General features: G+C 32.5%; 5 protein-coding genes and 1 pseudogene across 7 annotated transcripts; 3 read left to right on the top strand and 3 right to left on the bottom strand.

Annotated features, from left to right (window-relative positions):
- The first annotated feature begins 2,322 nt into the window (after positions 1-2,322).
- Positions 2,323-3,837, top strand: LOC124921920. 3 transcript variants are annotated; one of them, XM_047462627.1, is made up of 4 exons: positions 2,323-2,377; positions 2,457-2,500; positions 2,830-3,030; positions 3,120-3,837. In XM_047462627.1, exons 2-4 carry the CDS (start codon positions 2,483-2,485, stop codon positions 3,393-3,395), a joined length of 495 nt encoding a protein of 164 aa, XP_047318583.1. In that variant the 5' UTR covers positions 2,323-2,377; positions 2,457-2,482; the 3' UTR covers positions 3,396-3,837. The 3 variants fall into 3 exon arrangements, with proteins under 3 accessions (XP_047318583.1, XP_047318585.1, XP_047318584.1); XM_047462629.1 differs by having other exon boundaries at positions 2,360-2,377; positions 3,123-3,837; XM_047462628.1 differs by having other exon boundaries at positions 2,376-2,500.
- A 16,625-nt stretch (positions 3,838-20,462) lies between these two features.
- On the top strand, positions 20,463-22,453 carry LOC124921055 (protein DEHYDRATION-INDUCED 19-like). The gene is made up of 5 exons (XM_047461654.1): positions 20,463-20,759; positions 20,850-20,992; positions 21,111-21,188; positions 21,285-21,613; positions 22,141-22,453. Exons 1-5 carry the CDS (start codon positions 20,672-20,674, stop codon positions 22,253-22,255), a joined length of 753 nt encoding a protein of 250 aa, XP_047317610.1. The 5' UTR covers positions 20,463-20,671; the 3' UTR covers positions 22,256-22,453.
- A 2,458-nt stretch (positions 22,454-24,911) lies between these two features.
- LOC124921494 (protein yippee-like At5g53940) lies at positions 24,912-26,035 on the top strand. Its single transcript, XM_047462166.1, has 5 exons — positions 24,912-25,053; positions 25,472-25,515; positions 25,606-25,714; positions 25,782-25,837; positions 25,920-26,035. The coding sequence occupies exons 1-5, from the start codon at positions 24,958-24,960 to the stop codon at positions 26,002-26,004; spliced, it is 390 nt and encodes a 129-aa protein (XP_047318122.1). The 5' UTR covers positions 24,912-24,957; the 3' UTR covers positions 26,005-26,035.
- Positions 26,036-26,453: 418 nt separating this feature from the next.
- Positions 26,454-31,112, bottom strand: LOC124928842 (receptor-like protein 4). Its single transcript, XM_047469098.1, has 9 exons — positions 30,953-31,112; positions 29,665-30,720; positions 29,372-29,519; positions 28,863-28,934; positions 28,673-28,744; positions 27,851-27,922; positions 27,696-27,773; positions 27,086-27,267; positions 26,454-26,997 (listed from the first exon to the last, which is right to left on the bottom strand). The coding sequence occupies exons 1-9, from the start codon at positions 31,023-31,025 to the stop codon at positions 26,864-26,866; spliced, it is 1,887 nt and encodes a 628-aa protein (XP_047325054.1). The 5' UTR covers positions 31,026-31,112; the 3' UTR covers positions 26,454-26,863.
- A 9,330-nt stretch (positions 31,113-40,442) lies between these two features.
- Positions 40,443-41,051, bottom strand: LOC124921912 (squamosa promoter-binding protein 2-like). The gene is made up of 2 exons (XM_047462619.1): positions 40,806-41,051; positions 40,443-40,739 (listed from the first exon to the last, which is right to left on the bottom strand). Exons 1-2 carry the CDS (start codon positions 41,048-41,050, stop codon positions 40,622-40,624), a joined length of 363 nt encoding a protein of 120 aa, XP_047318575.1. The 5' UTR covers position 41,051; the 3' UTR covers positions 40,443-40,621.
- A 7,683-nt stretch (positions 41,052-48,734) lies between these two features.
- Positions 48,735-48,830, bottom strand: LOC124923058 (annotated as a pseudogene).
- Between the last annotated feature and the right edge of the window lie 23,259 nt (positions 48,831-72,089).

The following is a 72,089-nucleotide window of genomic DNA, read 5'->3' as shown; positions in this document are numbered from 1 at the left end:
GTTCTTTTTTTATTCTATACCACTTTATCTTTATATCTTCTTATATCGTGTGTTTAAATTAGATCGTTTCTCAACAGAATGATGATAGGAGTTGAATATTCGGCTTTAATCCTTCGTCAATGTTCTTGTGTTGCTGCTCATAATCTGATGAACGTATTTAGTCTGCATCCACTTAGACTCAACATGTACCATTTCTTCATTTACGGCAGGGAAGAGATGTATCAATGTGAAGTTTTCCTTTATTTGGATTAGAATTACTTTACCATGCATTGCTACCCTGCCATGTATGATTGAATTTGTGATGAGACAAAGAGGATGTAGTATTTGTAAAGTGAATATTTTTTTTTATAGATATAAATGAATAATTTATGACGAAGCTTATCTTAATATTGATTTTTTTTAACAACTTCACTATTTCTTTATGTTTTTGTAAGAATAATAAATAGTGAATTTGTTTATCTTTGAAAAAAAAAAATAGGAAGCAAATTAATAAAAAGATTAATAGGTTCTACATTAATACATTTAAGTAGACAAGGAGAGATTCTTTGTGTCGGTGAGTACTAAGTGCCAAGTAACAAGAAAACAAAAAAAGATTTTCCTTGTATTTCTAAATCTTAATTGTTCAATAAAAAACAATAATGACTTTTTAGAGTATTATCATCATCACTAAACACTTCATTTGCAATCATCAGCACCCTTCTTCAACAAACACCACAAAATAATTTTGATCTTCAATAATAATAATAATAATTGGAGAGTCAGAAAATAATAGACAAATTAATATATAATTTTAGTTATTTTGTTATAGTTTTTTCATTTGAATTATAATTTAAACAAAAATTATATTTCTCAAAAATCATAATTAAAAAAAAAAACTTCACTTATTACTACTTACACTTTCATTTAAAACATTTTAAATAGGTGGCATTAGATCATTTAAAACCATTCTTCACATTTAAATTATATGTTCTAACTTAATTTATTATTAAAAATAATTTATAACATCATATAAAAAAAATATCTTAATTACATATCAAATAAAAAAACAAAAAAAATGTTATTATTTTATTTTAACTTAAATTATCTTAAATTAGAAGGAAGTTATTAGAATTGGTTGGTTGGTGATAGTTTTTTTTAAATTTAAATATATATTTAACATTTTTATTTTATTGGTGACAAATATCATGCCCATTATTATTTTATTTTATTTTATTTTATTTTATTTTGATATAAAATGATCAGAGTTCATTATTGTGGACATTAAATTGCCGTTGCAGTCTTCCACGTGATAATAAATTATAAGAATATTAAAGTATAATACTATATATATCAACTGTTGGCATCATCAGGGTACAAGAAATAAATAAGAGAGTACTATCTCTGGTTCTATTTAAAATTACTTTTTTTCATTTTCTTTTCGAATTTAAATTCATATCTATAACTAATAAAAAATAATTTTTTTAATATATATTTAAATGATTCAGTTAATTAAAAAATCGCTTAAACATAACAATAAAATCATAACATGAAAATAATTATGTACAAATTAAATACAACATTGAAATATATATATATATATATTCCACTTAACTGAAAATTAAATAAATTAATAAAATTTAAAAATTATTGTGAATATATTTTTATTTTATGTCTTATTTATTGTATTTAATATAAAAGATATTGAATTTCCACAATAATTAATACCCTTTTATTAATTAAATATTTTGATTTATAAACAATTTAAAATTTAAGTTGAATGACCTATATTAAAATGAAGAAATGAAATGATTTAATGCTATTATTTTAATAGAGTAAATAATAAAGATAAGTTTATAAAATAAAAATAAAAATAAAAATTAATTATATATATATATATATCAAATTGTATAAACAATTTACAAAAATACAATTTTTAATCGAAAATATCCAGCAATCATATAATTTGTTTAAGTGAACTCTTCAAAAGTGTGAACAATGAGGTTAAAGAAAAAATATTCAATTTAAGGGCTGAAATATATAAAAATCATAGAAGGATAAATAAATAAATAAAAGATAAAATTCAAAAAACTAAAAATAAATTCGAATATTTCATCTTCTTTAATACTAACAAATAACAAACAACAATGAACTCAATTGAAATTATTATTCCGAACCGATCCGGCTAGATAGAAGGCCGGACCAAGAAAAATTATTATTTCAATTCTGAGGATAATTATTATAGTTTTACAGTTTATGGGGTATATGATGGATCAGCGGTGTTTGATGGGGGGAGTAAATATGATCTGACGGCCATGGTTGGTTGGTAGTTGGAGAGTCAGTTTTCTTGGCGGTAAATGAACGGTTAAAACAAACTTCAAAGCTTGAATTGATTAGAAAAGTACTTCTTCTTCTTCTTCTCTCTCTCTTGATCTCATCATATATGATCGATCGATCCTTCATTCATTCTTGATCTGCAGAAAGCACTGAAGAAGAAGAAGAAGTTATGGTTACAGTTACAGAGGTAATGAATAGAAACAAATAGATCATTTCACATCTCTTTTACTAACAATTTCTAGTGATAGGATTTGGTTTTATGTGCTGAAAATATCTGCAACTGTTATAGTTTTCATAATTGATCATTTCACATCTCTTCTTTACTGTTTGATCTATTCCTTCTAATTTCTCTTTTGTTTACTTCGTGATTAGTTCGGTAACTGTTTGTGTAAAGTCCAATTAGAAAGGATTTAATAATCAGATTCTTACTTTTTACTTTCCTGATCTATTATTCATTCTTTCTTAATCTTCTTTTTCAATCCCTTATGACTTCATCTTCTTCTTCTTCTATTGAAGCCTCGAGGATGGCCGTTCGGGCTTGGAAATTTGAACAAACGACTTCAAGATTCGCAGTCACAGGCGCTGCCGGTGGTTACAATTCAGCCGCAACAGCAGCATCAGCATCAGCAAGAGCAGCAACAACAACAACAACAAATCTCTTCTCATTATCCATCCTCGAGTTTCTCTTCATTTTCATCTTCTAATTCTGACACTGAGGTAGGTAAAAATAGAAACTGGTTTAGAGTTTAATGGTTGGTTTGGTTGCTTAATTACATTTTTTGTTTGTTTGTTTTTTTGTCTGTAAGAAGTCATCTGCATCATTTTTCCAAGATCATAGTGTTTCGTTAGGTAGGTTAATGGGCATGAAACCAAAGGAGAAGAAGAAGCCTCTGTATTTTTCAGGCACAATCACTTTCAACAGTCAATGCCAGTGTAAAGGAATTCCAGAGAAAAGAAAGCAAGAACATGGGGAGGAGGAAGAAGAAGAGGTGATGATGATGATGGGTCAGAGAATTTGTGTTCCATTATTGGTTTGTATTCTAGTGAAGATGGGCGGTACATGTAAAAGTAGATCTAGGTGATGATGATGATCAAAATCAACTATTACTTGAATGATGAATTCCATCATCATCAACATCAACAAACTATTCAATCAACTTCAACTTCATTCTTGCACGGCATATACCAATTTCATATTCAACTAGAGAAAGGTTAATATTATTATCTTCTTTAACCCCCCAAAATTTGATGGATCAAGCCATCAATTTTGTTCCTATTTCAGTTCATTGTGTCTATTATGTATGAAAAAGAATAAGAGAAAAATATAGCAACTCATCAATCACCCCTTTCCCATTCCCTGGAGTATGAGTGGAATTCCAAAAGACTATAAACCAGGAGGAGTTTTGTTGTAAAGTTGAGCCACCCTCAATTTGGGTGACTTATTATGAACACTGTTATGGAATGTTTTTGGGAGCTATTGGATTATCCATGGAGGCCCAATAATACCATTATTGGTTTCTAAGAGATTTGGATAGGTTGGATGGAAAAAGGATTTGAAGATTGAGGGGAAATGGTTCAAAATTCTATTGATTATTATTAAGTGACTGTTGTTGGATTATTTGGTTAGGAATTGTCCAAATCATTTTCTAAGACAAGATTCTAACAATTTTGTGGGCTAAGACAATCCCACTTTCAGCGGGACAAATCTACTTTTAAGTCAAAAAGTATATTAACATTAAGTACAAATTGTTTTTAAACTGAGGTAAACCTTCAAACTCATATGTTTTTTTTATTAATTTCTGTAAAACTCCATTTATGATTGAAATAGGTACTATGCCTCACAAATTTAGGTATTTTAAATCGAGTTCAAATTTGGAGTCGAAATAAAATGAAGAAAAGGTACCCTGACACAGAGAGAAATGTGCAAAATCCAAACTCTTTCCATTAGCTAATTGACAATCCCACAATCATGACCCTGTTTTGTTTGCTAAGACTTTAGTGTGGATTCCGACATTATATATTAAAGTTTTTAATTTTATTTTTTTTAATGTTAGAAGTGTTAGTTTCACACTTATATCATGATCTTCCACCATCATGATTTTCACTTCAATCAATTTGAGAGGTTTTAAGTGGGAATTGAATTCATACTTAATAATTATTCTTATCATTTGAACTAACTTAGTTGGTTACCAAATTTATATTTTTAATACTAAAAGTTGATTGTATTTATCATTTTCATGACTTTATATTTGATCTTTTTAATATTTTTCAATAACAAATTGTAAGTACTAAAATTTCAACTACACAATTTATAAAATTTATATAATTATTTTAATAAATAAATTCAAGATGATTCGAATCAAGACCAAATCATGATTAAATAATTAATTGGATCAATTATTGTATTAAATAAATCTCAATTAATTAAAATAAATGCCAAAAAAATTAAAATAAAATAATTTGAGATAAATGTTGTATTGTTATCCCAAATTAATTTTAAAATTTAAAAGAGATTAAGATAAGTTTTGGCCTAAAACGACTGACGTTTCAAGTTTGGGTTGTCTTCTTCTTCCTTGCGACGAACAAAAATGATGACCGGGCGAAATTTTTGATTTTTCAAAAGTGAAAGTCAGTCGATACTAACATTAAGTACAAATTGTTTTTAAACTGAGCTAAACCTTCAAACTCATATGTTTTTTTTATTAATTTCTGTAAAACTCCATTTATGATTGAAATAGGTACTACTTCTCACAAATTTAGGTATTTTAAATCGAGTTCAAATTTGGAGTCGAAATAAAATAAAATGAAGAAAAGGCCTGACACCAGAGAAATGTGCAAAATCCAAACTCTTTCCATTACTATATTAAAATTAAAAATAAATAAATATATATATATATATATATATATATATATTTGAATAAAGGAGAGCTAACTGACAACCCCACAATCATTATCCTGTTTTGTTTGCTAAGATTTTATTGTGATTCTGACATTATATATTAAAGTTTTTAATTTTATTTTTGTAATGTTGAAAGTGTTAGTTTCACACTTATATCATGATCTTCCACCATCATGATTTTCACTTCAATTTGATATGTTTTAAGTGGAAATTGAATTCATAATTTTTGTTCTCTTAATAATTATTCTTATCATTTGAACTAATTTAGTTGGTTACCAAATTTATATTTTTAATACTAAAAGTTTATTGTATTTATCATTTTCATGACTTTATATTTGATCTTTTTAATATTTTTCAATAACAAATTGTAAGTACTAAAATTTCAACTACACAATTTATAAATTTTATATAATTATTTTTAATAAATAAATTCAAGATGATTCGAATCAAGACCAAATCATGATTAAATAATTAATTGGATCAATTATTGTATTAAATAAATCTCAATTAATTAAAATAAATGCCAAGAAAATTAAAATAAAATAATTTGAGATAAATGTTGTATTTATGTTATCCCAAATTAATTTTAAAATCTAAAAGAGATTAAGATAAGTTTCGGCCTAAAACGACGACGTTTCAAGTTTGGGTTGTCTTCTTCTTCCTCGCGACGAACAAAAATGATGACCGGGCGAAACTTTTGATTTTTCAAAAGTGGAAGTCAGTCGATACTCAACCAAATATAGTGATTCAAATGCTGAAATGATCACCCTAACATGTTGATCATTTCGCCTACAAGTATAGAGCCAATGATACCCTAATCCGATAATAACGATTGAATACAAACAAAAATTATTAATGATTTTTTGCCTGAAATTCGATCCACTTGATCGATGAACCGACTTAAGGAGACTATAAACAGCTCTTATTAGGAAAAACGAAAGCAATGATCAAAATCATAAGCCCTCAATCCACTTCATACGAAATCAACCATTAAATTTTTAAACTTTTCTTGAAATTTTTAAAATTTTGTATAAGACCCTAAGACTCGGTTCTGGGTAATTCAAAGATTCTAAAAGAGTTCAGGAGTGTTCTCCAAGTCACTATATGATTCTATTCATGTTGTAATTCAACTTATGAATTAAAATTGAAATTTTTATATTTCAATTCGACCAATTTTATATATTGCTTATTTGTTCAATTTTTTGATTGAAAAACGATCCTGAGATCTTTTGCAAATTTTATGGTGAAACCAATTTGAATCAATCAATCCAAATCAAAAGTACCAAAATTTAATTTTGAAAACTTTTAAAATCGGATTTCTTTTCTTGAGTTCCTTCTTAACATGTTTATAAATGTGTTAGGAGTATGTTCAGGTCAACTCTAAACAATCCCGATCATGTTTGATCAAAAACCAATTTTTAAAAAAAATAAAATTTCAATTTTTGAATGGGTTAAAATGAACCGTCCGTCAGTGTTTATGTTTTGATTTTATTTAATCATAATATGTATAAAGAAGTTGTTGGTAAACTCATTATACTCAATAAAACCTTTAAAATCAAAAACATGTTTTTTGCTAAAAAAAAAACAGTTTGAATTAAATGGGACATCATCCCAATCGAATGATGCATCGGGATGATGTTATAAACAATCATTGGAACTAGACGAAGCTCTCCATGCCTTTGGATTGAAGAATAAAGGCCCAAGTCAAAATCATCAAACTTGTAATTTGATGTTCTTGACGTTCGACCAAGGGTTCTGCTTGGGTTCAATTTCCGATTGAGAAAATCGAACCCTTCCTTGCACCCGACTGATGGATTTTTAGCTTGGGCTTGATTTTCGATCGAGAAAATAAGCATGGCATGGTTTCCAACCGAGGAATCTCAGCCTCGACCGAAGATCCCTCGCACCCGGCCAAGGAATCCTAGCCTCAACCGAGGATCCCTTGCACCCGACCGAGAGTCCAACACCAGCAACCAAGAGAACCGGTCCTATGGCTTATTTGTTTGGAATTTTAGTTTTAAAAATTGTTTTTAAAGATTAGAAGCCCCAAACCATCTTCTAAAAATCTGGAAAAATGTTTTAGAATATTTTCACAAAAAATATTTTGATAAGGGCCTGTTTGGATTTACTTTTAATTCTAATGTCTTTCACTGATATTTTTCAGGTACTTTTTTCGATAATCATCGACATCAATCGCAGGTACACCATTTAAATATTATTCCACAATTTTAAATGTAAGAAAAAACATATAAGAACTTGAAAAATAATTAGTTAAATAAAACATAATAAACCAAATTTTCAAAAGCTAAAATTTTATAAAATAGAGATTAATAATATTTTAAATTAATTTAAAATAATTAATTATTTTTTAATTAATTTAAAAACATATATTTTTTTTTATCAAAGTAATATAATTATTTTAAATCTAAAAATTTATTTAAAATTATTATAAAAATTAATTATTATTATAATTAATTGTAAAATCTCAAAACACTTTTTGAATAAATCTTTTAAAATAATATTTTATTAAAATATTTTTGACACATAAATCAATTATAAAATTTCTCGAATCTCAAACTTTTTCGGGATAAAAATTTCTGGAATTAAACAAATAAAATAAATTATTTTTTATTCTTTTTATTACATAATCAATATTTCTAGTTTCTCAGTATGAATAAAAAAATCAACTATATTGAATTTGGTTTTTTTTATCATATTCTTGTAACCTTCTAACAAATAAATAGATAGATAATTAATACTTTCTCATTCTTTTAAAATTTAATATTATTATTTTAAAGTTATTTATTATTAAATAATCTCATATTTATCATATTTTTTTTTATGTGATATAGAGAAAAATATAAAATATATAAATTAACCATTTAATTGAGTAATAAATATATATCAAAATCCAGATACTCAGCAAATCCAAAATGATAGATAGAATAAGAAATGAAAATAAATCTATGTGAGTCTATTAGGAAGAACTAGGGAAATTTGATGAAATGGCCCCATAACAGGGGAAGTTCCAAAAAGGGCCCCCGCCTACTAAAGTTGGCAAAAAGGGCCCTTTTGCCCTGCGAAATGTCAGAAATACCCCTTCGGCGCCATTTTTTACGCTCAAAGACGCGAATTACCAATCACGCGATTTAATCTAAATCGCGTGAGTTCATCACCGCGATTTAGAAGAAACGCGTGATTGGTAATTCGCGTTTTTACATGTACGTGAATTACCATCCACGCGTTTCTTCTAAATCGCGGTGATGAACTCACGCGATTTAGATTAAATCGCGTGCATGGTAAATCGCGTCTTTAGTCTTATATATAATTTTCCAGCCCTAATTTTAAACAAAACCTCCCCGATTCTCCCTCCCACTCCGACTGCGGCCGACTTTCCATTCCCACATCCATCAAGATCATCGTTCATCAACATCAGCGTTCCTCAACATCATTGTTCCTCAACATCATCGTTCCTCAACATCATCGGGATCCTTCCAACATCATCGTTCTTCAACATCATCAGGTCAGGTTAGGGCTTAAGGTTTAGACTTAGGTTTTGATGTATATTTACCGTTTATATTCATGTATATGGATGTATTTAGGGTTAAAGGTTTGTTTTTGATGTATATTATGCCGTTTCCTATGTATATCGAAGTATTTGGGTTTAGGGTTAGGTTTCGATGTATATTATACCGTTTATATTCATGGATATTGGTGTATTTAGGGTTAAAGGTTTGTTTTTGATGTATATTATGCCGTTTCCTATGTATATCGAAGTATTTGGGTTTAGGGTTTAGTTTTGATGTATATTCTGCCATTTATATGGCAGTATTTAGGTTTAGGGTTTGGTTTTGATGTATATTATGCCGTTTATAATGTATATTGATGTATTTAGGTTAGGTTTAGGGTTAGGTTTCGATGTATATTTTGCCTTTTATATTGATAGATATTATAGTATTTATGTTTAGGGTTAGGTTTCGATGTATATTCTGCCATTTATATTCATGGATATTGTTGTATATTATGTCGTTTCATATATACTAATTGATTGTTGATTTTCAATTACATGAATATTGTATGGTTAGCTATTGATGTATATTCTGCTGTTTGTAATGATGGATATTGTAATATGTAGATCAGGAGCTGCCGTTGTGGTTTTCTCAGTTCGTTCAACAAAATGGTATGTAATAAAATGGTTGTTAATAAAATGGTTTTCTTAGTTCGTTCAACTCCTTTTTTTTATAATATGCAGGCAACAAACACTGTTATGACCTTATGTCCCAATCAATTATCACCTGAAAATAATGTATGTTCTATTCTCTCTACTATGTCCATATTAACTAGTTTTGTATGTAATAACCATTATATTATTGTTTTACACAGTTGTTGATAGTTGAATTTGCTCGCACTTTTGGTGCAAGGGTGTCTCCGAAGTGGAGAGAAGATGTAACCCATGTTATTGCTTACACTGATCCCAATGGTGCATGCGGCCGAACTCAAAAAGTACTGAAGGCAATTCTGAACGGGAAATGGGTCCTTACTATTGATTGTGAGTCTCTGTTAACACGATTATTTTCATACATATGTCTGTTAAATTAGTTTAAAAATTGTTTTGTTTAGGGATAAAATCATCATTGAAAACCGAAAACTGTGTTGATAAGGAACCTTATGAGGTTAAACATGATAATCATGGAGCCCAAGGTGGTCCTAGAAAAGGCAGACTTCTGTTGTTGAATAATGTGAGTTTGGTCTTATTCCTCCTATCTGTACTTTTTCTTATTTTGCATAATAACTGAAATTATCTTCTTTGTTGGTTTTTCAGCGTTCGAAACTGTTCGACGGTTACATTTTTATATTTGTAGGGAATTTCAACACACTTTACAAACAGGATCTCATTGAGTTAATAGTTGCTGGAGGTGGTAGTATTAAAGAATCGGATAATCCAGATTATCCATTTGCTGAGCCAAGGGATGCGAAAACTATAATAGTATACTTCGAGATAGACAGCAGGTATCGAACAATTGAAAAGGATTTTGATGTTCTCCCCGACAATTGGCTTTTTGAGACAGCGGCTGCTATGTCATGCATATTGGATGAACATGTTGTTCCTCATACAAAGTTGCTTCAATCTGTTGCTGCTTGTGATTTGCAGCATTTGCTTACTTAATTTGGAGTTGTTTAGACTTATTGTTCTTCTTCTATTTATGGGTTATTTATGATATTTATGATATTTATGGTTTATAACAATACTTAATTTGGATATTTATGATTTATGGTGGTTTATATTACTGAATATTCTTCTATTTATGGTTTATTACTTATGTTAACAATATCATAACTTATCCTCATAACTCACGCGTATTGTGTATAATCAAACAATAAGGAACAAGGAACAATGTTGTTATTCGCCACATAACTCAAACAACAAGGAACAATGTTGTTATTCACGCACATTCGCCACATAACTCAAACAACAAGGAACAAGGAACAATGTTGCTATTCACGTGTTTCATCTAAAACGCGTGAATAAACTCACGCGTTTTAGATGAAACGCGTGAATGCATTTCACATTAAAACGCGTGAGTTTATTCACGCGTTTTAGATGAAACACGTGAATAACAATTCACGTCTTTCATCGTATATATTATTTTTGTGCCCTAATTTATAACAAAACCACGAATCCTTAATTTCCCCTTCTCTCTTCTCTCGCTTTCGCCACTCCGACTCGACCCTCCCCTGAAGAACTCGACCACGAGCAGCAGCAGCGGACGACTACGACGACACCACGATACCCTGAAGAACTCGACCACGACACCACGATACCCTGAAGAACTCGACCAGCAGCAGCTTACCCACTACTCTTCGTTCTCAAAATGGGTATGTTTATTTAATATTTAAAATGCAATTCAAATAAAGTAAGGGTAATTTGTGGATGATTGAAATGATTTGGGTATTAGCTTTGTTTTAGTTCTTAGAAAGTCTTATTGAGTTATTGTTTTGGAATTTGTTTATCAGTACGTTGTTTAAGTTCCACAGTTCTTATAGTTACAAGACCTTTTTGTTTAAGTTCCACAGTTCTTGAGTTATCTTGTTATTCTAGTATTAAGGTTTAGGGTTTGCATGCTGGCATAGTGTAGCTGATTTCACTCAATACTATCTTGTTATTCTAGTATTGAGGTAGAGTTTACTGGTATGTTTCGTGGAGATACAATGTTCCAAGAATTAACCACAAGTTTGCTTCAATGGACCTATTGGATAGGGAGCTCTTATCCCATTAGATTCATTGAAGCAAACTTATGGTAAAAAGTTGCGGCATTGGATTTCCTGAAACTCTACGAGCAAACTCTCCTCGGTTATGGTAATGTTGTTGAACTTTTTTCAATTCTTGTGATGTTGTTGAACTGTTTTCAATTCTTGTGATGTTGTTGAACTGTTTTCAATTGCAGCTCAAGTACCTGTACTTCTTTACTTTGATGGAGAGTGGAAAACTACGGATGATCTTACTCATTTTTCTGCAAAGTCAAACAGCGGTATGATTGTTCCCCAAAATTCTACTTATGCCCAATTAGTTGATCAAATTTATTCTGCTACCGATGTTGACAAATCTAGATATGATTTATTGCTTCAAGCCAAGTATAATGCTCCTGGCATGATTGCCAAATTTTCTTATATAACTGATATAAAAAAAGATGTGGATGTGGAGTTCTTTTTACATGAAGCAGTTTCAGTCCACAACCGCACTCCATTGTGTGTATCCTTAGTAGAGAAGTCACTACCAACTCAAGAAAGTGTAGCGGTTCCAGAAATTGATGACCCCGACGTCTTCCCGATGCAGCGTGAGGTTTTCTTTGAAAATGACATTGTGGATGAACATTTGCGTCTGAATGTGGGGGATGATGCTGATGATGATTGGGTTCCTATTACCCAACCTAGTAGTTCTGATTGGGTTCCTAGTACCAATCCAAATCCAAGCGGTTCTTGGGTTCCTAGTACACAACAAAACAATGTTGTTGTTCGTACTCAACCAAGCTGCAGTGAATGGGTTGCTAGTAACATACCAAGTAGTGAAAATCCTTTACATGAGGCAGTAAGTACCGGAATCGGATTGGAAGTCGGTTCTTTGTTTGAGAATAAAAAAGAACTTCAGCTGAGGTTATATAAATATGCCATGACTAATCATTTTGAATTCAAAGTGGTGAAGTCAAAAAAAGAACTTTGGGTTGTGAAATGTTTGGATAAGAATTGCAAGTGGAGACTGCGTGCTGTTAGAGTAAATTCCTCGGAAATGTTTGAGATTCGTAAATTCGTAAAAGATCATACCTGTTCAATTGTGACGAGGCAAGAGAATCAAAGGCCAGCACCAGCATGGGTGTTTGGCGAATGCATGAAGAGCAAGTACATGGACCATCACCATGACCACATGCCCAAGAAAATAATGGAAGACATACAGACTACTTATGGAATAAAGTTGTCTTATAATAAGGCTTGGCGGTCTAGAGAAAAGGCTCTAATGGCGGTGCGAGGAACTGTAGAAGATTCTTACGGTAAATTGCCATCATACCTGTACATGTTGGAGAAGAACAATCCGGGTACCATAACAGACATCCAGACGGATGAGCACGGTCATTTCAGGTATATGTTCATGTCCTTAGGCTGCTCAATTAGGGGTTTCAAAAACTGTTGTCGTCCAGTATTGTGCGTCGATGCCAGTTTTCTTAAGCACAAGGTTGGAGGTCAGCTATTGGTGGCGATAGCATTAGATGCGAATGAACAACTCTATCCTGTTGCATTCGGCGTTGTTGATTCTGAAAATAACAACTCCTGGACTTATTTCATGCAAAAACTTAGAGATGCAATTGGATTGGTTGATGATCTCGTGTTTGTATCTGATAGACACCCAAGCATCGCCAATGCCTTGTGTGCTGTTTTTCCAGAAGCTGACCACGGTGCGTGCACATATCATATCAAGATGAATATTATGGCCAAATTCAAAACCGATCACTGCCACGCCGAGTTTGGTTTGGCTTCTCAAGCATACACAATCTTGAAGTTTAATCAGCATTTTGACAAGATCAATGCTAAGGACCCTCGTATTGCTATGTATTTGGCAGATATTGGGTTTGAGAGATGGAGTCGTGCATTTTTCCCGGGTAAACGATACAATCAAATGACAAGCAATTACGCTGAGAGCTTCAATAGTCAAAGTAGGGAAGCTAGAAAGTATCCCATATCAATCTTAGCTGATTATTTAAGATTCACATTACAAGATTGGTTTAACAGTCGAAGAGAAAAAGCTTCCAATCACAATGAACGTTTATCTTCTTATTATGAAAAGTTCTTACGTGATCAAGCTGAGAAGGCCAGATTATATAACGTTCATCCACTTAACCGTTTCGAGTTTTATGTCCATGACGGTGAATCTGATTATAAAGTTGACTTGAGAGGAATGAGTTGTAGTTGTAGGGTATTTGATGTATCTGGTCTTCCTTGCACTCATGCCCTGGCTGCTTCCCGTACCCATAGATTGGATGCCTATGAGTTCTGCTCAAGGTTTACTTTAGATTATTTGCTATTGAATTGTTCTAACTTTATTTCTCACATGTTCAATTGTTATCTTTCAGGTATTACTCAAGTGAAATGTGGGTCAATGCTTATGCGGAAACAATATATCCAGTTTGTCATGAAGAGTATTGGGATATTCCAGAACATATCAAGCAACGAGTGTGCCTTAAACCACCTGTTAAGGTTAAGAAAGGGCGACCTCAAACAAAGCGTAGGTCATCCCAAGGTGAAATTCGTAAGGTGCCGAGAAGATGTAGCTCATGTGGTGGTCAGGGTCACAACAGGGCAACATGCAAATCAGTAATGCCTGCACCCTCTACTGCAAGAGCTGCAAGAGCATCATCATCTCAGCCGCCATCATCTCAGCCACAAACATGAATATTGTCTGTGCAATTTTGAATATTGTATACTGATTATTGTTGTTGGTTTTCGAATATTGTATGCTGATTGATTGTTGTTGGTTTTCGAATATTGTATGCTGATTGATTGTTGTTGGTTTTCAATATTGTATGCTGATTGAAAGTTGTATACAGATATTTCCATACAGGTTGGCCATACAGTGAGTGACTCATATTGTAATATAATTCACGTGTATTACAATATAATTCACGTGTATTACAATATAATTCACGTGTATTGTAATATTACAATACGCGTGAGTCATATTGAAATACACGTGAGTTATGAATCACGCGTATTACAATACACGTGAATTATATTACAACCACGTGAATTATATAAACACGTGAATTAGCATTGTGCAATATATATGATACCTATTACAACATCACGCGTATTACAATACACGTGAATTATATTACAACCACGTGAATTATATAAACACGTGAATTAGCATTGTGCAATATATATGATACCTATTACAACATCACGCGTATTACAATACACGTGAATTATATTACAACCACGTGAATTATATAAACACATGAATTAGCATTGTGCAATATATATGATACCTATTACAACATTCATGTCTGAAATAATTCAGTGTTTACAAAACAATATACAACAATAATTCAGTGTTTACAAAACATGTTACAACAATAATTCAGTGTTTACAAAACAATATACAACAATAATTCAGTGTTTACAACTTCATGGCTCTAAAATCTGGTGGTACAACCTGACTGCCCACTTTTCTCTATATAATTGCATATTCTTTGATATGCAATTTTCTAGACCAAGTTTAGCAGTCAGGTACTCTAAATACATTAATACAAAAACGCCACAGTCCCCACTCCATTCTGCTTTTGGTACTTCAGGGTGTGGGATTCTCTGAAATCTAAAAGTTTCATTTATCATGTTAGGATACCTGGCCATTTCAACTTCAGACATTGCTTTATGAAGGAAGGGCGGCAACATCTCACAAATGGCTTTCATGTATTTTCCTAATTCTTCATCATTGAAAATTGTCTGATCGCAATCATAAACATCAATTCTCCATTCTTGCAATCGAATAACACACAGTACCCAGTGTAGGTTGTTGAGGTTGAGGGGGAAGTAAATAACATCAACACTGCTCCAACCGGGCATATGTTTATCTTCTCTACCCCAGTGGTAGTGGTAAATGACTTCAGAGAAAGTATGGCCAGCTGGTTTTTCTGGATCAACCGAGTCAGCAACAAAATCGTCATAGTATGAAGTAATCAAAGGGCCAAACTGGCAATCTAAGATGGTGAAATCCGCCGGGTACGACTTAGGGTAGGCGAATGCTCTTGCTCTTAGCAGACAAATTGCTGCATTCATCTCCACATCAGTTAGCCACTTATTTAACCTCAGAATTGTAGTGAAGAACTTAAGGTCTCCAAGGCCATCAGAGAGTTGAACATTTTTAAATTTAGCCCCTTTCGCAAATTCTTTCTTGAACTCTTTCCTCAGTTGCTCATTACAAGTCGACATAGGATCGAGAACAATCGTCTTCTTTCTTGGACGAGGGACGATGTAGGGACTAAGTAAAGCTTTCGACGCCGTCCTCTTTCTCTTAAATAGGATGTGGGATGCATCTTCCAGTACCACCACATCCTCATCTATCCGCTTGTCCTCCTTCTTCTATTCCTTCTTCTGCACAACGAAATGATCGTCCACCTTCTTCTGCACCACCCTCCTACCCCTCTGCACCCCCTTCCGACCCCTCTGCACCCCCTTCCTACCCCTCTGCACCCCCTTCCTACCCCTCTGCACGACGAAATCATCGTCCACCTACAAAGAAATCATTGAATTAGGCAACAAAAGCCCTTCAATTAGTCCAAATGCAAGAATTGCATACCTCATCTTCATCTTCTTCCACCCTCTACACCCCCTTCCTACCCCTCTGCACCCCCTTCCTACGCCTCTGCACAACGAAATCATCGTCCACCTACAAAGAAATCATTGAATTAGACAACAAAAGCCTTCAATTATTCCAAATTCAAGAATTGCATACCTCATCTTCATTATCCTCCACCTTCTCTTCCACCTTCTCTTCAACCTTCTCTTCAACCTCATCTTCCACCTTCTCTTCCACCTTCTCTTCAACCTCATCTTCCACCTCCTCCTCCACCTGCTCCTCCACCTGCTCTTCCACCTGCTCCTCCACCTTCTCCTCCAAATTCCCAACATTCTCCATTTCCAACAAAGGGCCATCCTACAAAAACCAGAAAAGCCCTTCAATTAGTCCAAATGCAAGAAATAGGCAAAGTGCGCGAATTGCACCAAATGCAAGAAATGCATACCTCAGTATTCAATTCACCATCTAGAACTGTCTTCTCCATTTCCAACAAAGGGCCATCCTACAAAAACCAGAAAATGACTTCAATTAGTCCAAATGCAAGAAATAGGCAAAGTGCGCGAATTGCACCAAATGCAAGAAATGCATACCTCAGTATTGTTTTCCCCATCTTGAACTGTCTTCTCCATTTCCAACAAAAGCCCATCCTACAAAAACCAGAAAAGCCCTTCAATTAGTCCAAAAGCAAGAAATAGGCAAAGTGCGCGAATTGCACCAAATGCAAGAAATGCATACCTCAGTATTGTTTTCCCCATCTTGAACTGTCTTCTCCATTTCCAAATTCCCAACATTCTCCATTTCCTACAAAAACCAGAAAAGCCCTTCAATTAGTCCAAAAGCAAGAAATAGGCAAAGTGCGCGAATTGCACCAAATGCAAGAAATGCATACCTCAGTATTGTTTTCCCCATCTTGAACTGTCTTCTCCATTTCCAAATTCCCAACATTCTCCATTTCCTACAAAAACCAGAAAAGCCCTTCAATTAGTCCAAAAGCAAGAAATAGGCAAAGTGCGCGAATTGCACCAAATGCAAGAAATGCATACCTCGAAATTTTTTTCCCCATCTTCAACTGTCTGCTCTTGATTTTCATTGTCCTCTCCAACAGTGGTTTTCTCCAAGAGCCCAACAATGTCTTTCTCCTGTCCATCCTACAATAAACAGAAAAGCCCTTCAATTAGTCCAAATGCAAGAATTAGGAAAAGTGCGCGAATTGCACCAAATGCAAGAAATGCATACCTCAGTATTTTTAACACCATCTTCAACTGTCTTCTCTTCATTTTCACTGTCCTCCTCAACATTGTTTTTCTCCACAAGCCCAACATTGTCTTCCTCCTGTCCATCCTACAATAAACAGAAAAGCCTATAAGTCGAAATGCAAGAAATGCACCAATTATCCAAATGCAAGGAAATGCAAGAAATACATACCTCAACTTCATTATCCTCCACAAGCCCAACATTGTCTTTCTCCAAAATCAGCACATCATTGTCTTCCTCCTGTCCATCCTACAATAAACAGAAAAGCCTTCAATTAGTCGAAATGCAAGAAATGCACCAATTATCCAAATTCAAGGAAATGCAAGAAATACATACCTCAACTTCATTTCCTCCACAAGCACAGCATTGTCTTTCTCCAAAATCAGCACATCATTGTCCTTAGTGTTCACCTCAAAATCCCCCTCGTCCTTTTCTTCATCATTCTCCTTCTTTTTCTCCCCTTGCTGTAGTTGCTTTAACATCCGTTTAATGAGAATTATGTCATCTCTCATTTCGGTTTTGATGAGACTTATTTCATTTCTCATTTCAGTTTTGAAGAGAGTTATTTCGTTTCTCATTAAAGTTTTGAATTCATTTAGCTCCTTCGAAAGTTGATCCAATCTACATCTATCGTGGGGAGTTGTTGCTGTTGGAGTTGGGGGAGAGGATTCTTCGTCTTCGTCTTCGTCTTCTTCTTCTTCTTCGTCTTTTCTACTCGTGGCGCTCTCGACAGAATAAGAGCTGCTGGTGCTGGTGCTGGTGCTGGGGGTAGGGTTGCGGGTTCTTCTTCTTGTGGAAGGTTTGGCTTTGGCTGGAGTAATTTGTCTTTTCTTCCTCATGACAGTTTTTTTATGAGGAACTCCATCGTCAATATCTCCAAATTTCCTCTTTCTGCAGTCAAGATCAAAAAAGACATCATAAACATTACCTCCCATATCTTCAAAGTCATCCCCAGCATATAAGATCTTCTCTTCTTCAGACAATTCCATTTTCTTAACAATCGTGCCTTGCAGGGCAGTGTGAAGATCAGAGGCAGTGCTCTTCCTCTTTGATTTGTACTGTATTATCCTTGGGCAGACAGGCTCTTCCGTTTGAAGCGTTGTTTTAATTGCAAGATTGGGGACAAACGTTTGGATCACCTCATAAGTCCACACTTGTAAGGCTAGTGCGAACCCATATACGGTATAAGAAACATCGACATCTTTGTCTTTGTCTTTGTTCTTCTTCCCCGAGGCGGCATCCTTCTTCTGCAGATACAGCTTCCTGTAGCGATCAAGGTCTTTGGTCAAACCCTTCATGGTTGCTCTAAAGGCCACCTTTCCCCATGGAAAATTGAGGAAGGTGTCGATGTCATCGACCATGCTGAAGAGTTTCATATTTATTATCCTCCTCGGATCAAGGGCAAAGAGATAATGGGAAACAAGGTATACCAGCCCCAATTTCCATGCATCTTCCCTATCAGAGCAGGACAGGAATTTTGAATGAAGGTCTCCTATTCTAATAAGTGGAATACGTTTAAAATATTTAAGAACCAAAGTTGGAGATTCTTCAACCTGGTTGAAAATTGTTTGCTCCGTAGGGAATCTCCCAAAATTGAGACCTGTAACCAATGCAAACTCCCTCATCCCGAAGCACAGCTCTTCTCCATTCACAAGGAACTTCATCTCCATAGAATTTGAGCTGGACTTCCTGAGGAGCATGTGGTGTATAATCATTCCTGAGAAACGCAGTAACGGGTGCCCTTTGAATAAGAATCTGAATTGGGTTTCCTCTACCCTTTCAGTTAGATTCATCTTGGCAAACTTGGCAGCAATATTTCCCATATTGGTTTTCCAGGATACCCTCCCAGCAAACTCGGGTATTGTAGTGGACTCCATCTACAAAACAAGGAAGAAGATGGGAATAAGCAAATCGAATTAACCATTGAGAAATGCTTGCAAATTTCTTAATAGATTAAGGTGCAGTAAAGGTGCAGTAATACATTAAGGTGCAGTAATGGACAGTTCTAAAGACATTAAGCATATGATGTGTCATTTCTTAGATCAACAACTCATCCTGTCTCATTGGCATTCTATTAAACGTAAAGCAGTAAAGCAGAATAAGAACAGACGAAAATGAAGCAGTAAAGCAACAAAACAGATAAACCCTAAGCATACACAGTCAAAGAAAACACAGAAATACCATTTCTTCACAAGAACATAACAAACACGGAAATGCCATTTCTTAAACGAGAAATGAATGAATAAGCGTGAAATGCATGCATGCAGAATAAGAACATTCATACAATACTCGTCATATACACACTAAAAGCATTTACACACATCAACGAAACGAGAACCAAACCCTAAACCCTAAATACATCAATATAAATCAATATAGACGGCATAATACACTTCTAAACCCTAAACCCTAACACTGAAAGCCCTAAACTTACCGGAATATGTCGAATAGACGCCGGAAAAAGACGATGATGTCGAATAGAGTGGAAAGTCGATGACGTTGAACGAGGAACGATGTTGAGTGAACGATGATCTTGATCGATGTTGAAGGAAGTCGGCAGTTGAGAAGACGTGGTTTTGGAAGTCGGAGTGGGAGGGAGAATCGGGGTGGTTTTGTTTTAAATTAGGGCCGAAAAATTATATATACGACTAAAGACGCGATTTACCATGCACGCGATTTAATCTGAATCGCGTGAGTTCATCGCCGCGATTTAGATGAAACGCGTGGCTGGTAATTCACGTACATGTAAAAACGTGAATTACCAATCACGCGTTTCTTCTAAATCGCGGTGATGAACTCACGCGATTTAGATTAAATCGCGTGATTGGTAATTCGCGTCTTTGAGCGTAAAAAATGGCGCCGAAGGGGTATTTCCGACATTTCGCAGGGCAAAAGGGCCATTTTTGCCAACTTTAGTAGGCGGGGGCCCTTTTTGGAATTTCCCCTGTTATGGGGGCCATTTCATCAAATTTCCCAAGAACTATAGTGTATATCATTTATATCCTATTTTTCCAAGCTTTTTTATTTGTTGTTTTCTTCACTAAAATTATAAAATTGAATATATTATAATTTTACTCTTTTATTAAATTAAAAAAAAAGAAGATAATGACTGTCTTGTTGTAGTAAGCCCGGAGCCATGAATTTCCACCCGCCTGGAGCCGGCGTCATCTCTGTTTGAATCGGCGCCTCGGAAAAGTCAAAACAGTGTAAACCTAAAACCTGAAAAAAAAAAAATCAAATCTTTAATAAGCAAGTGTCAATCACAAATCAACTTAACAAGAAAGAAAACTTTCTCAATTTTTTCTTTCAAAGTTTTTCCCTTTTATCCGATTTCATCTTCTTCCTCTCTTCTCTGTTCAATGGATTCGAATTTCTGGGCATCTCGTCTCGCCGCCGCCAAGAGACAGTTCACGATGCAGCACAATCATCTGCAGACATCACCCCTAGGTACAGATATTTATGCTTTAATTTGTTTTATCAATTGAATCTGTTGATGGAACAACGGGAGTTTCTATTTCTATTTCTGGGTTTCGATAGATCGGTTAATCATAGATGATTTGGAGATTGAAGAAGAGATGACAGCGGATGTCTCTTGCCCATACTGTTATGAGGAATTTGATGTCGTTTCTCTTTGTTCACATCTCGAAGACGACCACTCTTATGAGTCCAAAGTGGTGACTGTAAGTCTATAATCTTTTGTTTCTTTAGAAATGGAGAAGAGATCTCTTTTGGGTAAATTTGGATTCAAGAGAAAAAACAAACCCTTTTTTTTTTTTTTTTTTGTAATCTTTGTTGCAGGTTTGTCCAATATGTTCTGTCAAAGTATCTACAGATTTGTTAAGCCATATTACTCTGCAACATGGACAGTTATTCAAGATATCCTTTGAAATCTTATGAAATTTTATATGTAAATCTTATTTTGAGCTGTTGTTGCTGCTGCCAGTTGATTCATTTTCTTTAACTGGAAGTTACTTGCAGAGACATCAGAGATTAAGGAAATTATTAGCAATGCCTAATAGTCAGGCTCTCTCTTTCTTAGGAAGAGATCTTCGTGAAGCCCATTTGCAGGCGCTTCTAGAAGGAGCAGCTGGTGGTGGTGGCGGCGGTGGTTTTAGATTATCAAGTAATAATTCAACTTCATCCAATGCAGCTGCTGTTGATCCACTTCTTTCTTCTTTCTTCTTAAACTTCCCTGCACTGCCTGAATCTGAAGAAAAAACAAAATCCCTTCTTCTATCCAAAGCTCATGAGGAGAATCCTCCTGAGATTGAGAAGAAGCTACCTAATATCTGGAAAACAAGGTACTCAATGAATTGCATGCATTTTGTTGTTTTGTTATAAAGGAAACTACAAAATCTTGGATTTGGGCTTATTTGAAAACATTTCTGTATCTTGATGCTTATCTGGTTGAGAAATTGCACTAATGTCACCTTCAAATGCCTCCTCTTGATGAGATCTCACTTTCAGATTGTTATGGAATTTGGATAGTTTGTAAATAGACACTTCCCCTAGTCAGAAGAGCAATTGTGTTTTCTTAGACCAGGTTTATTTCTGGAGGAGGAAGTTAACACAACCATGACTTCTTAAATCAAAGTGTTTTTAGTAAAAATTGAACTCAAGATCTTTTTTTCTCAAGAAAAATTCTTTTCTCTTGAGCTATCTGTTTGTTAAGATCAATTATATTATGGTTGGAATGTGATGAGTTCAGATATACCTTGTTTTCAATCATGATCCCATTTTAGATTCACACTCAGCGGATGAGAAATGTGATGAAAATTGTGTTTTCAAATGGTATGATTTTGGTTGTTGATTCTGAATCATCGTGCAGGATTGATTCATCACCGTTAAGCATGGAGGAACGAGAAAAGAGGAATAGACAGGCGGCTGGAAGAGCTGGCTTCTTGCAGGATCTTCTTGTGTCTACTCTTATGAATAGCGATTAGCAACGAGTAACAAGTTGTTGAAACATATGATCTTTCGAAAACTAAACTAAAGTTAGCTAGAGAAAAACAGGTAAAAAAAAACATATTTAAATTTTTTTTTTTTTCAAAATGGGGTCATTGGCAATCTTCTAATTCTAAGGGTTGTGTTTTATACAACTGATATATATTATATCCCAATTTAACTCTCTTTTTTTCTCATGTCAATGTTATATTATTATCTAAGGTTTTTATGATTTCTATTTGAAATTGGTGCAGTTTCTCTCAATGAGTGGTTTATTACATGATTTATTTGATAAGCAATGAAGATTAAATGAATTAATGTGACAATCAGTTTCTCCTATAATGAGGCCAAGTTTGTCTGTTTGTTTGGTAATGATATTACAAATAAATTATTTCAATTTCTAACCTTGTTTTAATAAAGTTTTAGTTTCTTTATAGGGATAGGACTTTGGTGCATATTTGATTCATATTAAGAATGTTTTTTTCTCAATAGAAGTATAAAAAAATAAAAAAATCTTGTACCCTTACATTTCATTTTTTCTATAAAAACAAAATTATTGTATTAACATAACTTTACCTAAAATTTGATATGAAGTTGTACCTAATTTTTTTTATATGCATTAATTTTTCATATACTTGTTAAGCTTTTTTTATATTTATGTTTATTATAATAAATTTAAAGTAATTTATTTATTTATTATTATATGATGATATATATAAGGTATAAATAGTGATATTATTAATTTAATTATTATTATATTATAAGTTAATAATAAAGATTATTTAATTATTACTATTTTGTTAAATTATTATATTGAATTTAATTAAAACAATTTTCCTATGATCAGATTGAAGAAAATATATATTACCAAGAAATTCATATATTACACTAAAATTTATATTTACTTATTAAAACTAAAATAATTAAGATTTTATAATGATATATAAAATAATAATTACAAAGCTATGTATAATACATATTACTAAACTTACATAAAAACAATTGGACAATAAAAATAATATATATATATATATATATATATATATATATATATATATATATATATATATATATATATATATATATATATATATTTTAGCTCAAATGGTAAGTAAGAGTATAAACTAATAAAAGTAAAATTATAAGATAAAACCATAGTTTTGAAACCGATGAACCGATCGTTAAACCGAGTTGGGTTGATGAAACAAATCGGAAATATAATTAACCCAGTGAAGGTTGGATCGAAAATTCGGTAGCCCGAGTTAACCCAGCGTGTTTATCCTATTTTTTTTTTAAAAAATTACTTATTTTTTTTTTCACTTATCATTCTCTCAGTCCCCTCTTTCCGTTTTTTGGTTCCCATTGAGTTTACTTATTTTCAGTTCTATGTGGGTAGATTACCGATTTGTTGTATTACTTTATCAATAATATAACTTATTAAAATTTCATTTTATAAATTTTGGTTGTAGATGCAAATTTGAAGATGGTAAACTTGGATGAACTAGATACCGAAGAAGAAGATGAAGGGAACAATATTGATGTCCGACAATGAAGTGACTGATGATGTTCGTGATGATTTTGGTGAATGGTGTGAACGTTTTGTGAATAATTAGTAGTTGATATATTTTTTTTATTTGTGTTAATCAATAACTTAAGAATTTGTGTTTATTTTAATTGTGATGTCCCTAATAGAGGCAATGAATGGTCAGGGGAAGGGAAAGAAGGCCATAGAACGCAATAGACTTATATAGAAAAAAACACCCTAATTGGGATAATTAAGAGTTGTTATTGATTGTAATTTTTTAGTTTGTAACATTTGTTGTATGGTTGTGTGAATGTTACTAATCAGATACTTTAGGATCGATTGATTGAAATCCTTTAATCATTGTTATAGTTTGTCCAGCTATGGTTCTTAACTCTCTCACTTTTGGGATTTTTAAAAATATAGTATTAATCGTTTTCTAAAAAAAAAATATTGTAATTGCAAAACAATATTTTAAATTGTGATCTCTACGGTTAAACCTGTTGACCTACTTAGTGTGGCCAATAATTTAGTCCCTTCACCCACGTCCGCTGAAAAGAAACGTTAAACTAAAAGCCCATACAAATTAAATGGGCCTCTAAAAAAAGGCCATATGAAGATAATGAAGAACCATGCTTTTATTCTTCTAGAGTGTAGACTAGGTTGCAATTTATTTTAGGCATAAACAAACTGTTAGGCATAAACAAATTGACCTAACTCAGATTGGAATACTCTAGTAGCAAGAGCATTCCAGGGAAAAAACTATAGATAAAACTCATTATTTCAATTAAAAAGAAAGTAATCTACTATAAATATTTAATTACCCAACATAAATATAATTTTATTTTAAATTTTGACTTAAATTATATAATTGATATTACTTATATATTTTTAATATAAAAGAAACGAATATTATGTTATTTCATTTTTTTTCTACTTAAAATATATCGGTTTTTCTAATTGATTTTGTAGATTATTTAATATAATTATTTTTTAAGACAATGAATTATAATATTCTTGTTGTGTGAAGGTGAAAGAGTAATATATACGGATGGATGCCTAAGATTTTGCCATATGGATGAAAGAAAAGAAATTTGATGAAGAAAATGCTTTTAGGTTAAATGGGGATTCATTTTTTTTTTTTTTTTTGAGAGAAAGAAGAAGAAGACATTAATTAATATGGGTAGAGTCTTCATTATAGAGATCGAAGGAAGATCTTATAGATGCAAGTGCTGCACTATTCCTCTCGCCCTCGCCCATGACATTATTTCACGGGTAATCTCTATATGCATTTCATTTCAAATAATCATCATCATCACAATTCAAATGATCTGCAAATTGGGTTTGTTTTGTTTATGATGACTCTTTAGATGATTGTCTTCCATATTCAATGAAAAGAGTTTGTTTCATTCTCTTGATATTTGATTTGATTTGATTCTACCTACACTGTTATCAACATAAATTGGTTGAGAATGATGAAAGACAGTTTGCAACTACTTACAATCATTTTCATTTCTCCATGTTCAAATTCATTCTTTATACTCTATTGGGTCTCTGGTTTGATTGATGGTTGAGAAGATGAACTTGAAATATGAAACTGTTGCATGAAAAATTCAAAAGTGTTTTTAAGGATCATATGTCATTGCTGTTGGCAAAATCATATTCTTATTACTATTATTATTATTATTATAAGAATTTCAGCTGCAGTCGCGGGAAGGCATACCTGTTTAATACTGCGTAAGTTATATAGTATTTATTGTTTAAATCTTCAACATCTTGAAGAAGAAGAAGAAACTCATTTGTCGAAAAATCTTTTCATTTTTCAAGTGTGAATGTAACTGTGGGAGCTCAAGAAGAAAGGATGATGATATCTGGTTTGCATACAGTATCAGATATCTTTTGCTGCAACTGTGGACAAATTCTTGGCTGGAAATATGTAAGAATATTAATTTCATGTTCTTTTCCACAATGGTAAGATATTAACCCTTTTTTTTAATGTTTAGGTTATAGCACACGACAAGTTGCAGAAATACAAGGAAGGGAAAATTGTTTTGGAAAGGTTTGTTGAAGACGACGATCTTTTGGTTTGGTTTTATAAATTTTTTAAAATTGTTTCCCTTTTTGTTATGGTGTGTAAACAGAGGCAGAGTGGCGAGAGCTGGAGAGGGGGTGAACGATCTGAATCTCGAGTCTTCTCCTAGCTTGAGCGACACAGAAGATGCTTAGCAGATTTTCTAGGGTTTATACAAATGAGATGGGGAAAGAAATAAACTATTGCTAGATAATATTGGTGAATAAATGATCTGATTTATTGTAGTAAATATATACCACTATATAACCAGCCAGAGCTACCTTTGTCTAAATCTTCAAAGGTGCAAGGAAATAACTGTTAAAATCTTACAATTTTATAATAAAACTTCATTTCTAATTCTTAAGGCTGCTTAGATTCAATTGCTCTATCTCAACTGCTTAAAGTTCAATCTGTCTCGTTTGTATTGGTCTTTATTCAAGAAAAAGTTAAAAATTAACACACAATTGAAGCCCTCCAAGACCTACAATGGTCATTGGCGGATGTTTTGTCGGATCTGTCACTCAGGATATTCTGTGATATAGGTCATGACCTAAAATTATGATATCATGTATATGTAACAAACAAAACATCAAAGGAAAACAAATCCACAAACAACCTCAAATCAAAGATTCTCGAAATGGATGAAGTCTACTTAGAACTCAAATTGTTGGTAACATTTTAAATATTAAATACAAATATATTTAGTCATTTAAAAAAAAAACTATATCAATGATCAAACAATCTCTAGATGTCCCAGCTTTGATCTGGAAACTAATTAATATCAAAAGTAATGTGGATATCTATATCTGACCTGACTACAATGTGAATGGTTTCTTTAGGAACTTTTTTTCATTTTTTATTTGTTTGTAATTCTGTGATTTGCTTTACATGGTGTCGACAAGCACATATATTTCTATTGGTAGAAACAAAGAACTCGTAGCAACTAATCCAACACAAGAAAAAATGGAACCTGTTTTCTTTGTAAGCATCAAAATAGTAGCTGGTATGAAGCGATCAAGAGAGCAAGCTTGGCCCGTTCTCATTAGCTGTCTTTGTGTGCTCGTGTGAATGATGATTATTATGGCGAGTAGCCATTTGCACGTCCCTCTTGAAATGTGTCCTCGCTTTAGCATAAGGTGCATCTCTTGCTGCCATTTCAACAACAACAAACAACAATTATATATTTAATATTTTCACTCAGACTATTCAACCATATTGTTTGTTAATTTGTCTTACCTGCAATTCTCTGTGCTCTTAGAATATTCTGCCGCCTCTTCCACCAGCAAGTTAAGCACGTGAGAACAAAAAGTAACATAAAACATGCTCCCAATGCTAAACCAAATTTTGCACCCATCGATAGGTGGGACCCACACGATGCTAGCCCAGGAATACCGCAAAGTCCAGCATTATCAGTAAAACTGCATACATTAAGTATTCATGAACATATCATCTTCTCAAATGCTTCCTATGCTTTAAAACCAGATCAATTTTTGAAAGACCTATTGGTAATTCATATATTGGAATACAAGAGCTTGTCTGATCTTGGGTATTTAAATCTTGTTTAAAAAGTCGTTTATTTGGATAAAATGACAAATTAATATTTAAAATTTAAAAATGTTATAAGAAATAAAGATGGGACAGCGGTTTATTTGAATTAACCATCTCAAGTAAGCTCAAGGCCATGTTTGAGCAAATCCACTATCCCATCATCAATCCTTTCACTAATCACACATCACTCAAATTATCAACTAAAATATCAAAATAATCATCTATTTATTATTTTAAAATTATTTCTTCATTATATAGTTGTGCCCTAATGTCTGGGGATTCAACAAAGACAACATACTTGAAACTTGCTCTGTGTAAAAGCATTCCTCCTAGTGCTGCTGGAACTCTTCCAGAGAGAAAATTACCATTCAGATTCCTGCACATGACAAAAGTAGTTTCAGAACCATTTGCTAGTTATCATCAAAGGTTAATTAGATGTGCATAAGATCATACAGTCTTGTTAATTCTGTTAACTGGCCAAGACTCTCGGGAATTGATCCATTGAAAAGGTTGAATGATAAATCCCTGCCAAATATGGAAATATTAGACAACTTTATGGGATTAGTAAAGTAAAACAGCTCCTAAATCCAGAATATGCAAGTTCTTCAAACATATAGTCAGGTACGTGGATTTCTGAGACCAGTTTCTCTGAAGAAAAATGACAAATTGGCATAGAATGTTGATCAGTACATATGTTTATGTCAGTAACATGTCCCAAACAATAAGGCCTCCATTGACACGGATTTATATGAATAATTGAGTGCTGTAAAAGTAGATTATTTGGATAATACGACCAAAATATCCTTCTTATTTAATATTTTAAAATGTTTTAAAAATAAAGTGAATGTAGTTTAGTTGATAATGCGAAAAATGTGATTGAAAAGTGATGGTTGACTGAATAATGGGTTATTTTGAGCTTAATTGAAGTGAAATATTTGGAAACCACTCCCATAATCAAATCATTAACTGAAATGTCAAAATATCACTACTCTACCCTTTATAACAATTTAAAATATTAAATATAAATGTTATTTTAGTCAATTTAACCCAATAAACCAAAATCATCAACTTCTTTTTCCAAAACAAAAACGATTTACTTTGAAAAAACCCTACATCAAACAAGCTCTTGGAATAATCTCAAATAACTAACATCAAACAAGGCCTAGATAAACATCAGAATTCTTAGGCATCTTATGTTTCTGACACATTGCTGAACATAGAATTGTGTTATCTAGGGAGAAATAGCTGAACTAGTTATAAAACTAATAGACTCACAAGATCTGTAAGGTTGATATTGTTCCAATTGAAGATGGAATAGGCCCCTGGATGCTGTTTCCACTCAAGTTTCTGGAAATGCAAGTCAAAAAAATTAATATCAACTCATTCAAACCAGCATGGAGATAGATGAATCAATGATGACTTCTCCCAGGTAATTCGAAAGAAAACAAAAACACAAATATCTCACATGCTCTGTAGATGCTTAAGTTGAGATATATCATCTGGCAGGATGCCACCTAAACCTTGATTGTCAAGACCACTGCCCAAGGATAAATATATCAATCAATAAAAGGACCATAAAAGTTAAAACAAAAGAATAAAAGACAGGTATTTGCTTTTAAAATATGAGAATGAGACTTGGAAGCTTGATCACATAGATGAGTGTTATTTTTATGGTATAGCTAATATAAAAAGAATAACTGGAAAAGAAATTCATTAGTTATTCGTCAAAATCTCATTTATACAATTAACATCCGACTTGATACCCAAAATCACAGTAAACAAGTTTTTTTTTCTTCTGGCTAATTTGATTAAAGAAATTGAGTATAAATAATATTTCCTTTTCTTTCTTTTACTAAAATTTTGAGCATCAGGATGGTTAGATGATATAGGGGAGATTGCACAAATCTCTACCAATATGTCAAAGGAAAGAAGAAACAAAACTACATCACATTAGGCACGAGATCAAGAACTTACAGTCCATCAATGACCCATTTATTGCTATCCCTGTCATATTGACAATCAGCACCACTCCAAGGATGCTGTTGAGGAACACAAGGATCACCATTCCAGCCAAAACGAAGAGGAAGGTTCAATGCACTCTTCAATATCTGCAGAGCCTTAACTACAAGAAAGAAACATTTTTAGGAGGTCATTGAGTGGTAGGATACATAAATAGTGGTAGCTAAAAAAAATGAATTGGAAGGGGAAGTAACTAACAGTGACCAAAATATAATCCTAGAAACTAAATATGAGAAATTTTCAATTACCTTCATCTGTAAGAGTTTTGGATTCAGCCAAAACAATCTCAAATATCTCAATAGCGTTGATTATAGCATGGCCTTTGCTAGGATGCAAAGTTATAGTCAAACTTCTCCCATTAACAGCAATAGTCTTGTTTAGCACAAGAGCGCTATTAAGATTTCCAGTCATATTCACAATATCAATATCTTGAAAAGCCACATCACCATTAATAAGAATGTCAAATACTCGTTGCCCCACACCTGTGATTGAAGAATCAATTTCTGCAAAATGCAACCAAATGGAATATTTCCTATTGGGGTCTACATCAACAGTATAAGCTAAGTCTGGCTGACTATCAGTACTAACAAGTGCTGTTTGATATATGGCCATGGGATAAAAGTTTGGGAAACTTGACGCCTGCTTGATAATACTCGAGGTGGAAATAGCAAGATCAGAACCTTGACCAAATGTTGTAATCGAATCCCAGAATCTATCACCTCCCCAGTTGTCCCCACTATAATCAACATCAAATTTTGGATTCTGTGCTCCACAACTCAGTCTTTTGTCTGTTCTTAGAATTGTTCCTTGACCCCAGCTAGATCCAAAATAGTATGCCATCACATCAATCTGAAGAATTTCAATTGCAAGTATGGCAGGATCACCATGACCAGTGCTATGAAAGCAAAGAGAAGCAGAACCATCAGTAAGAAATATGAGCCCTTCAACAAATGCTTGTTCGTCATCATGTGTGCTCCAACCCGATTTCAACGAGTAAATCTGAGTTCCCTCAATCGAAACATCGAACAGAGGTTCATTGTCGAAGTTCGGATCAGCAACCAATCCAAGAAATATTCTCACTGTATAGTGTCCACTCGGCACATTAGTAATACTATAGCAGTTTTCAGGACCCTCAGAAAGTGGAAAATAACGAACTGTCTGTAATGGAGGTGTAATAAAACTTGGACGAGTTCCATTAGCTGGTATTCCTCCTGTATATGCAGTATCTTTGTACCAAAGCGTATTTGTTGGCATTGTATGAACATCATTAAGAGCCCCACAGCTTATCCGCAGAGCATATGGGTCTGCAATCAGATGATAATAATAAACTTATGATTTCAAATTCTACAATGAATCAAGTGGTTGACCAATCAATCTGCTATAAGAAATAAATAAACTTTACACTAAATTAGCTATTCCATCCTAAATCAAGTATGTAAAGTAGAAATCTTTTGAAACCCTAAGAAAATGCATAATGTTGATCTACAAGTCTCATAAACTAATGTATATTTTTCAGGAAGAAAGGTAGTAGCTAACCTGTTTTTGAATGAGATGGATGTGGATGCAGTAAGAAAGTGAATAAGAACAGCAAGAAGATGCCGACGAACATTGCTGCATAATCTACAAGTTCTTCATTTCGACATTGATTCAGCTTCTGTTTTAGAGAGAGAATCAAGAGTTGTAGCAGAGAGAAGAAGAAGAAGGATTGATAATATATTTATAATTGTGTAGACGTGTTTAGAGCTACTAATAATTTTTTTATATTAATTAGTTATATTTCCTTTTACATTAAGTTGACCCGTTGAGAACAAGTTAGGGTTTTCTAATTAGTGCGACAAATAAGAAAGTTTAATCTTCCGTCAAAACTAGGTTTGAGTTTTACTTTGATTAAATTCGAGTCGAAATTCAACTCTTGCGGAATGTTTTTTTAGCTTGATAATATATTTTTTTAATATTACCATCTTAAATTTAAAATAAATATTTTTTCTTTACAAATATTTAAAAATTTAATTTTAGTTCAAATTTTTCGAGTCGAGCCAAAATTATAGGTAAATAGTCGAGTCAAACTCGAACTCAAATTTATAAACTTGTTCGAGCTAATAAATATTTAACTCGGCTCGAATCATTTATCACCCTAGTTCCAATCGTAATTGAACATCCATCTAGATTTTCAAAACTTATTAAGCTAATAATATAATTTATAAGATATTCAATCCTTTTCATAATTTATTTTTAATGTTTCATCTATTCATCGAATTGATAGGCAAATTATATGTTTTTTGTCCAAATTAAATTAATGGTTCAAATTGATTTGATTATCCATAACTTGTCATTTCTTATAATTTGAGAATCCACATAACAAAACAAAAAATGTATAATTTATGTTCCATGTGTTGAAGTATAAAATTTTGAGCTTTTATTTGTAAAAACAATATGACAAATTAAAAGAAAATGAGAAATGGAATTTTGGTTTAGTTGCACCATAAAATTTTCAGATAATCAATTTATGTTTAGGAAACATGTACAATTTGTTTGGTATAATTGAATAAACATGTGATATGATTAATAAATATAAAAATATCAATTAGGTAAGTTTTTAAAGAAAAATATTAACTCTACAAATTTGATTCTCATTTAAGATATGTTAATTTGAAATTGAGTGAAATAATTTATTAAATTATAAGAAAAATCTGAAGACAAAACAAATAAATATTTATAATAAGTTTTTATAAGGAATAATAAGTTGTGAAATTATTTTTTCTAGGAAACTATTATGAATGGACAGCTAAGAATAACATTAATATTTGTGGCATAAGTTAGAAAACAACTAATAAGAAAATAACTACTAACGGATAATATTATTAAATTTTAAAAAAAAACTAAAGACGCGTGAGGGGGCGTTGATTTATCATCGGACGGTTACAAATGAGTGTGCATTATCATGTGTGGGTCCTCCCCCTATTGGAGACGAAAGTAGCCCAACAAATTGATGCGCAATCATCGCAGAGATTAGATGCAGCCTATTTTTCTTTACTTTTTTATTTATTTAGAAAGTTAACATTATTATTTATTTTAAAAGTTTTATGATTGAAAAAAATCGTTTAAGCATAACAATATATCATTATAGTAAGAGAATTGATATTGAGAAAATTTTTTGGAGAGAGAATGACGTATCACTACATCACTTGCATCATTGACCACCGAAAAAAAGATAAAGGGTGAGTAGAGAGTAAAATGAAAAAATATATTAATTTTTCAGTGAAACGTAATTTTTTTCCCAAATTCTCTCTCTAAATCATTTCTCTTACATTAAATGAAAAAAATAAAATAAAAAAAAGGTACATGTAAAAACATTATTAATACAGAAAATAATAAATTTAAAAAATTTATTTATTGAAAAAGTAAGTTATTTGAATTTTAATGAGTTAAATTATTATAATATTCATTTATATATTAAATTTTAATTTTATATAAATAAAATAAAAATATTTTAATATTTTAGTTAATAAATTAAATGATTTAATAGTTTAAAAAGAAGAATAATGCAATGTAAGAGTTTTGAGTAAACCAGATTTGGTCTTGAAGATTTTGAAGAGGGTTTAGGTTCTTTAAAATCAAATGGAAATATGTTATAAATAAATAGTACTATTGATAAGTAATGTGTAAAAATAATGATGAATTAATGGTGTGTTATCTTCTTATCTAAATTAGGTGGCGTAAAATAAAAATAAAAATAAAAATAAACCGAAAATGTATATAAAGAAATGTCCAACTATGTTAGCATTAAAAATCAACAAAAGAAAAAGGGAATAGTCTATTGTACAATTAAGTCAGTTATCTAATTGTATTTCTTAAAAAAGATTGTATAAGTCTATATACTATTTAAAATTGTTTAATTTTTAAACTTAGGATTGAAGTGTTCAATTTTTTTACAGATTTATTTTTCTTAAACCTAAGAAATTAAAAGTTCAAAAAGTTACTTTTAAAAACAAAAAAGTTTATTTAAAAAAAATTATCTAAATAAGTTTAATTTGAATAAGACTGTGGATTATTATGTTTAGAGTAATATAGAGAAAGCAACGCTGTGGCAGCTATTCCACGGCGAACCCCATGCACCTGCCAGTCACGTAGAAAAAATAAGTTACGGTGAAAAAAAAATTATCACGTAAAAGGTTAAAAGAAAAACTCATCATGTTCGGGTCAGCCACGTAGAAAAAATAAGTTACGTTGGAAAAAAATTATCATGTAAAAAGTTAAAAGAAAAACTCAACATGTTCGGGATAGAAATATAATAAACTTGTATTATAAAAAATAGAGATTGATATTTTTTTATAATAATTAATTCTCATTAAATTTAAATAAGAGTTACATATGAAAAATTAATTAATAAATATTACAAGACAACGTCTACAAAATCAACAATTAATGATCTACATATTAAATTACATAAATAATTTATAAAAATAAAACTCTCATTAGAAATGATCCAACAATTATGTGATTTGTTGAGGATTCCTCTAAAACAATTAATGATCTACATATTAAATTACATAAATAATTTATAAAAATAAAACTCTCATTAGAAATGATCCAACAATTATGTGATTTGTTGAGGAAAAATGATGTGATTTGTTGAGGATTCCTCTAAAGATAACGAACTATTATAATAGAACAAGCCAAATGAACAAACAATGTCAAAATAGCCTCTACCAAAGATTATGAGCGGTAGTTAATATTATCCTTATCTGAGGGTTGATAAGTAATGTCAGAAAAAAATTATGTCAAATGAAAATAGACCATCTACATATATGAAAGATCCTTCAAATCATGAGGATACTTGTAAGAGATCCTTCATATGAAAGATAAAATCAAGTAACTTCTTATTGAAAAAATGAAAAATAACTTTAGATCCAATTATTTCTCTCCTTTGTTGCTAAAAAGGGGACAAATACGGACTCGAGAAATGATCACCAACACAATCGGAGGGTATGAGAAGCAAACGATCAACCGACGATTGAGATTATCATTTGGACTATAAAATCCGAGACGAAAAAACCGATCCGTCTAAATAGGATGTCGGACCGAAAAAAACGCAACATCAATTCAAAATTGAGTGATGGAAAGAAAAACAAGACACCCTGCAATACTAAAAAAGCCATCAGAATTAACCAAGAAAATTTGACATATCAACTTCTCTAAAGTTTATTTTCTATAGAGAGAAATGTGAATAAGTGTTGATGTGACTATCGGTAAAACCGAAACAATTTGGATAATTGATATTATTAATGACTCATTGTGATTCTTGAGTTTCTATTGAATTAACAATTTGTTTAACCTCCTCCCTCAAGCGAAAGCAAAATGAGAGCAGAAACAAAATTAAAGTCAATCTCAATATGTTTGGTTGTGCATTAAAGCCATGATTAATAGACAAAAATTCAACTTCAATGTTGTCACACCACACGGTGGGAGCATATGTCATGTTGACATTTAATTCTCCAAGAAGGGATTGTAACCAATAGAGTTCTGTAGTGGCATGAACAATGGTACGATATTCAGACCCGATATTAGAACTAGAAACACCTTGTTATTTTTTAGAGTTCCAAGAGATAAGATTATCTCCGAGAAAGATACAGTGGTTGAGCGACAATCATCAGGACATCCATCCCAATCTACATTAGAGTACGTTTTAAGATTTATCATCGAGGATGACTAAATAAAGAGTCCGTGATACGGGGCATGTCGAAGGTAAAGAAGAATACGCTTGACTGCCTCCCAATTAGTTGTAGTAGGAGAATGCATGAACTAACACGCTCGATTGACAACAAAAGAAAATTCTGGTCGAGTGAGAGTAAGTATTGAAGAGCTCCAACGATAATACGATAGAGAAGGGGGTCACTTAGTACTTAGTAGCTCACCCTCGTGTTTGGACATAGATGATCATGTAGAAACATGTGTGTTTAATGGCTTTGCGTCAATAATCTTGGCTCTTTGTAGGATTGTGAAAATATAATTGGTTTGACTTAGATAAAGACCGACTGAAATAACTTCAACTCCGAGGAAGTAATGGATATCACCCAAATCTTTGAGAAAAAACATGAGACTTAATTTTGATATGATAGAATCAATATGAGAGGGAGAGTAAATGTGATATCGTCCACATAACTAAGCCGAGACATCGCTCGTGTGGTAAATAAAGAGAGAAGTATTAGATTTATACCGAAGAAACCAAGAGATAACAGTGTTGCACAAAGAGTGGAGTGTCATTTATGTAGAGATTGTTTAAGGCCATAAATGGCCTTTTGTAGACGACACACATGATGTGGCATGTTAGGATGTGTAAATCCTAGTGCCGAGTCATACAAACTTCCTCGCGTAGTGGGCCATGATGAAAGAAATTGCTTACATCCAATTTTCATATATGCTAATGACGTGTAACAATAAGTGAGAGAATTGTCCGGATAGTAGTAAGTTTGACTACCGAACTAAAAGTTTCCTCATAGTCAATTCAAGATTGTTGGTAAAAACATTTTACGATGATACGAACTTTGTGACGTTCAATTGTACCGCCAACCTTCTGTTTAAGTTTGAACACTCATTTAAAACCAACCATATTGTGAGCAAATGAGCTCAAAGAGTCCAATCATTGGTCAGATGTAAGACTTGAACTTATAAGTCATTGCTGCTCTCCAAATAGGATCTTTGTTAGACGAAGATGCATATGTGGGTTCAAGGGTAGAGGTGGATGAAAAATTAATATTGAGATTACGAGATTTGGTTTTTGCTCGAGTAACCATATGATGCATGGAGAAAAGAGGATCTTGGATATGTGAGGTATGGATAAATGAGGGTGTGGTGGTAGTTTTGGGTTCAATTTGAGGAGTAAGTGAATAATAGTAAATTTTGTTCGAAAAAAGAAACATAATCTATTATTATATATGGCTTTCTAAAATTTATATCCTACTACCTACTATTATTGATGGTACAAATTTTTAAGGAAATTGTAGTCTCTCATTTAATTGATTGTTGAATTACAATAACTAAGAAAATCTATAATTTGTACTTTGTCATCTTAAGTTCAACAATATCTTGAGGATGGGAGTCTTATTTTCTTTAACATCTTTAGAGTACCATAGGGTAAGAGTAATATAGGGTGACAATTTAGGTCGGATCGTATTGACTGGTTAGCGGGATGAGTGATACTAACCTGAACCTAAACTGTTTAGTAATTTAGGTCAAAATTTCTAACCTAAACTTATGTTTATTTGTAATTAATACAAACTCAGCCAGATTATGCGATTGATTTGACTCAGCTTGAACTCAACCCGATTTTACCTGATGTAATTAATATTACACCTCTATTTAAGATTAAAATAACATCAACACACAAAAAAATAAAGTTAAATCACAAATTCACTTAAAAAACCTAAAAAAATAATGAGTGAGTAGAAATGATAAACACAACTTTACAAAAGAAAATTATAAATAGGTTAACTAGTCTATTTTGGGTCATTTAAGGTAGACCCGATTTTGACATATTTATTAATCATGTTAAGAAGATCAACCTGATTATTAATCATGTTAAATAAGTCAATTCGACTCGAACCCAAAATAAATGACCATAACGTGATTTTTCCGTTTTTAAGTTGGGTCAAAAATTGTTACCTGTAGATTAACACATTCTATCTTTTATTTATTTTCTTTTTTTCCTTTTTTTTCCTTGTTTAATTAGGTTATGTAGAAAAAAATTAATATTTTTAATGTTGGAAGCTAACGCGATCCATATTTATTATTTTCACTTCAATTTAAAACGTTCTAAATAAGAATCAAATTTGTGATTTTGAATCTATTAAAAATAACTCTTGTTATATATATAAAAAAATATTAGGTGATGTAAACATTATTTTTTGTGACAATCTTAGAGCTCGTTTGTTGTGAATTTTTTAGGAATATTTTAGAATTTTATACAATTTTTTTATTTTTTTATTTCTATCATTTCACTACATTTTGTAGTTATCAAATTACTTATTTTATTAACTAAAATATTTTTATAGATTTAAATTTTAGATATAAAAAAAACATTTTAGTAATTAAACCGATTAAAACACAACTAATATATTTTTTTTTATCAAAATGTTTTTAGACAAAATCACAAAAGATCCTAAAAGAAACAATATCAAACAAGCTCTTAAAGCACCTTCAATCATTTGGGTTATTTTGGTTTCTAGATATTTTTTGTTTTTTCATTTAAATTTTTATATCACATCACTCCTATCTAACCAATTTCAAATAACTCATATTTTGTATGAATAATATTTTTTTTAAAAATTCCAAATCCTACAAAAATCCCAAAATCAAAGAGCTCTGTTTTACTTGTGCGGTAAATAAATAGAGAAGTATCAGATTTATACCGAAGAAACCAAGAGATAACAATGTTGCACAGAGTGAAATACCATTTATGTGGAGATTGTTTAAGGCCATAAATGGCTTTTTGTAGACGACACATGATGTGGCATGTTAGGATGTGTAAATCCTAATGTCGAGTCATACAGACTTCCTCACGTAGTGGGCCATGATGAAAGAAATTGCTTACATCCAATTGTCATATATGCTAATGACTTATAACAATAAGTGAGAGAATTGTCCGAATAGTAGTAGGTTTGACTACCGAACTAAAAGTTTCCTCATAGTCAATGCAAGATTGTTGGTAAAAACATTTTGCGACAATACAAACTTTGTGACATTCAATTGTACCGTCAAGCTTCCGTTTAAGTTTGAACACTCATTTACAACCAAACATATTGTGAGCAAATGAGCGGGAACAAGAGTCCAAGTATTGGTCAGAAGTAAAACTTGAACTTAGAAGTCATTGTTTTTCTCCAAATAGGATCTTAGTCGAAGATGCATATGTGGGTTCAATGGTAGAGGTGGATGAAAAATTAATATTGAGATTAGAGATTTGGTTTTTGCTCGAGTTACCGTATGATGCATGGGAAAAGAGGAGCTTGGATATGTGAGGTATGGATAAATGAGGGTGTGGTTGTAGTTTTGGGTTCAATTTGAGGAGTGCGTGGATAATAGTGAATTTTGTTCGAAAAAAGAAACATAGTCTATAGTCTATTATTATATATGGCTTTCTGAATTTTATCTTCTACTACCTACTATTATTGATGGTACAAATTTTTAAGGAAATTGTAGTCTCTCATTTATTGAAAGGCAATAACTAAAAAATCTTGAATTTGTACTTTGTCTTAAGCTCAACAATATTTTGAGGCATGAGAGTCTTATTTTCTTTAACATCTTTAAATACCATAGTAACATAGGGTGACAATTTAGGTTAGCGGGATGAGTGATACTAACCTGAACCTAAAATGTTTAGTAATTCAGGTAAAAAATTTTAACCTAAACTTTTGTTTATTTGTAATTAACTCTAACTCGACCAGATTGTTCGATTGATCTGACTGAGCTCGAACTCAACCCGATTTTACCCGATGTAATTAATATCACACATCTATTTAAGATTAAAATGACATCAACACAAAACAAAATAAAGTTAAATCACAAATCCATTTAAAAAAACCTAAAAAAAATGAATGAGTGAGTAGAAATGATAAACACAACTTTACAAAAGAAAATTATAAACAGGTTAACTAGTCTATTTTGGGTCATTTAAGGTGGACCCGATTTTGACATGTTTATTAATCATTTTAAGCCGATCGACCTAATTATTAATTATGTTAATAGGATAATTCAACTTGAACCCAAAATAAATGACCATAACGTGATTTTTCCGTTTTTAAGTTGGGTAAAAAATTATTACCCCTAGATTAACCCATTCTATCTTTTATACATTTTATTTTGTACCTTGGGTTAATTAGGTTAGGTAGAAAAAAACTAATATTTTTAAAGTTAAAAGCTATTATGATTCGTATTCATTATTTTCAATTTAACTTAAAACGTTCTAAATAAAAATCAAAAATCAAATTTGTGATTTTGGATATCTTAAGAACCACTCTTGTTATATGAAAAAAATATTATGTGATGTAAATATTTTTTTTTGTGATAAAATGATAAAGATAATCTTAAAGCTCGTTTGATGTGATTTTTTCTAGGGATATTTTAGAATTTTATCCAATTTTTAATTTTTTATTTATTTATATCATTTCACTACATTTTAGCTATCAAATTACTATTTTATTAACTAAAATATTTTTATTAAATTTAAAATTTAAATATAAAAAAGACATTTTAATAATTAAACCGATTAAAACACAACTAATATATTTTTTTATTATCAAAATGTTTTTAGACAAAATCACAAAAATCCTAAAAGAACAAATATCAAACAAGCTCTTAAAGCTCCTTCAATCATTGGGTTATTTTGGTTTCTAGATATTTTTTGTTTTTTCATTTAAATTTTTATATTGCATCACTCTTATCTAACCAATTTCAAATAACTCATATTTTGTATGAATAATAGTCCTACAAAAATCCCCAAATCAAAGAGCTATGTTTTGCTTGGTTGTATTTTTTTTAGAAGAGATTCGACTATCTTAATCAAACATCACTTTATTCATTATTTTCATCCATCAATCATACACTCGATTTATTAATTAAAATAATATTTATTTTAATATTTTTTATTATTATATATTAATGTAGAAGGCTTGATTAACTTATCTTTTTATTTAAACACTTAGATTCCACAATTATTAAGAATGCGACTAATCCCCGAGTTAAACATATAAGCCACACTCCTCTTTTGCGTAAAATAGAAGAGAGTGGTGATTAGCTTGATTTTATGTCCATTCACCACTGTGCTCCCTAATATATCCAGCAACAAATCAAGTGACCACAATGATTTCCCAAACACATCATTCCTAGTAGAACAAAACAATTGGAGAAAAAAACTAACTTGGATTATAACCAGAATAAGGTTAACTACTTGTTTAGTGCAAGTAAAGGCAATTCCTAATATCGATGTCTCTTTTCAGCTTCCACCACAGTCACAGTGATGCTGGCTATAAGATAATAAAAATTATGATGTAATTATTGTCAAAGTAGGAAAAGAGAAGAACCTGGATTAAACCAGAAGCTTTCACAGTGAAGCTTGAAACTTATTAGATAACCTTACATGATAGTAATAATGTTGACAGAAGATAGAGGGCAAAAGCATGAAGAATAATGAAAGAACCAATTTTTAATACTTCAAGCAGATCCTTCTCCTTGATTCTCAAATGGGTTCTTCCTGCGCCGCTCATTATGTCCAGCTAATCGTCTACGGCAACTCCTTTTAGCTTCATCAAAAGCAGATATCTCATGAAACCTGCCCACATTAATTCATCAATTTCAGATCAAGTTTTAGGGTTCTGTAATTAAGTAATTAATTAACCTGCTGCATTGCTGACAAAACCGCTGCCAAAGACCAGCAACAGCAACAATTGGAGCCTTAGCATGAACTTCACAAACCTTGTGACGGCGATAGTACTGTTTGGAATTGGTAAATTGTGCACCACAATTCTCAACTTGGCAACAAACCTGCGATGTTGATGATCCTGATCCTCCCCCACATGAAAGAATCAAGTTCCCATCTTTCTCCATTTCTTCATCTCCCACATGAGTGTCTTCATCATTCATCTTTCCCTTCATGAGAAAATAAGGGTATGAAGTGAACATTATTAATAAGGAGTGGATTATTGAGTGTGATAGATGGAACTGGTGCATGAAAAAGAATGAGGACCACAAATTTCATTCCGATTCCTCATAAAGCAATATATATATAATGGAGGTATATAATTCTCACTTTCAGAATATCAAGGACTATAAATTATATGTACTATGTTGTTAAATCTCTTTTCCTTGTCTGCTCACTAATTATATCTTGTTTGATGTTGGTAATTGATAGGTTTTACAAAAACAATTTGATGGGTCATGGAAAAGTATTATTTTCTTAATTGGTTAAATTATTATAATGTAGTTTTATTTTAAATTTTCTTAAAATAAATTAAAATTATTTTAATTAGTGGATTGATGGTTGAAAAATAATATAATGGGTTGTTGAGTTTTGGATAAAAATACCAAAACTCATATGCAGATTTTCAAATTTTCTTTTAAAATTCTACTTGAGTTATGAAGTTCAAATCCAATCCATGGCCAAATGTAGGATTATAGTAATTATGTTTAGTTAAGTTGATTGTGATTAATTCTTTCAAGTTTATAACTTATTTTCTTAAGTAGATTAGTATTATTAGACTAGATGTTTATCATTACCAATACATGACCATATCTATATATATATATATAATGATGCTTAATTTTTAAAGTGTCCGGATTGCCGGGTCGAGAGCTGTGGTTAATTTGGATACTTGGGTCGGATTGTGGGTTGACCTGTTTTTAAATTTAAAACGGTTAAAAATAAAATTAAAAATGCTAGAGGTATGTTTCGAATTTGCAACCTAACAAAACAAGTACAACTCTTTAACCAACTAGGCTACAAAGACTTTATATTTAAAATTCAACACCAAATTTGATAAACGCGGGACGTTTTAATATTAATATAAGTTCAACTTTTTAACTAACTAATCTATATATATATAATGATGCTTAATTTTTAAAGTGTCTGGATTGCCGGTCGAGAGCTGTGGTTAATTTGGATACTTGGGTCGGATTGTGGGTTGACCCGTTTTAAATTTAAAACGGTTAAAAATAAAATTAAAAATGCTAGAGGTATGTTTCGAACTTGCAACCTAACAAAACAAGTACAACTCTTTAACCAACTAGGCTACAAAGACTTTATATTTAAAATTCAACACCAAATTTGATAAACGCGGGACGTTTTAATATTAATATAAGTTCAACTTTTTAACTAACTAATCTATATATATATAATGATGCTTAATTTTTAAAGTGTCCGAATTGCCGGGTCGAGAGCTGTGGTTAATTTGGATACTTGGGTCGGATTGTGGGTTGACCCGTTTTTAAATTTAAAACGGTTAAAAATAAAATTAAAAATGCTAGAGGTATGTTTCGAACTTGCAACCTAACAAAACAAGTACAACTCTTTAACCAACTAGGCTACAAAGATTTTATATTTTAAATTCAACACCAAATTTGATAAACGCGGGACGTTTTAATATTAATATAAGTTCAACTTTTTAACTAACTAATCTATATATATATAATGATGCTTAATTTTTAAAGTGTCCGGATTGCCGGGTCGAGAGCTGTGGTTAATTTGGATACTTGGGTCGGATTGTGGGTTGACCCGTTTTTAAATTTAAAACGGTTAAAAATAAAATTAAAAATGCTAGAGGTATGTTTCGAACTTGCAACCTAACAAAACAAGTACAACTCTTTAACCAACTAGGCTACAAAGATTTTATATTTTAAATTCAACACCAAATTTGATAAACGCGGGACGTTTTAATATTAATATAAGTTCAACTTTTTAACTAACTAATCTATATATATATAATGATGCTTAATTTTTAAAATGTCCGGATTGCCGGGTCGAGAGCTGTGGTTAATTTGGATACTTGGGTCGGATTGTGGGTTGACCCGTTTTTAAATTTAAAACGGTTAAAAATAAAATTAAAAATGCTAGAGGTATGTTTCGAACTTGCAACCTAACAAAACAAGTACAACTCTTTAATCAACTAGGCTACAAAGACTTTATATTTAAAATTCAACACCAAATTTGATAAACGCGGGACGTTTTAATATTAATATAAGTTCAACTTTTTAACTAACTAATATATAATGATGTTGAGTAAATGGATAATTGGGTCGGATTGTGGGTTGACTCACCCATAAACTTAAAACGGTTAAAAATAAAATAAAAAATTTTATCCGTAATTTTTTTTCACGGTTTTTATATTATTACTCGTGCAAATGCACGAGCTAAATGCTAGTTTGTGTATATGACTATATATGTCAATATTGATAATTCAGTTTGATTAAGATTTAAGAGAACAAAACTCATAGCTGCATATATATAAGTATAAGAATATGAGATTTTAGATCACTAAGTGCTTGTTTGATGTTGGTTATATTGGACTTTTATAATACACTCTTTAAGTATTTTACCCAAAAAACTATATTTTCAAAATTATCCAGACTAATTATTATTATTTTTTTTAAATAATTCAAATAAAGATATATACAAAATAAGCCAGTCTGTGATTTAAACGAGGACTTAAGATACTTAAATGTCAATTTCAATTTATTTAATAAAAACACCTTTGATTGATTTAGAATACATATATAACCTTTATTCTTTGATAATAATGTAGTGTGTTATGTGTACATGGCATATCGGTCCCCCTCCACCCTCTACATCCTCTTGATTGATAAGTCTAAATAGTTGATTTGGGTTATTTCATAAAACTTAGATTTATTTAAGAAAATTATTAAATTGTTGTGAGTTTTAAGGAGGTAATTTTTTTTTATATGAATGATATAATAAATTTTATTTTATAAATGGAATGATGTGATTTATGAGAGAATGAATATAATTGAATTTAATAAAAAAAATTAACCGAATAAATCCTTGATTAAATGTACCTAAAAAGTATAATTTCCCCTTTGGAGTGTCTTGTCATTTGCCAAAGTATCTCAATTATGAGTGTGGAAGTAGGTAATGGGTCAATTTGTACAACACTTTTTAGTTTATACAAATCTGGTTAAAACAACTGTTAATAAATTTTATTGGTGGTATTAAAGGGTTGGAGTTTATTTCAGGGTTAGTATTAATTAACTCAGATAAATTGGAAATCTTTCCAAGGGGATATAGGTAGAGGCACTGAAGCCCATTCTTAAAAAAATTATTTTTATTTATATATTTTACAATAGAAATATGAGATTACCTAATATTTTCTTAATTTAATACACTATTTGGATTTTTTTCCGATGACCTAGCCTAGTAATTTATATCTAATTTAATTTAAAAGAAAGATAAAAACTTATATTTATTTACTCACGTTTTATTCATAAGGTCTTCAAATACCATTCATTAAAGATTGAAATGTAACTTCTACATTGGACAGCCCAAAGGGAATAAATCGAAACTCATAGAGGCCCGAATGAGTCCGAAAGGTTTGACTACGTTAATCTCTTTCTCGAATTTGATGGTATCCCTAACGCAAGTCTAGCTTAGAAAAGACATGTGCTCCATGTAATTCGTCAAAGAGTTTGTTTCGGGATCGAACATTTAATAAAATGACTTATATAAAAAAGTTCATCATTTTTTGCTATCTTATGCGTTAAAAAAAAACAGGTAGCCTTTTTCACAATAAATAAATTAAAATTTCATGAAAGAGGGCGAGGCCCGTCCCAGAAATGGGGTAGGAAAATTTTTCTCGTTATGTTTTTAAGTCTATCTCAAAATTTTTTCAAGCCCACCCTAACTCGGATTTCTGAATCCGTTTAAAATAAATTCTTTCTCTATCATATCACACTATCATTTTAGCCATCAAATTATTCATTTCATTAACTAAAACACTAAAATATTCTTACTTTATCTTTAAAAAATTAAATAAAAAAGACAATATAATAATTTAACAAATTAAAAATTGAAACAACATATTTATCATTAAACAGGACTTTTTAGAAAAAAAACTCTCAAATAACCAATATAGAACAAACCTCTGAAATCATATGACTCGGTGTACATTAACTAAATCCGCCCTTAATTAAAGGAACATAACTAACTCTATACATCTGAATTCAAATGACTTGACCTAATCGATTATTATCACTAGTAAAAAAAAGGGTCTATAGCGATCGGTAAACCAATCGGTAATACCTTAATTACCAATCAGTATAGGGTAATACCAATTGAATGTAATCTGATCGTCACCAATTTCTAGAACTTCCCTCGATATAGGCACACCGAGAAACACCGATTAGTGTCTAACCAATCGGTATATGTTAACATGGTAACACCGATTGGTTTAATAACCAATCGATATAAGGTGAATACGGTAACACCGATTGGTTTAATAACCAATCGATACAAGATTATATAGTAACACCAATTGGTTTAATATCCAATCGGTATAAGGCAAACAACCGATTGGTTTAATAACCAATCAGTATAAGGATATATAGTAACACTAATTGGTTTAATTACCAAACGGTAACACCGATGTAATTAAAAAAAATATATTTTAATAATATTACAAACCTAAAATAGAACCAAAATTAAACTATAAACCCCTAAGTAAAATTGATCCAAAATTAAACCATATTAAAATTATAACAAATGTTCTTAAACAAACACAAAATAATAATCAGTACTACACCAAAATTTGAATTTTAATTATACATAACAATTTTTTATTTAATACGCGTCTTCTTTCCTAGAATCATCATCGTTTTGTTGTTGGGGTTGCACGAGTGGAATTGTCGTCGATGAACCTTGACCCGATGATTGATCGACATTAGTAAATTGCGCAAACACGACAAAATTGATTGATGAACCACCGCCACACATAAACTGTGATATAAGACGCATCATCTCGACCCTCTTCTCTCTCATCCTCTCTTCCATATCACCCCTCAACTTGTTTTCCATCTTGGCCCTCTCCTCCCCCACCTCTTTTCCATATCATCGAACCTTCTTTCATTTGTCAAATTGTCCCGAAGAAGTTATTTATTGAACTGTGTTGGCCTTCAAACTTGGGAAGCTAAAATTGACCGCATCCCAAGAAATTTTCTCTAGTCTTGAGGGCCAAAAACTCCTTCAACTAAATCAACATTAGAAATGCCGGAACATTCAGCTCACATTGTCTTAGTTCATCATACAATAAAATATGTTAATGCCAATAATAGATAAAATGTAAAGTAAACATATTTTATATTTACCACTTTCTCAAGTACGTGTGTATCAACATATTTATCCTTTTTTATCCTAGTGGAAAAAAATAATTCTTCATAACTTGGAGTTGATCCTTCTTACACTTCCTAAGATTGAAAGTTTTAATTTTAATTTATTTGAAAACAAATTTACAAAATAAGTCTTACCATTTGTCGCTGCAGTTGTGTGAATGCTTTGCTACCAGACCAATATGCATATTTTTTATTTCTATGTTGGTAGCGCTTCGTTTATGCAATTAATATATATAATGTTTGTATCTTTGTGCCACGTTATTAAAGGAGCAGTTTTAGAAGACATATATAATCTTTGCAATCTCGATATTAGTGGGAAGTAATGTATCACCTTATTGAGGATAGTTTTTCATTTTCTTTCTTCTAGGTTCTCCACTCGATTCTTCACTTTTCCACCGAGAAACTCCACACACTTTATAAATTCAAAAGCTTATCATTTTTCCATATAATGTACAACTATTTTTTACAAGCATTTATCTTTTCATAAAAAAGACCAACATTTATAAGAAACTTCTTACAATGATAATATGAATCGGGTAGATTGAAATTCACCAGTAATATTTCTTTCTTTAACAATTTTAACATGTTAAATGAAGAATTTGTCCATTGCCCAATATTCTAGAGGTGGAGTAATTTTAATAATGTTGATGTCTTTGAAATTATGGAGCCTTCATATAACGCTTCATTAAATTCATTTAAGAGCCTATATAATTTTTTAGCATCCTCATTTGCCTTATCTTCGAATCAATATTACCCGTAAGACCCATATTTGATGTATCAACGCCACGTGGATGTAAATCATTTATGATATTTCTCATACAATCATCCCCATCAAAATCATTGCGCTCCGAGTTCACATCCACCAAAGCATCGGTATGAAATTGTTCAAATTATCTTCTTTAGTTTGTATATTAGTACTACTATCAATCTGTACATCAATACTATCATCGCGTCGTCGTTTTCCCCCATGACAATTCCAAAATGTATAGTTTTTCTTTATTCCATATAAAATCAAATATTTCTTACGCCTTATTTGTCTAAATATTCTCTGTTACCACATTTAACGCATGAACATGCAATGTTGGTAATTCGACCAAAACTCACAGGAAAGCTAAGAAAAGAATCAAATCCTTGAATATATATTCCGGAAGATGTCAATCTTTTTCCGTATAGATTATCCATTTTTGATCAAGGATATCCATTATATCTATTGAAAAAACACAATATCTATAATGGAAATATATAATGACAATATAATACAAGATCTATATTCATTTCTATAATCAAAATCTATATCAAAAACTAAACCTAATTCATATAAAAACCTAAATTCATATAAAAATGCCATATCTAAACCTAAATCTATATCAAAAATCCATATCTATCAAAAAACAATATCATAATCTAAATCAATGTCAAAACCTAAATCCATATTTATTAAAAAGTAATATCATAACCTAAATCAATGTTAAAATATAAAGCCATATCTATCAAAAAGCTATATCTATCAAAATTATATCAACAAAATATGAAGAGGAAGATTGCCGGAGTTCCAAGAGGTGAAGCAAGAAGAATAATCGATGCTTGCGGTAAAGAAGATATCTTATAAGACAATGGATGTTAATATTTTAGTATTTTCTCTCCGTCAATTTCCTAGAAGCATAAATATATCAAATTGAGAAAGAAACTAAAGAAAATACACACAAGTTTCAATTGCCCAATGACCTAAACCATGATAATGCAAGAGAAATGACATAAATAGAATCATATCAGCCTTAGAGTTTTAACTTATTTAATTACACATAAACAAGGCTTAAAAAAGAGGTCCTAATATTTTTTCCTTTATTAAGTAATCTCAACATAAAAAATTAAGTGCATTATAATTTTTTTTTTCATTCTAGAACTTCTAAGTGCCATGCACTAACCAACCACAAGAAAACACCCAAGTCTATTCCATACGAAGTGCGCTTTAAGAGATGATGAATGCAAATAAGACTTGATGCAAATAACTTTGTACTTCTATGTTCTTCTTGGACAAAATAGGTGATTTCAAAGTGAATTAATAATCGTTTTTACAATCTAGAAGAATATGTGATTTTTCTCTAATCATCTAGAAACTAAAACTAAAATAGATAGACCAATAAAATCTCACAAACAGTGAGTTAATCAACCCAAGAAACAATATAAATAACACAACAAGCCAACTAACAAACCTAGAAACATAGGGATTCAAGAATCAATAATTTAGAGAAAAAAATAAATATGACAAATGAAAGAAAAATACATGCCTCTATAAACAAGACCGGTAAAAATACTAAATGACATAGAATCCACAAAGTTCGTACCTGGTAGTATGAAAGCCTAGACCCCCCTTCAATAGCTGATTTCAACAAAAGTCACACAGTTAGAAACTCTAATTCATGCACAAGCTAATACGAACCCTAGAAAGCTCTTACAAAACTATCAATCCGCAAGGGCCATGCTAATCTTCTCTATATCGTTCCAATTTTATCGGATGTCCCAAAAAAACTACCGATCCGATTGAGGGAAGAGAAGAAGGGCGTTGACGCGATACGACGCAATCGGAGAAGAGAATATTTCTAACAAGAGTAGGGGAAGCTCTCGAGTTGTTTTTTTTTGTTAATTATATGGGCATTACCAATTGATAGATTAACCAATCGGTACTATGCACTAGTAAAAATGGATGTTTTAATGGCTATTTATAACATCCGAATAATATACCGATACTAGAGGTGGATTAAATACGGTTGTATGGAAAATGAACTTTAGAGGTGGGTTAAATACATGAAAAGGACGCTAGAGGTGGGTAAATAGCGTTAGTACATAAAACAGACGTTATAAGATTAAATAAATTTAGTAATTGGAGGCTCATTTCATTTCACCTAACCCTTCACCTTCTCCATTCACGAGCACTTGCCCAAGGTATGAGACCGGAGCTGAACTTACGGTAGAGAAGCGCTAGCTGAATAAATATAGTAATTAGGGCTCATTCCACTTAACCATTCACCCCCTCCATCTCCCTATAATCAGGGGTTCACAACTTCCGGAAGGAGCTGTTATCGATTACTGCAATACATTCTCTCTAGATATGTAAGTTTTACTATCTCTCTAAACATTCTTCGAAAGTGCTCGTATCTTCATTTTTATCTCTCAACTTCGTAATTTTCAACAAAAACTGTAAAATCTTGGGTTTATCCAATTGCTCATATCCTGGCCTTTACTTTTATCAGACTGCAAAATAAGAGAGAGAAAGAAAGAGAAGCGCTTTAAGCCTTCACCGTCGTAGTCGAACGACTGCCATCGTAGAACTCTTAGCCGCCATCGCATCCTCCCTCTCTCTAGCCCAAGTGCAGGTAGGTCCTTTCAACTCTCATTGTTCCATTTCAATGCCTGAATGTCTGTTAAGCACATAATTGATCATGTTGATGACGATTATCAAAATTTTTACAAAATTCTTGAACATGGATATGACTTCAGCTGTTAATCCATAAATACTAATATATCCAGATGAATTTGCAAACTTTTATTATAATTTGTTATGGAAATATCACGTGATCATTTTTTTATCACGTTTGTTGTGTTTTTGTGATAAAATACACTAATTTGATGATGAATTTTACTCATATGTCATCTGGGAGTCTATTCATCAACATAATATATGATCATTAATGTGGAATTCTGTATTAAAGATATAATTGTTAGTTTATATTTTGAATGATCAATTAGTATTAGAGGCATAATGTAATTTTTGGGTTTTCATCTAGTTTGTATCTCATTAGTGTGAATTGCATTTGATATGATCGTAACTTTCATGTTAACTATATAATTTTGATTTAGTTGCAGATTTCTTTAATGTTTATGAGCTTAATTGACTAAACTTAGTTATTTGTTTTAATCTCTAAATAATATTTGTTTTCTATAGAGAAACTAGGTTCAAGTATGTGAATTTGTGTGAATGTAGAAACAATTATCAATTTTTTTACAAAATTCTTGAACATGGATTTGAATTCAGCTATTAATCCAGAAATACTAATATATCCAGATGAATTTGCAAACTTTATTGCAGTTTGTTATGGAAAATATCACGTGATCATCTTTTTATCACGTTTGTTGTGTTTTTTGTGATGAAATACACTAATTTGATGATGAATTTCACTCATATATCATCTGAGAGTCTATTCATCAACATAATATATCATCATTAATGTGGAATTCTGTCTTAATGGTATAATTGTTAGTTTCTATTTTGAATGATCAATTGGTATTAGAGGCATAATGTAATTTTTGGGGTTTTCATCTAGTTTGTATCCCATTAGTGTGAATTGCATTTGATATGATCGTAACTTTCATGTTAATTATATGATTTTGATTTAGTTGTAGATTTCTTTAATGTTTATGAGCTTAATTGACTAAACTTAGTTATTAACTTTAATCTCTAAATAATATTTGCTTTCTGTAGAGAAACTAGGTTCAAGTTTGTGAATTTGTGTGAAAGTAGAAAAAATTATCAAATTTCTTACAGAATTCTTGAACTTGGATATGACTTCAGCTGTTAATCCAGAAATACTAATATATCTAGATGAATTTGCAAACTTTTTTTTTCCAGTTTATTATGGAAATATCACGTGATTATCTTTTTATCGCATTTGTTATATTTTTTTGTGATGAAATACACTAATTTGATGATGAATTTCACTCATATGTCATCTGAGAGCCTATCCATCAATAGAATATATGATCATTAATGTGGAATTCTGTCTTAAGGATACAATTGTTAGTTTCTATTTTGAATGATCAATTAATATTAGAGGTATAATGTAATTTTTGGGGTTTTCATCTAGTTTGTATCACATTAGTGTGAATTGCATTTGATATGATCACAACTTTCATCTTAACTATAGGAATTTTCATTTAGTTGCAGATTTCTTTAATGTTTATGAGCTTAATTGAATAAACTTAGTTATTAACTTTAATCTCCAAACAATATTTTCTTTTTGTAAAGAAACTAGGTTCAAGTTCGTGAATTTGTGTAAATGTAGAAAAAATTATCAATTTTCTTGCAGAATTCTTGAACTTGAATATGACTTCAATTGTTAATCTCCAGAGAGAAGGGTAATTTTGGGATTTTTACAAATTGATTTGTATAGTATAGGCTAACTAGTTAGTCACCTAGAGGGGTATTTTGTCAATGGGTGAGTTGTCATAAAGTAGTAAAAACAAAGGATAAATTAAATAGAGCGAATATTTATAGTTTCTTTATTATTTTTACAACTTATTGGTCAGACATTTTCATTTCTAACTTATTCTTAATAACTTATACTTTCAAGTTTGTTGTTAAATAAAAGTATTAACTAGAAGTGTATAAATAAAGAATTGAATTGTGTTAAAACAATTCTGTGCAGATTGAAGAAAACCAGAAAGGAAAAGCGGCCCGGTAGTTGATCAAAACCGGCGATCAAACATCGGTATTTTATCAAGGAGCGCTTCCGGTTTTATCTCCAAAATCAGTATTATATAACTTCGGTTTTAAGTGAAAAGCACATCTGATTTTACAATTTCGGTTTTATGCAAAGAAACATATATCCGGTAGTTTGCAAGCATCCAATATTTTATACAAGATCGGTTTTATGCTAACAAGCGTCCGATTATATATGACTTCGGTTTTGTAATGAAGCGCGCTCGATATCTTACAAACATGCCCCCAGTAGTTTATGACTTCGGTATTTCACAAACACGCATTCGATATTATATCAAGTTGGTAATCTATGGAGCGCGTCCGGTATTTTATACCTCAGTTTTATATTGGAAGCATACGGTAGTTTATCTAGATCGGTTTCTAGATAAACGCTTCTGGTTTCATCTCACCCTCAAACCTTCCTGTATTTTATATCAAAGTCGGTATTATTTATCAAAGGCACACTCGGTAGTTTATCCAAATCGGTTTTTGGATAAACGTCTCCGGTATTTTATCAATCCGGCTCTTTATTAAGATTCTTCAGTAATTTCCAAGTTCGGCATTTTGACTAAGCACTTTCCTATATCTGATCAACCTTAGTTCCCGAATAAGCATTAGTTATGAGCAGTTTGACACGGTAACAGAATCAGACATACAAAATACTGTTATGAATCAAGACAAGTCAAACTCTTTGAGCTGTACGTTCCTCGTACATCGTAATCCCTTTAATGAGAATTTGTCTTACTATCATACAAGTACAAACAAGATCAAAGAAAATCCTCATTGATTTACCATTCTGGAACTTAGCCAATCAAACAAGGACTAGCGTCCTATGAATAAAATATGTCCGTTACAGGTTGCATACTTAAGAAGACAAAGGACAATTTTCTTCACAAGCGTTTAACAAGCTTTATCAACTTCATCATCAATTTTACAAGCAAAAACACCAATTGTTCTCACCACTCTCTCAAGCTCTAAAAGTCTTATAAGATTTCATGTTTGCTAGAGTATTAAAGTTGTATTACATACTTCCTATTCTATGTGAGTTGGTCAGCATTGTAAGTTGAAATTTTTTTTTTGTTCAATAAGTGAGTGTGCTAGGAGTTCGAAAATAGGCAGTAACTAAGTCCTGGTTGCTCGACTGGGTTTGTACAAGTGTTTATTTAAACCAAATCTTCTAGTGAATATCCTTCTCAAGGTTGAGAAGAAGGGGTGACGTAGGAGCTTTATACTCCGAACATCCATAAAATCTCTTGTCTCGTGTGTTCATTTCTTTCAATCTCATTCACATATAGCTTCAAGTTTAAATAAACTAATCCGCACTTGAACTCGGTTCAAGAGTATATGACGACTTGCGAAGAATAAAAACGAATATAACTTATAATAGAGTTGATATCAAACGAAGTGTGTGTAAGCATCTAACATAGTTAGACCCCCGTCTCTATCATTGTACCCGATCCTAATAAGTGATATTAAAGCATCAAGTTTTTATTCTCAAGCATTCGAATATCATCATGTCTTCATTTAACAAGCCCCCATGTTCCGATGTGAAGACTTCATTGATTGGAAGCTACGTATGCACGTGTATCTGGCCTCTCTAGATGATGACATGTGGTTTGTCATTACTGACGGCCCGATCAAGATTGAGAAGGAAAGATGCGAGTGGACAAATGATGATAGAAGGAATAACAACCTTGATAACTTGGCCAGAAACGCCATATACGATGCTCTAAATAAAAACACGTTTTCAAAGATCAGAGCATGTACTACTGCCATGGAAGTATGGGAGAAGATCATCAACTCAATGAAGGCAACAAACAAACCAAAGAGAACAAAATCATGGTTGTTACTCAGAAGTTCGATAACATCAAAATGCGTCCCGGAGAAACGATGAACGAATTCGACGAACGCTTCACCAACATCAATATTGAACTTGCCATTTTGGGAAAGGTGTATGGGAACAAGGAAATCATAGTCAAGGCGTTGAGGGCTCTTCCCAGTGCCTGGTAGGTTAAGACAACTGTGATGAGGGAATCCAGAAACCTCCACAAGATGCAACTGCATGACTTGTTCGACGATTTGAAAGCCTATGAGTTCGAGATGAATTCAAGGAATAAAGATGAGCCATCATCCTCGAACGTAACTAGGGCGTTGGTGTCATCTGATGAGCCAACAGTCTCTAAACCCATTAAGTCAGCTGAGTAGTTCAGCGAAGATGCAATGGCCTTACTCGTCAAGAAGTTTGGCTGATTCATGAAGAAAAATCAATCCAACTCATCTTACCACCACAACAACAACTCTAATGATTATAAGGCTAACATTCGTTGTTTTAACTGTGATACTTTAAGTCACTATAAGTCGGAATGTTAGAAGCCAAGGAGAGATGACAAGAAGTCAGCTGATCAGAAACCTAGGAAGGACCATCAATCATCCAAGCACAATAAGGTTCAAAAAGCAATGGTGGCTGAAGAAAGCAAAAGAAAGTGGGCTCAAAGTGACTCTAACTCCAGTGTTGATGAAGAAGTCAGGTGCTTCATGGCCAATGATGAAGAGGTATTCGACTTTGCCTCTAAAGAGTTCACTCGAGACGATTTGATTACTGCACTCAATGACATGGTCATTTAGTACAAGAAACTATCCGTCCTTGCCTCAACTTAACCAGATAACATGACTGGTAAAACAAATGAACTATCCTTTGAGAATGAAAAGCTCAAGGAGACAGTTCAACTATTGACCAAGGAAAACGAGAGAACCAACTATGTGATTTCTGCATGGACTAAGTTTGGGGATGTGGTCAACCAGATGACGAGTCATTAGAGGCCTGCCAACTGCAAGTTTGGACTAGGCTATACCAACAGCAACCCAAACGACTCATGCAAGAGGTTGAAACCCAAGAAAGGAAAACTTCCTTCCATAAGTTTTGTCAATGGTACTTCAATTGACACTCAAGAAAGTCACGATGCAGATGAGTCAGTAACTAAAATATGTGGAGTCAACCGACAAGTCACAGTGGCTTAGTCTTGAGAGAAGGAAAGCCATCCGGTCAGCTGGCCATTAACATGACGAGAGGTCAAAGAGGTATCATCAAAATTAATCCTCAAAATACTATGACTCATCTAAAGGTAGATAGAGAGATGTCAAGCCTAGAATTATTAAGACTAACACTAGGAGATTCATCAAAATAACACAAGTATGGATCCCCAAAGGACTGATCAACTGTGGACCCAATTAAATATGGGTACCAAAGGTGTAAATAGTTTTATTCGCAGGTTAAACATGTCAATTGCTTGGAAGATTCAGAATGGTACTTGGATAGTGGATGTTCAAGGCATATGACCGGAAATAGCAAACTTCTAACCAACATTGTGAAGGAATCTGGATCAAGAATTACATTCGGTGATAACTACAAGGGTAAGACCGTGAATAAGGGTAAGATTTTCTATGGTAATCTCATCATAAATAATGTGCTACTTGTTGAAAATCTGTGTTATAACCTACTTAGTATAAGTCAAATGTGTGATATATGATATATTGTTGAATTTCATAAGTAAGCATTCTTAGTCAATGATCAACAAGGAAGTACCCTGTTGACAGGGCATAAGATAAGTAATGTCTATAAGGTTAAATGTAAAAACAAGTCACTTAATCCTATTTTCATGATAGCTAAAAACGATCAAAACTGGCTTTGGCATAAGAGACTTAATCATCTAAACTTTAAGACTATTAACTTTATTTATTCCAAAGAGCTAGTTGAAGGGATTCTTAATTTAAAGTTTTCTAAAGATAAAATTTGTTTTACTTGCCAGATGGGCAAACAGATCAAGTCAACGTTTAAAAGTAAAGGTAACATTCAGTCTGAAAGATGCTTAGATCTTTTACATATGGATCTTTTCGGTCCAGTCAAAGTAGCCAGTTTAGGAGGCATGAAATATACCTTAGTAATCATTAATGACTACTCTAGGTTTACTTGGGTTATTTTCTTAGTCTATAAAAATCAAGCTACTCTTAATTTGATTAAAATGCTTAAAAGAGTGCAAAATGAAAAATAGGTAAGTGTTAATAAAATTAGAAGTGATAGGGGTACTGAGTTCACTAACAGGACTATCTTCTTACCTTGAGGAATTTGGTATTATAGATTAGTTGTCTAGTGCCAAAACTCCACAACAAAACGGCTTAACTGAAAGAAGAAACAGAACATTTAAGGAAGCGACCAGATCTATGATAGCTGACTCTAGAGTGACTCAAAAGCTTTGGGTAGAGGCTATCAACACAACATGTCATACTCAAAATCGGTCAATGATTAATAAAAGATTTAACAAAACGCCTTATGAGATTTACCATGGAAAAACTCCTAATATCCGGTATTTTAGGATTTTTGGCTGTAAGTGTTACATTCATAACAATGGCAAGACTCATCTAACCGCTTTTGATGCCAAATCTGATGGTGGTATTATGTTAGGATATTATGCGGTTAGTAAAGCTTATAGAGTATATAATAATAAAACTCTAACTATTGAAGAATTATCCCATGTTGTGTTTGATGAATCTATCAAAAATAACACTTCTATATCCATTGATTTGTCTAACAAGATTGAGGACGTCAATCTCCAATCTGATAGCGAAGATGAAGTCCAGGTCTTTCGAAACATTATTTATGCCAGACAACTGATAATGTTGAAACTCAACAAGATCAAACTATAAATCAACAAGCTATTGAAAGTCTGGATAACTCTGAGCGAACCGGTCGATCGAAATGATCAAACAGGGCCAGAGATGTCTCTCCAAGTTAGTTCACATCATGTCAGACCTCTACGATGTGCTTCGATTGTCTCTCATATCTCTACTCCTTCTTACTCCGAGGAAGAGTCTCTCCAAACTAAGACTATTTGACACATAGTTATGGAGGCCATGACACTGTGGCGCGTAACTTTTCAAACTATCAGTTCAAGGTTGGACCGGATATAATACTCGTCTGCAGCATCAGACAGCAACCTTGATACAAACAATCAAGAAATGTATCAGATGAGATAAGTGTTAAACAAGGTGAAACCCTTCTTCAGAAAATCCCTCAATCTCAAGAACGAAACCAAGTCTTCAATTGAGGTTCTCACGTCTCAAATAATAGAAATGGTTAAGTCCCACAATGCTTCCGATGCTGAAAGACTAAAGGAAGCCGAGGCAGTTGCTCAACGGTTTCAAGATGAAGAAAATGTCGTTGCTAAGACCGCTAAACAAGTCGCTGATGCTAATGAAGATAATACGACCATAGCCCAAATGGCGATTCAACAAGAAAACCAAAGCTTTCGCTCCAAACGAAGGCTACGTCGAGGCGATGGTTCTTCTATTGCTCCTGATCCTGCTCCACAATGTGGCGGCTCTCGTGCTCCAAAAGGAAGGGGTCGAGGAAGAAATGCTGGCGGTCGAACTAGTGAGAGTATTGTAGACCAGGTCATGGGGGACATTACCGAAAGACAAATAAGATACGCAAGGGGGGACACTAAACTCATCTATTTACTGTCTTCTTTACTTTACCTCCGTTAAATTGATTTTGTTGAACAATTGTTTTTCACTAATCGCATTTCTTGTTTTGACTATCATACAAGGAAACTCAAAATGATGCTTATTAAAATTATATTTGATAAATTACTAGTTATGATAATTTTAGTATAAAACTATCAAAAATGGAGAAATTTCTAAAAATACATATAGCACTAGCTTTGATAATCTATTATAAACAATCAAAGAGGAGAAATTAGTATATCAAAATAGCTAATTAACTTATGATAATTAGTCAATGTAAAATCATCACGTTATAAATATTTAGCTTAAATAAAAAAAATGGATAAATTGTTAAATAAAAGTATTAATTATAATTGTATAAATAAAGAACTGAATTGTGTTAAAACAATTATGTGCATATTGAAGAAAACCGGAAAAGAAAAACTACCCGGTAGTTGAGCAAAACCGACGATCAAACCTCAGTATTTTATCAAGGAGCGCTTCCAGTTTTATCTCCAAAATCGGTATTATATAATTTTGATTTTATGTGAAAAGCGTGTACGGTTTTACAATTTCGGTTTTAAGCAAAGAAATGTGTATCCGATAGTTTACAAGCATCCGGTATTTCATACAAGATCGGTTTTATGATAACAAGCATCCGGTTATATATGACTTTAGTTTTGTAATGAAGCGCCTTTCAGTATTTTATATCAAAGTCGGTATTGTTTATCAAAGGCTCACCTAGTAGTTTATCCAAACCGGTTTTTGGATAAACGTCTCTGGTATTTTATCAAATTGACCTTCATTAAGCGTCTCCGGTAATTTTCAAGTTCGGAATTTTGACTAAGCACTTTCCTATATTTGATCAACCTTAGTTCCCAAATAAGCATTAGTTATGAGTAGTCTGACACGACAAAATAATCAGACATACAAAAGACTGCTATGAATCAAGACAAGTCAAACTCTCTGAGCTGTACGTTCCTCGTACATCGTAATCTCATTAATGAGAATTTCGGATTACTATCATACAAGATCAAACAAGATCAAAGAAAATCCTAATTGATGTACCATTCTGGAACTCAGCCAATCAAACAAGGTTTGACGTCCTATGAAGCAAATATGTCCGTTGCAGGTTGCATACTTAAGAAGACATAGGACAATTTGCTTCATAAGCGTTCAACAAGATTTATCAACTTCATCATCAATTTTACAAGCAAAAACACCAATTGTTCTCACCACTCTCTCAAGCTATAAAAGTCCTAAAGCTTTCAAGTTTGCTAGAGTATTAAAGTTGTGTTACATACTTCCTATTCTGTATGAGTTGGTCAGCATTGTATGTTGACAAAATTTGTTTCTGTTCAATAGAGTGAGTATGCTAGGAGCTCGAAAACGGGCAGTAACTAAGTCCTGATTGTTCGACTGGGTTTGTACAAGTGTTGTATTTAAACCAAATTTTTTAGTGAATATCCTTCTCAAGGTTGAGAAGAAGGGGTGATGTAGGAGCTTTATACTCTGAACATCCATAAAATCTTTTGTCTCGTGTGTTCATTTCTTTCAATTTCATTCACATATTGGTTCAAGTCTAAATAAACTATTCCGCACTTGAAATCAGTTCAAGAGTTTGTGATGACTTGTGAAAAATAGAAATGAATATTAACTTCTAATAGAGTTAATATCAAACGAAGTGTGTGTAAGCGTCCAACATAGTCAAACTCCTGTCTCTATCGTTGTACCCGATCTTAACATTTGTTATACTAGATAGACCTAATATAGTTTATTTGCTTCATTAATTATTCAAGGCTTCAAATATCAAAATCAAACAAGCTAAATCCCATTAATGATTGTTGCATTTATTCCAATGGTATTATATGATGTCTGGCTCTAGTTATTCCCATGAATGAAAATAGAAATTCCCAAATCAAAATGGATTTTCGATACCTTTTAGGAGAATCTAACTTGTAATGTTGCTTAATTGCTTGTTGAACATATAATAACTATTTTCATGAATAATGTCATGTTAAAATATATACGAATCAGACTCAAATTTCTTGAAAAATAATGAACAAGTTGGATCTCTAGTTCGTGTTGGTCTTTTTGTGGCAGTTGATGTGATTATTCCCCTAAAAATATCGGACTAACTAGACCCTTCACATACATTTTTCTTTCAGGTTTATTTTAATCTCAATTCCATTTTTCAACTAAACACAAAATTTCACAATGTTTAATAATATATATATATATATATATATATATCACTTTCCTTCATGAATATTTCTACAAACTCTGATTATCATTAATTAATTAATTCTCCATGAAATGGGGTCTGATGACATACATTCTAATTGAGTTAAAGACTATGCATTTGATGAATATAGGTTAATTATTTATATTTTCTGACTTGATTATTTATAAAATGCATGTACCTGATAAAAAAATGGATGGAACTTGCAAGTCAAGGTCGACATTCTTCTGAATATTGACAAGGGGATGATTCTTTTTTAGATTTTGTTGAGAGTTCGAGTGGAAGGATTGACATTGCTTGTCCATGTGTGTTATGTGGTAATAGAATTTTTTTTGATTGAGTCACTGTTATAAACTTAGGCATTTTCATGGAGAAAAGCGACCGCGAAATGATGATATTTACATAGAAGATGATGATAGTTTAGAAGATGATATGAATAAGGGATAAATGACAAATTTAAAATTCTAGTATAAAGGTTTTGTCAAATTTAGTACCCTCCTAAATTTTTTCATTTAAAAAACTAAGTTAGACTATATTGTTATATTTAAAACTCTATACTAACGGAGTTAAATCAAAGTTAAAATCTAGTAATTTTATTTATTTAATATATTTTATTTACACATACTCAACTAATCATTCTTCTTCCTCCTCGTCATCATGTTCCTCTTTCCCGTGTCCTTCTATCTACGCCTCTTCCTTCCCCTCCTACAGCTCACTCTTCTCACGCTTAATATCCTCCGCGCTTCACCCTCTCTGCTTTCACCTTCTTTGTCAGAATCCAAAGGCCGCATTGTCGACTAACAACTGTAATGAGGCTTCAGTCGCCATGACTGTTACTCCGAACTTCCCAACTTCTTCTTTCTGCCTTTCATGAATCATGACCCTCCCTCTAACTTTCAATTGACTTTAAGCTAAAGAAAATATCGATTAACCATGAAGAATATATATTCAAGTGTCATTGAGTCAATTAGAAGAACCTTAACAATGTCTCTCATTTTCTAATTCTCTCTCTCTATCTATCTCATATCTCTTCCCCAACCATGTCTTCTCGGAGGCTGATCGATCTCATCTCACCTCCTGCGATCTTCTACTCAGTCGAAGCCGACTACTTCACCACCTCTAAGCAAGCTCGTTGCACCAACCGGGAAGATCACCGATTACTTCACTAGCGTACGTCGGATCTATTGGAAATGTCTTCCAGGTTATCGGTTTTGTCGTAGATGTGAGTTTTGATGAAGGTATTCCTTCTATCTTGACGGTGTTAGAGATGCATATTCACTCGATCCGGTTTATGCTTGAAGTGGCCCAACATTTGAGAGAGAATATGGTGAAGACGATTGTTATTGACGGAACCCACCGAAGGTTTTGTGCGAGGATAGAGAGTACTTAATACTGGTTTTCCAATTGCTGAAATTTGATGATATCTCGATTGATCCTAACTAACCGAGCTGGGATTGACCTTGTGCATCGTAATTTAATTCAATTTGGTACTCTACCCATTCTATTGTTCTTATTATTTTTTCTGCTCGAATAACAGTTAACTAAATATTTTTTTGGAGAGGAAGAGGAGGAGATAGTTATATGATTAGTTGATGAGGTGTAATTAAAATTATTTAATTAAATAAATAAATAAAATGATATGTTAATTTATTTAACAGACTAGTAATTTAACACAGTTAACAGAGAGTTTTAAATATAACAATATAGTGTAACTTGAGTTCTTTAAATGATAAAAATTTAGGAGAGTTTTAAATTCGACAAAACCTTAATACTAGAGTTCTAAATTTGTCATTTATCCTTATGAATAATGGTGTAGAAGATGATCATTCTATAGATGATGATTATAATTTAAAAGAAGTTGATGTTGTTAAATATAATTTAGAGGTTGATCATGATGTTCCAAACCTTCAGGATGTTAGGAATAGCGAAGAACCACATGAAGATGCTAAATTATTTTTTTATAAAGTGTTAAATGATTTGAATGAACCTTTGTTCAAAGAATCAATGATTTCTAAAGCTTCGATATTATTAAAGTTACTTCACCTTAAGAATGTTCGATAATGGACAAATACATCATTTGACATGTTTTTGAAATTGTTGAAGGAAGAAATATTACCGGAAAATGCCAATCCCCCAAATTCATATTACGAGTCTAAGAAGTTTCTTATAGAAATTGAACTTTCTTATGAAAAAATAGATGCATGTAATAATAATTGTATGCTATTTCGGAAAGACAGTAAGGACATGCAATCTTGTAAAGTATGTGAGTTGTCTAGATGAAAAAATGATAAATTTGGAGAACCTCGCAAGAAAGTCAATGGAAAAAAGACCCCGATTAAGATTTTACGTTATTTTCCACTAACATCAAGGTTGTAAAGATTATATTTATGTTTAAAAATTGCTCATTCTATGAGATGGCATAATGATATTTGAGTTGAAGATCAATTTGTAAGACATTCAGTTGATTTTATGACTTGGAAGACATTGAACGAAGATTATGCAGATTTTCCCTTGGAGCCTCGTAACATGAGACTAGGTCTTGCAAGTGATTGGTTTAAACCATTTACAAATGGAAAATCATTATTTAATATTTGTCATGTGATCCTTATTTCTTATAATTTACCACCAACCTTATGTATGACATCGTCTAATTTCATTTTATTCATGCTAATTCCTGGTCCTAACAGTCCTGGAGATGCGATTGATATTTATTTATAACCCTTGATTGATGAATTAAGAGAGTTATAGAAAACTGGAGTAGAAATATTTGATGCATCAACGTCTCAAATTTTACTTTGCGTGCTTCTTTGCTTTAGACACTTAATGATTTTCCAGCATATGCAAACTTATCTGGATGGAGTACAAAAGGGAAGTTAGCATGTCTATGTTGTAATAAGGAGACTATCTCAATGAAACTGAAACATGGTAAAAAATAGTGTTACACGTCTCATCGATGCTTTCTCCCAAATGACCACAAATTCCACACGGAAAGAGACTTGTTTGATGGTAATGTTGAGAACAGAACGACGCCTCAAATATTAACGGGAAATGAAATTTTAAGACAAGTAGATGATTTGAAAGGCATAATCTTAAGTAAAGACTGTACTAAAAAGTCAAAATATTTCATAATGATCGGGGTGATAATTGAATTAAGATGAGTATATTTTTTGAGTTGCCTTATTGGGAAACATTATGGTTGAGACATAATTTGGACGTGATGCATATTGAGAAGAAAATTTTTGATAGTGTTATTGGTAAAATATGGATCTTCATGGCAAGACTAAAGATACTCTTTATACACGTCTCGATTTGCAGTTAATGAATATAAAACCTGAATTACATCCTATTCATTTTAGAGATAAACTTGAATGTTTAGCCGCTCCTTATGTATTGTCCTCCAATGGAATTTTTTTTTTGCCAATTTCTTAAAGATTTAAAAATGCCAGAAGGTTTTTGTTCAAACATTGGAGGTTGCATAAATGTTAGTCAAACAAAGATTTCATGTTTAAAGAGTCACGATTGTCACATATTGCTAGAATACCTTATTCCTTTAGCAACATGTGGATTATTTCAAGATGATGTGTATGACTCTTTTGTTCATCTATCAAAGTTCTTTTGTATGTTATGTTCAAAATCACTAAAGAAAGATTAATTGGAATATCTTGATGTTAATATTGCTTTGACACTTTGCAAGTTGGAAAAAGGTATTTCCTCCATCATTTTTTGACATAATGGTACATTTACCAATTCATTTACCATTTGAAGCTTTTCTTGGTGGGTCTGTTCCTTTTAGGTGAATGTATCCAATAAAACAATATATTGGTATTTTGAAAACATATGTTCGAAATAGAAATCATCCAGAATCTTCAATTAGTGAGGGTTATCTCGTAAATGAGAGTATCAATTTTTGCTCAAGATATTTTGAAGATTTAGTAGTAGAGATTTCTGACAACAGAGACTTCCCTATCCATATTTTCAGCCATTGAAGAATTATCAATAGGGACAAATTATACTTATGAAGAAGGTGATCGTGAGCGGGCTCATATGTACATACTAAAGAATTGTGAAGAGATTGAATCATTTTACTAATACGAATAATAACTTATTCTATATCCAATATGAATTATTCTTACAACTATTAAGTTTTATTCCAAATTATGCCGTGAATACATGGAAGGACGCTTTAATAGAGAATGTGATGATGAATATATGAATTGGTTCAGAATTCAAGTGAGTTATTTCATAACTGCATATTACAAAAAATATATGAAAGTTCAAACTTTGTCTTTATTTGAACTTATAGGTCGAACAAATAACAGACGATAGTCAAAGAATGAAAGATCTTAAAATTCTAAGAGCCGGTCCAACAAAGTATATATCCAAATTTGTATGGTGTTAAGTGAACATATATGAATTCAACACAAAGAGCGTGACGAGGGTTTAACAACACAAAACAGTGGTATTCTTATGGTTGGAAATAATGACTTGGAAACTATGGGCTCAAATGGAGTGTCGACATAAATTATTGAAATGCAATATCATAATGGAAGACAGATTGTACTTTTCAAGTGCAAGTGGTTTGACGTGCATTCTGGATAAAGTGGAGTTAAAGTTGATAAATATGGTTTTGTTAGCATAAATTGCAATTGATTATTGTTGGGTATTGGTTGGCCCAACATTGTGGCCCAATCTCTAGTAACCCGCTTATTGGGCTTGACCTAATAATATAAATAGATTCTACTCTCTTGGTGAGAGGTAGAGATCAAATTCCTTTGTGGTGTTTGGATGCTAGTGAGAGGGTTGCCTCCTTTGTGTGAGATAATGGTGCAACGGAATCGATAAACAAGAGGACTGAGCCAAACTTCAATCGCATTCACACCCAACTGTGGTATCAGAGCTAGGGTTTAGGGTTTGTAATTGGAGTTTGAGATTGGGTTGGAGGATATAAGTTATCTTCACCAGTAAGCGCAGATCTGCCCTCTGTTCCTTATTTAATCCTCTTGTCGTTGCTGCCTCTGGAGAACAAGTCGTTGTTGTCTTGTTCAACCATTGTCGCGACCGTTGAGAATCAAAGCCGCCGCCGTGCCGCTACTGTGCCTCTACCGTGCCGCTGTAGTGCCGCTGCCGTGCCGCTACCGTGCCGCTACCGTGCCGCTGTCGTGCCGCTACCGTGTCGTTGTCGTGCCGCTGTTGTGCCGCTACCGTGCCGCTATCGTGCTGCTGTCGTGTTGTTACCGTGCCGCTTTCGTGCCGCTGTCGTGCCGCTGCTGAGAAGACGAAGCAACAAATCCCCGAGCGGGGTGGGTAAGTCGAAACTTTCTTTAAGTTTCGCAAGGTATCATAGCTTGAACCCTCTTATTAAATTCTGTCAATTGATTGTTAATTGCTTTTAATTTGTTTGATAGCATGTCTGGTGTTAATCAATATGGTATGGTTCTGTTTGACGGAAAAACTGATTTTAGGGAAGTCATGCATGTGAGGGGTAGATCTCAGGGTAGGTCTAGTGCCCAAAAGTGTTATAATTGTCATGAGTCTGGTCATTTTATCAAGGACTGTCCTAAGTCTAAGAGAAATCAGTATACTGAAAATGCTAATGTGGCTGTTTGTGAGGGCAATATGAGTGATATTTTTATGATTAATAATCTATGTGATTATGCTAGCTTAAACTCTGTGTTATCTGATTCTTTGTGCAAATCTGATTGGCTAGTTGACTCTGGTTGTACTTTTCATGTGACTCCATTTAGAGATCTGTTTTCCAACTATAAAGAGATTGAACATGGTTTTGTGTCTATGGCAAATTCGAAAAATTGCAAAGTGTTAGGAATAGGTGATGTATGCCTAAGGTTCTCTTGTGGCTCTGTGTTTACTTTGAAGAATGTGAGGCATGTTCATAATTTGCGTTATAATTTGCTGTCTTGTGCATCTCTTGAGAATGATGGTTTGGAGGGAAAGTGGGGGAAAGGTGTTATGAAAATTTTACGTGGGTCTCTTGTTATCTTTACTACTAAAAAGATGAACAATCTGTATGTGTGTCATGCTGAGACTGCTTGTGACTCTGTGAACTCTGTGATTGGTGATAAATCTGTTCTTTGACATAATATATTAGGTCACATGAGTAACAAAGGTCTAGAAATTTTGCATAAAGGTGGTCACTTTGGTAGTGATAAATTGTCCCCCATCCCCTTCTGTGAATCATGTGTGCTAGGAAAACAACATAAGGTGAGTTTTCCCATCTCCTCTTACCCAAATGTGTCTAAGTGTACTGATATCCTTGAATATTTACATGTTGATGTGTGAGGTCCTTCTAGTGTTGTTACACATGGAGGGAACCAATATTTTATGTCCATCATTGATGATTATTCTAGGAAAGTTTGGGTGTTACTTTTAAAACATAAGTCTGATGTTTTTGAAAAGTTTAAAGAGTGGAAGATTTTGATTGAGAATCAAACAGGTAAGAGAATCAAAACTCTTAGAACAGATAATGGTCTTGAATTCTGTAATAAGCAGATGAATGATTTATGTGTTACCTGGGGTATTAAAAGACATAGGTCTGTACCGTACACACCACAGCATAATGGTGTTGCTGAGAGGATGAACAGGACACTTCTAGAGAGGGTGAGAGCTATGTTAGCGTCATCTGGTTTGTCTAAGAAGTTTTGGGGGGATGCTTTGCATACTGCTGCTTATTTAATAAATAGGTCCCCTAGTGTTCCCTTAGGAGGGAAATGTCCTGAATCTGTGTTTTCAGGTAAACCTCTTGATTTGAGCAACTTGAAAGTTTTTGGTTGTGTTGGCTATGTGCATCAGAAGGTTGACAAGTTGGAGCCTAGGTCCAAGAAATGTGTGTTCTTAGGCTACCCTGAAGGGGTAAAAGGTTATAGGCTTTGGGATAGGAGTGAACCTGGGCTTATGATTGTGATAAGTAGAGATGTTGTCTTTAATGAGAATAATTTTCCTTGCTTGTCTATGTCCCCTACTCATGTTAATAATGCTCCTAATAAGGTGGAGCATGTGCCTGTAGTTTTTGATCAACCTGTTGAACATGATGTGAATGCTCTAAATGAGGTGGAGCATGATAATGTGCATGATATTGATGATTTGCATGATTCAAATGTTTTGTCCGATTCAAATGATTTGTCTGATGATTTGCATGACTATCAACTTGCTAGGGATAGAAGTAGAAGAACTGTTATAATGCCTTCTAGATTTAGGGATCATAATTTGAATGATTGCAATATGTCTGAATTTGCTTTTAACATGTTTGAATCCCTAGACTGTAATGAGCCTAACTCTTACAAAGAAGCTTTGAGGTCTAAGTTTTCTACTGAATGGATTGTTGCTATGAATAATGAGATGAATTCCCTAAGAATCAATGATACTTGGAAACTTGTTCCTAAACCTCATAATTGCTCCTTAGTGGATTGCAAGTGGTTGTATAAGGTGAAACAAGAGTCTGAAAAAGTTAGATTCAAGGCTAGGTTAGTAGCCAAGGGATTTACTCAAAAGGAGGGAATAGATTATGCTGAAATTTTCGCTCCTGTTGTCAAATTCACTACTGTTAGAATTATGCTTGCTTTAGTTGCTCACTTTGATTGGGAATTGAAGCAAATGGATGTTATTACTACTTTCTTACATGGTGAACTTGATAAGAATATTTATATGCATCAACCCGAGGGGTTTGTTGACCCCCAGTTGCCTGATCATGTTTGTTTGTTAAAAAAAGCCTTGTATGGTTTAAAACAATCTCCTAGGCAATGGAATATCAAGTTTGATAAGTGCATGCAATCTTTGATGTTTAAAAGAAGTTCTTCTGATCATTGCCTTTACTTCAAGAATATAGACTCTGTGCCTGTATTTCTTTTATTGTATGTGGATGACATGTTGATTGTTAGCCCATGTCTAAAGTCTGTTATGCATGTGCAAAAATCGCTTTGTGAAAATTTTGACATGAAAGACTTAGGTGATGCTAAGAAGATTTTGGGCATGAATATCATTAGAGATAGAACAAAATTTTCTCTTGTATTGAATCAAAGTGCATATGTTGCTAAAATTTTGAGTAAATTTTCTATGTCTGATGTTAAATTTGTGAATGTGCCTCTTGCTTCCCACTTTGTGTTAAGTAAGGATCAGTCTCCTAAGACTGAAACTGAAATAACTGAAATGAAGAATGTGCCTTATTCCAATGCAATAGGGTCTGTTATGTATCTCATGGTTAGTACTAGGCCTGATATTGCATATACAGTTAGTTGCTTGAGTAGATTTATGTCTAACCCTGGTATTCCTCATTGGAATGCTTTGAAATGGCTTTTGAGATATCTAAAAACCACTGTTGATGTTGGTTTGACTTTCTCTAAGTGTTCTGTAGGTACAAAGTTGGTTGGTTATGTAGATTCCAATTATGCTAATGATAGGGATAATAGAAAATCCACTACTTCCTTTGTGTGGCTCTTGCATAAGTTGGAAGTCTCAACTTCAACCCATTGTTGCTTTATCTACTACAGAATCTGAGTATGTAGCTGCCACTGAAGCCTTTAAGGAAGCAATTTGGCTTAGGGCTGTTTTGTATGAAATTGGTTTTCTTGACAAAAATGTGGTTGTGTTTTCTGATAGTCAATCTGCTATTCAACTATGTAAAAATCCTGTTTTTCATGACAGAACTAAACATATTGATGTTAGGTTTCATTACATTCGGGATATTGTTGAAAAGGGCATTGTTAAGTTAGAGAAAATTCCTTCAGAATTTAATCCTGCTGATATGGGTACTAAGTGTCTACCTGCTGAAAAAATTTATTTCGTGTCAACGGATTTTAAATTTTGACTTAGGGAAAACTCTTTGAGGTTCGTCTTTTATGGGAATGGCATGCTTTGTGATCTTGCCTTCAATCTTTGTGATTTTCTTATGCTTTGTGCTCTTGCGTTAGATCTTTGTGCTCTTGCGTTTGATCTTTGTGATTTCCGCATGCTTTGTGCTCTTGCATTTGATCTTTGTGATTTTCGCATGCTTTGTGCTCTTGTATTTGATCTTTGTGATTTTCTCATGCTTTGTGCTCTTGCGTTAGATCTTTGTGCTCTTGCGTTTGATCTTTGTGATTTCCGCATGCTTTGTGCTCTTGCATTTAATCTTTGTGATTTTCGCATTCTTTGTGCTCTTACGTTAGATCTTTGTGATTTTCTCATGCTTTGTGCTCTTCGTTTACTCTTTGTGATTTTCGCATTCTTTGTGCTCTTGCGTTAGATCTTTGTGATTTTCTCATTCTTTGTGCTCTTCGTTTGATCTTTGTGATTTTCGCATGCTTTGTGTTCTTGCATTTGATCTTTGTGATTTTCGCATGCTTTGTGCTCTTGCGTTAGATCTTTGTGCTCTTGCGTTTGATCTTTGTGAAATTTTGTATGTTTTGTGCTCTTGCGTTTGATCTTTGTGATTTTCGCATGCTTTGTGCTCTTGTATTAGATCTTTGTGATTTTCCCATGCTTTGTGCTCTTGCGTCTGATCTTTGAGATTTCCGCATGCTTTGTACCTTTGCCCCTGGTCTTTGTGATACGAGTTTACCTTGGGTATTCTCTTTGTTGCCTCGGTGGTAATAAATTGGCGATGATGTGTCTTGCGATTCCGTGATTGTGTTTTGCACTGTTTTGGGCCAAAGGTGGAGATTGTTGGGTATTGGTTGGCCCAACATTGTGGCCCAATCTCTAGTAACCCGCTTATTGGGCTTGACCTAATAATATAAATAGATTCTACTCTCTTGGTGGGAGGTAGAGATCAAATTCCTTTGTGGTGTTTGGATGCTAGTGAGAGGGTTGCCTCCTTTGTGTGAGATAGTGGTGCAACGGAATCGATAAACAAGAGGACTAAGCCAAACTTCAATCGCATTCACACCCAACAATTATTAACAACTCAAAAGACGGATCCTTTTATATTAGCCACTCAAGCAAAACAAGTATTTTTTGTAAGAGATAATGTTTGTTGGCAAATTACGATTAAGACAAATCCTCGATATTCATATACTTGATATAATCAAATGGGTATTGTTTATTGTACTAATAATATGTTTATATTTTATTCTACTCATAATGTTGTTATTGTTTGCTATGCTAATAATATTATTTGTTTATTTCAGAAATCATGATTAGGCAAGATAAGAACAACCTTCCTCCAGGTAGCTTAAATGTCAAACTAGTAGAAATGAGAAAGAAAAGAGATGCATCTAGACGTATATTTGCACAAGATGTCACAAATGCACATGATGTCACACCTCACTCGAATGACATACTTGCACATGATTCCATGTCTACCCAAGATGTTATACTTATAAATGATATGCCACATTCACTAACGGACGCTGAATCAACGATAGAACAAGGTACCAAAAGAAGGAGAGGAAGTAATAAAAATTTTGCGTTGTAAAAAATGATATAAAATGGAGAGAAGGCCACTGTCGTCTTCAATTTGGTGGATAAAAAACCATTTTGTGAAAATAGGAAGAATTGGGCTCGTCACTTGGGGTCTATTGTGCGCGATAATTTTGCAGCAAACATCACATGCTGAAATGGAACTTGTTAGTTCCATCTGAATTGGATAATTTGTGGCAACATGTGACAGTGAGTTAAATTTTCTTTTAAAATATTTCTAAATAATATCTTCTTATCAAAACATTTTAATTTTTTCAGGATAAGTTTGATGCTGCTAATATTCAAAATTATCGTAATGCCACGTTACGACACATGCAATATTTGTGGAATAGGTGGAGGGCCGATATTAATAGATATTGTATCGATGTGCACGAAGATGACATGAATAAAGTTAAAGCTAAAAAGACAAAGAAAATGACCTAAGAGGATTGTGAGTGGTTGCTTCACCACTACTTTCTCACCGATCAATATAAGGTAATTATAAATTTAAGATAAATATTTTTATGTGATAAATAATTTTAAATTGTTTTTCTAAGTGAAAAAAACAAGTTCTATCAATAAAACTAATAGAAAGAAACACAAATATGTTCACCGCACCAGAAGCAAGTCATTTTCTCAAGTGGGGCGGGAAATGGTATATGTAACTAATTTAAATACTTTATAATTTTTTTTAAATAAACATATATTTAATGTGTTTCATTGAATATATTTAGGAAATACGGGATGGGAAACGTCCATATTACGAGGACGTCTTTATTGAGACTCATACAAGGAAGGACAAATGTATTGATCCCGATGTACAATCACAGTCGGTAAGTATTTCTAATTTTTTATTCATTATTATGATATTTTGTTTATGTTATAATTTAATTAATACACTGACTTATTATAGGATAAGATGCGTGAAGTTAGACAAGAAAATTCTTCCATTTCTGATTTGGATATGGTGGAACAAGTGTTTGGCCCTCAAAATCATGGAAATATGATTGGGATGGGAATAGGAGTGTCGACTTCACAATTTAGAGGTGATCAATCAAAGAGAGCTCTCCGACAAGAGAACGCTTCTCTAAGATCCATAGTAGAGAAATTAACAAATAATTATAAGCAAGTACAAAGTGATTTAGAAGAAATTAAAAAAAATTTTAATAGAGGAAAGGGAGACTAATGAAGCAAAAAGATTAACATAAAGGGAAACTATTGATGCTATAATATTAGTTGAGCGTGTTGAAACAGACAAAATGATTCAAGCTATGATGAAACAATACTTAGAAATTCAATCTTTGTCGATGCGACCCCATGCACAAGTACCACCTACTACGTCGCCTTCTATAGGTTTAAAAATATATTGATTAATTGTTTATGTTAATATGATTTATTAATTTTAGTCTCATTAAATACAGCTAATGAAGAAGAAGATAAAGATTAACAAGTCTTTCCACTTCTCTTGTGAAACATTTGATAAGAGATTACTTTAAAATCAACAATTGTTATATTTTTTACATGATCAACAAATTAGGTCATTTCTTTAAAATCAACAATTCATTTTGTTCTTATCATGATCAGGGTTATGGTATTATTGTGCTTATGTCTTATTTAATGTCTGTTTAATTAATCTATTTTATGGATAGGCTCAGCTTAATGAGATTTGTGGTTTTCCTGGGTTTTTTCTTCTCTTACAATCGGCTAAGATTTCTATTAGTTGTAGTATGTTGGAGTTTGTAAAAACATTTAATAAGATTGTTGTTTCAATGATAATGTGGTTCTATTGTTTTTTATATGAAGTATTTTACTTATGTTGCCTTTGCTTTCTACAATTTTGAAATGCCTAATTTTTATTTTCATTTTAATGTGATTGTTGTAGATTTTTTGACATAGGAAAAATGAAGAAATGAAGAAACCTTTATATGTCTATTCATGTTTTTCAAGTTTAAAGAAATGAAGTAACTGAACATATATGTCTATATAGGTTCAAAATTTATAAATGCCTATTCATGATTTGGAACACATATATTTTTTAGAATGGATTGTTGGAACATGTTATATGTTTTGTGTTATATATAATGTTGTTTAATTTGAATATATAATAGGTTTTAATTTAAATGTCAGGTTTCTAAATTAAAAACTTTTTTTAATATTTTCTAATCAATAACGTCCATAGGAAA

This window comes from Impatiens glandulifera, chromosome 1 (assembly GCF_907164915.1).
Source record: "Impatiens glandulifera chromosome 1, dImpGla2.1, whole genome shotgun sequence".
Taxonomy (NCBI): domain Eukaryota; kingdom Viridiplantae; phylum Streptophyta; class Magnoliopsida; order Ericales; family Balsaminaceae; genus Impatiens; species Impatiens glandulifera.
Note: the sequence above shows the minus strand (reverse complement) of the source record. Positions and strands in the feature narration are given on the sequence as shown.

Bases quoted from the DNA above. Each gene is read 5' to 3' on its own strand.
- LOC124921920 (XM_047462627.1), top strand. The intron at 3,031-3,119 runs GTAGGTAAAAAT...TTTGTCTGTAAG, and splicing joins CTTCTAATTCTGACACTGAG to AAGTCATCTGCATCATTTTT.
- LOC124921494 (XM_047462166.1), top strand. From the start codon at position 24,958: ATGGGTAGAGTCTTCATTATAGAGATCGAAGGAAGATCTTATAGATGC. The intron at 25,715-25,781 runs GTAAGAATATTA...TTTAATGTTTAG, and splicing joins AAATTCTTGGCTGGAAATAT to GTTATAGCACACGACAAGTT. The intron at 25,838-25,919 runs GTTTGTTGAAGA...GTGTGTAAACAG, and splicing joins GGGAAAATTGTTTTGGAAAG to AGGCAGAGTGGCGAGAGCTG.
- LOC124921055 (XM_047461654.1), top strand. From the start codon at position 20,672: ATGGATTCGAATTTCTGGGCATCTCGTCTCGCCGCCGCCAAGAGACAG. The intron at 20,993-21,110 runs GTAAGTCTATAA...TCTTTGTTGCAG, and splicing joins ATGAGTCCAAAGTGGTGACT to GTTTGTCCAATATGTTCTGT. The intron at 21,189-21,284 runs ATATCCTTTGAA...ACTGGAAGTTAC, and splicing joins AACATGGACAGTTATTCAAG to TTGCAGAGACATCAGAGATT.
- LOC124921912 (XM_047462619.1), bottom strand. From the start codon at position 41,050: ATGAATGATGAAGACACTCATGTGGGAGATGAAGAAATGGAGAAAGAT. The intron at 40,740-40,805 runs GTTAATTAATTA...TAATGTGGGCAG, and splicing joins TTTTGTCAGCAATGCAGCAG to GTTTCATGAGATATCTGCTT.
- LOC124928842 (XM_047469098.1), bottom strand. From the start codon at position 31,025: ATGTTCGTCGGCATCTTCTTGCTGTTCTTATTCACTTTCTTACTGCAT. The intron at 27,923-28,672 runs GTGAGTCTATTA...CATATTTGGCAG, and splicing joins ATATCAACCTTACAGATCTT to GGATTTATCATTCAACCTTT. The intron at 26,998-27,085 runs GTAAGACAAATT...TTGAAATGGCAG, and splicing joins AAGAGCACAGAGAATTGCAG to CAAGAGATGCACCTTATGCT.